At 43.8% G+C, this 72,089-nt stretch overlaps 1 protein-coding gene across 1 annotated transcript; it reads right to left on the reverse strand.

Moving 5' to 3' along the window:
• Positions 1-9,409: 9,409 nt before the first annotated feature.
• pnp4b (purine nucleoside phosphorylase 4b) lies at positions 9,410-28,331 on the reverse strand. The gene is made up of 7 exons (XM_021558337.2): positions 28,186-28,331; positions 24,603-24,775; positions 17,961-18,064; positions 13,386-13,561; positions 12,047-12,237; positions 10,691-10,770; positions 9,410-10,537 (listed from the first exon to the last, which is right to left on the reverse strand). Exons 1-7 carry the CDS (start codon positions 28,209-28,211, stop codon positions 10,391-10,393), a joined length of 897 nt encoding a protein of 298 aa, XP_021414012.1. The 5' UTR covers positions 28,212-28,331; the 3' UTR covers positions 9,410-10,390.
• Positions 28,332-72,089: the final 43,758 nt, after the last annotated feature.

Here is a 72,089-nt window from a genome sequence, read left to right on the forward strand (position 1 = left end):
ATAAAAGGTGTTACGATGATGATGATGATGATGATGATGATGATGCTTATCTTCATTGACATGATTCAGCTTGTTCCTGTTCCCGGGGCCTCCTCTCATCCACTCTAATCACACTGTCTCTTCCCTTTCCCATCAGTCACTGTGACAGGATATGACATTGCCATTCATCATTATAAACTGGGTGGTTCTAGCCCTGAATGCTGATTGGCTGAAAGCCGTGGTATATCAGACCGTATATCATGGATATGACAAAACATTTATTTTACTGCTCTAATTACATTGGTAAGCAGTTTATAATAGCGATATGGCACCTCAGGGGTTTGTGATATATGGCCGCGATGCGTTGTGCCTAAGAACAGCCCTTAGCCGTGGTGTATTGGCCATATACCACACCTCCTCGGGCCTTATCGCTTAATTATAACTCCTCTTGACCATGTGCCTTAACACAGCCTTATGATAGGGCCACACTTTTGGGTATAAAGATCGTAGATACTGTATGTAGTTAGTTCGAACATACAGGCATGCGCATACACACACACAAAATGTGCTTCTTCGTTCCCTTGAAAAATTAATGCTTAGCTCTGGCTGCGGTCAGCCTCCAGAGATATGGTCCAGTCTAATCACCCTGTGCTGCGGGTTCCCAGTGTGGGGTCGAGAATCCGCAGGCAGCCAAGGTCGGCGTGTAATAGCACTGCATGGGAACTAGCATAGCTTTTTAAGGAGCGCTTTTACAACAACCCCACCACCACCTATCATAAATTAACCTTATAATGGCAACATGCAGAGTTCCCATTCTGAGGCATCATGGGGGGAGTAATGGGAAACAGCTCTCCCCTTGGTTTATGGAATAGACAGCACAGACATGAAGGATGATGTATCATTTAGGTTTTGTCCCCTCCCATACCCCCACCATGGCACTGAAAGTAAATGTATTTCTAACATTTAAGCAGGAGAAGGAAGTTTTATGAATATGAACATTTCAGCCGATTTCATATTGTTTTTAAATGATAAGAAAGGATTACATTTTCTTGTAATCTAAATTCCTTTACTCATCAAGAGTGTGGAAATGTTCATATCAGCATGTCATTTTGCTGTGAAGTTCAGAGCTTGCCTAGGACAACCCATATTTTCTTCGAGCTGTAGTGTACAATCATTTAGAAATATTATACATTGCTTATAATATATGTCAATTGTATTGCTTTGATTTGTTGGCATTTTCCCCACATTTACTAATTTGTAGAAACAAAGCAATAACAACATTTCCTTTCTCCTTACTGGTTCAGGGCCAGAGCTTCCATCTGGTCTGCTCATGGTTCTCTCACTGTATTTGTTTTGTGTTGATTTTCACTCCTAGCTCCTATCTTGTTATTACAACACATCCCAGCTATTTACTGCCATTTAGTGTAGCCACATGCACTCTGTCACCCGAGGGTGTAATTGTGTTCCATCTGTTTCTGATGACACCTTGTCCCAGACAAACAGGGGACCTGGCTTCAGCCCCACCGCGACCTCTCACCCCTACTGCTCTTCCTCGGATGGTCAACCAGTGGGTGACTAACTATTCTGCCTGACAGCCATGATGTCATAAGTGTCACCTGTCTGGGCTTTGATGTGATTGGAGGGTTTGGATTCGCTTTCCATTTGTAATGAAAGTTACTATCTCTCTCTCCTCTAATATTCTTAAACTGTTACCTTCAATATATTACAACATGGAACTGTTGTTTATGAGACATGGCTCTAATGGGACATCTACTGTTTTTTACACTATGAATTTTAAGAGGAATGATGTGTTCATTCTGCCTAAGATTCTAATTGAACACATGCAATAAAGTATAGCCTTTCTCAGAGAAGGGAGTGAATAGACTTCATGGTGTAGGAATTTGAATTAATGATCAAACTGATATTCATGGTAGATTTTCAATTCCCAATCATACCACAATGAAAAAACTCTTTAACCTAGGCCTACAAGAGCTACCAGTTACTGGTGTTGACCTCATACATTTTCAATGGTCCTACACACTACGTAAAACCTACCATCCATTTTCAAAACATTTCACAGTTCAGAGCAGTTTGTCACGGGAAATTATTACAAGTATGACTCATTTGTCAAAAAATAATGCTATAAAAATATATCTGCATTGTAACGTAGTTGACGTTTAAAGGTAATTCCAGTTTCAGCCGACATATGCTGCGTTTACAATGAATGCTGTCTCCGCGAGAAGGGTGTTGTTGCATCCCAACATGACGACCGGAGTATGGGCGTGTGAAAAAGAGTGGGTGTGTCGAAAGGGTGGTGATTTGTGTGTTTTGAAAGTCCAAAAATAAATAATACAATTGTATATTGAAAAAAATGTGAGTGTTAACAAATTGTTAATAACAGGAAAATGTTATAACAGGATGTGGGGGGTTACTGTTGGTGCGCTGGCAGTATGTGTGTGTTGTTGGTGTATATGTGTGTGACTGCAGCACATTGGCAATATGGAACACACCCGTGGCAGTCTGTCTCGAGCGTCGCCACATTTCACACAGGGTCATCTGTGAGACGACATGTAGCTAGGGTTAATTATGAAGAATGAATAGCCAGTGAAATGTCACATGTAAACAAATGATCTACATTAAAGAAGCCCCATGTAGCAAGAACATTAGCCTAGGGATTTATCATTATAAAATGGGGATTTAATGCAAGAATACCAAGAATCCTAGCATGATATCCAATGTTTAAATGTTACCCATTACACTCAAATAATATAGTGAAATTACTTTGTATGTCTGAGTGGCGATGACGAGTCAATGCTTTCATAAGGTTGTCGCACACTATGCTGCATGGATTTACATGGATAATAAATGGAAATCGGTCAAATGGTCTGATTTACCTCAAGTGTGTACTCTACATAAGCTTGTAAATTGACAGAGACCTCATAGATTCTGTGGAGAGTGTCATCTGATGTTCTGTGTTGTTTGTGCTGATGGGATGCTGTATTCTACAGACCCGCAGTGACACGCCATTACCTCCACACCCTCACCACAACGTGTTCTGCATTCTAAACAAGCATTTTGCTACACCCGCAATAACATCTGCTAAACACGTGTTCGAGACCAGTACAGTTGGATTTGATTTGAAAACATTCCTCTGTATAAGAACAAATACATAATTCTGTATCAATGTACGCGTTTGTGGTGGAAAGCTTTACTTGTAATTACTCTGAATAAGTTACCTCACTTGAAATATGCGCTTGTTAACCAATACTTCCTTGACTTGATTGGGATGTGAAGTAGGGCTGTTTTACAAAAACTATAACTGTCTTTTTTTGCTGAGCTCAGAGAAATTTACACAATCTTGAGGCTCATTCATAGACAGCTTCTTTACATCCCAGTACATATCCCAGTCTGCAGTTTATGCAGACAATAAAACACCTGTACTTGTGCCTGCCAACACATTTTGCAGCAGCTGGGGAGTTTGCCAGACTAATCTGTAATTCAACAGTTTTCTAGTTATTATTCCACTCAGAGTGAGACCTAATCTAATGTCTGGATGGAGTGGAGTGCACTGGCTGTCCAGAAATCCTGACTAACTGCCCACGTTGAGAATGTTATTTTCTTTTACACACGGTATAAATCCTCAAGATGCAAAACGGCGAGACTGCGCCGTAAAGTTGGGGCCACTGAATGGCAGTCAGGGCTGCCTGTGACATTTAGTTCTTGTTGGCTCCTCCAGACAATTTGGCACAGACTCCAACCAGAGTAACCAATCCTTCTATGGGTTTTAATGAAGAAGTGTTGGCAACAGCACATTAGAGTCTTAGGGTTAGATTTAATCTGTATCACGGAATATCTGCATTGTAATGTGGTTGACATCTAAAGGTAATTTCCGTTTCAGCCGACATATGCTGCATTTACCATAAATGTGGTTTCCGCAAAAACTCAATAACGTTCACGGGGGGGGCGGGGGTGTGCTAATGATATTTTGTTTGGGAGTACTGTGCTCCACTCAGCTGAGGAGTTATTTTCTCTCCGCTCATACAAGAGTAATAAAGTCCTAGTTCACAAATTTTGTTAAAAAATAAATATAAACTTGAAATTAAAATTGAGATTTTCCAGCACTCCTCGTTCCCACGGCTATGGTGAACCTTGCCTTTAAATGTCAATCGAGTTACAAGGCAGATCTTCCACGCTACGGATTGAACCAAGCCCTTATTCATCCCTCCATGCACCATCCAGGGTTTTTCTTTCTCAGAGTAAGAGAGGCTTTTTGCTTGACTAAGATTGACTAGCGTCAGGATGCCCTTGGCCTTGGGGGTTAAAGGTAATTCAATGGAGGGTTTAACCTCGGTCCTTAGATTGGGTCATCTGACAGCTCAGAGGAGGTACGAGAGCCCCAGGGAGCTTTGACAAAGTGACAGTATTTTCCTGCGGAGTCGCACTGGTGAGATGCATTTTCTCTTTTTGCATAAATCTGTTTGACCCATGCTGTGACTTCACTTGCAGTATGACACTCAGGGGAAAACTGTGGAGGTTACAGCATCTGACACACATATGGTAGACTTGTTAAGATGGCATCCTCATGTAGGTGTTACTTAAGGGAGGGCGCAAATATCTATTGACAAGATAGGTGACTGGCCATACTTGCAATGGAAATCATTGTCAGCCCTATTGCTTTCCATTTAATGAATCATGACTTTTTGCATAATCTTTATAGACCATTATAATATATACAGTATATATTTGCAATTTAGCAGATGCTTTCACCCAAAGCAACTTAGTCATGCATGCATACATTTCACATGTGGGTGATCCTGGGAATCGAACCCACTACCCTGGTGTTCCAAGAGCCCTGCTCTACTAACTGAGCTCCAAAGGACCATTGAAAGTAATGCAGGGATTCAATCTGATCATGGGTTATAGGCATTGTGGCTTTTAAAGGCAATTTCCCCGCGTTCACAGGGAACCCATTCACGGTAACACTGCATATGTCGGCTCAATCGGAAATTGCCTTCTATAACCCCCAATTGGATAGAATCCCTGCCTAAATGGGATGGGTATGGCCACCTAACTAACAGACAGACTTTTTGTTTAATTCGGCTTTTTAGGCTCTGCCTTCCCTGGAACAAATTAGGAAGAGCCTATTTGATTACTTTTATTGATCCGAATGTATTTTGTTGATGTCTGTAAACAGAAAGTCTCCATTGTGTATTTTATTATTTAACTAGGCAAGTCAGTTAAGAACACATTCTTATTTACAATGACGGCCTACCCCGGCCAAACCCTAACGACGCTGGGCCAATTGTGTGGCGCCCTATGGGACTCCCAATCACAGATGTTTGTGATACAGCCTGGAACAGAACCAGGGTCCGTAGTGACGCCTCTAGCACTAAGATGCCATGCCTTAGACCGCTGCGCCACTCAGGAGCCCCTGTATGATGATGTCTCCTTGTGGAGTCTCCTTTTAACGTTGTACCGGACAATTTCACAACCAATTTGAAATGAGGTTGAACCGAGTGCATAACAAAATAATGACAAGCTTTTGAATAGTAAATTGCTCATCAGACAAATGTGAATTTAATTGGAACATAAACATTCTATGGGTTCCTGATAAGTCAATATTATTATGACAGTCATTAACTGGTTTTGCCCCTGGCTGTCAAACATTTACTTGTATATTATTAACCTATATAATTAAGAGGAAAAATAAATGTTTAAATAGGTCACATGTACGGTTTGAGAAATGTAAAGATTTGTCGATGTAAGATGCTATAATTTGGAGCATCAGACAGAGGTTACAGTATCTTTGTTTAGTGTCGTGCCATGACATTTCAACAAGCCATGACACCCACTATCTCAGATAGTTCTGAAATCATTTCTGTAATTAGAAACAGATCAGATTAGCGTTTCTGCAATTATCTTGTTGAAATATAATTTGATCTCTGAGAAATTAGGTTAATTGATTGCACCCAAATTGGCCATTTTAATTAATAGGATTCATAATATTCAAAGATATTGGAACTAACGGTACCTAACTTTTTTTAAACAATAAGTTCTACATGAGGAATCCAAATAAATGGTCAAAAGCCATCCACGGACCCCCCCACAAACTACGGACCCCCCACAAACCACGGACCCCCACAAACCATGGACCCCCCACAAACCACGGACCCCCACAAACCACGGACTCCCCCACAAACCACGGACCCCCCACAAACCACGGACCCCCCACAAACCACGCCAGTCCCACCTCAACAACGACTGTATAGTGTCAGTTCTCTATGTTTGACAAGTAGTATTGTTTCTTCATCCTATGTAATGTATTCTCAGTGAATTTTGTGATGTTTTTTCCCCCTGTTCAGAGAAATTAGTCAATGAAGTTGTTAGGTTATGTCCCATTCTACATACTGATATGACCAGGTTTTAACCACTAGATAGTACTGTTTCTGCTGTTAGGAACAGCACCATCTACTCTTAGGAACAGCACCCCCCTAAATAACAAAACATTTTTAACAGTTATTTGGATTCCACGTCAAGCTCATTGTTAGAAAAAGTTAGGTCAAAATTGGATGAATGGATGAATATAATATTCAATAGAGGAGGGTTGTCCTTGTCCCATTGCGCTTTAGCGACTCCTGTGGCGGGCCGGGCACAATGCACTCTGACACGGTCGCCAGGTGTAAGGTGTTTCCTCCGACACATTGGTGCGGTTGGCTTCTGAATTAAGCTAGCGTTGTGTCAAGTGTGGGGTGGTGTTTCGGAGGATGCACAGCTCTCTACCGTCGCCTCTCCCGAGTCCGTACGGGAGTTGCAGTGATGGGACAAGACTGTAACTACCAATTGGGAAGAAAAGGGCTAAATAAAATGTACATTGATGGCACAAGCATAACTGGGACATTATCCTCCAAATTGAAGTTTGAGCAGATATCAAAATATGTACTAACTGACTTGGCTAATGAGCTAATTGATAAGAAAACAAACAAATGTCCCATTAACCAAAGTCTGAGAATAATGTATAAGATTTGACTGTAATTAGTGTTAACGGTAATTACTCTGTTTTTGATGTAACTGTAGAACAAACATTGCCTGTCGGCCTAGAAAGGATTATGATTAATTGTGAACAATGTACATTTCATTACAATATTACTCCTGATAAAAGGTAATTGGCTTCCATAATGATTCTGAATATGATCTGAATACCAATGTTAATAGTAGACATTTATTTATTTATCAAGAGCAAAGTGTTCTGCTCATTTGTGGCATTACCTTATCATAATAAAACAAAACATTCCGTTCAGCCAGAAGAGGATGGGCCTTCCCTCTGAGCCTGGTTCATATCTAGGTTCCTTCATTCTATTGACCTTTTTTTTTAAACAATGTGCTACTGCTTTTCTAGGCCATTAATGATTTACAAAATACATTTGATCGATTGACATTCTAAAGAACAGCATGCGGTAGCATGTCCTGCTGAATATTTTGAGGAAATACTGCTTACGTTTTTGTACATTACCAAACTCATTAAGCATCAATACAAGTCATCAAGGCAGTGCAATCAACACAGAGAAAGGAGAAAAACAGCCAAACATCGTCTCTCTCTCTCTGATAAACTGCCACATTAGCCTGTTAATAAATTCACTTCCCCTTGGATTTTAAGGTAATAGTTCTGGTGTAATTACAATAATTTGCTAATTATTAATGTTGGTGATTTTAATAATACTAGAGAACAGTATTCCTTGGTAATGACTAGAAGGCTAAGAGGAACCTGACACTATTTATTCTCATGAGAGGATGAAAATCGAAAGGGAAGATTTAGATTGAAAGCGTTCTACCCCCAGCCTTGTTTCGGCCTGCCAGGTTAGCATGAATGATTTCTGTCTAAATGAACAGGGAGTGAAAAGCCACTGATCTATGTTAATGATGTCTTAAGGGTGACAGGAGATTCATATTATCATTAGTTTACTAATAGTGTATTAGCTACTTTTTACACTCAGCTAAACAGGTCCCAGGACTAAACAAAGATAGTCAACCATACTGTTCCAATATTGTACAGTATTGCTTTGCATACAACTTTAAATACTCAGAAATAAGGTGGCAATATGTATTTTAGTTTCCTCTCACGACAATGATTAGATCAATCAGATGTGTTAGTTCAGCCGTATTGTTCAGGCTCCGTATACACAAGGCCACCTGGCCATGTAATCTTATTTATTGTGATCAAAAAGGCTAAACTGATCCTAGATCACAATCCTACTCTGGCACTTTGTGGATACGGGCCCTGGACTGACTGTAACAACAGAGGCCCTGCACGACCAGAATCAGCCACCCTGGTCTTGTCTATTGTATACAATGAGAGAGGATTGTCTCTTCAAGCTGAACACTGTCTCAGGGGAGGGCAACTTTTCTTCTACTGTCTCCTTTACCACTAACCAATGTACAGAATTCCTGAATATCCAATGTGATTATATTCACGTTTACTTTGAGTCTGACCCTGAGTAGATTGGTTTAACCTTGGTTTACCCCATTTTTACACACACATGCACTACCTTTTAGTTATTTAGCAGACGCTCTTATTCAGAACAATTTATAGGAGCAATTAGGATTAATTGTCTTGCTCAAGGGCACGACGACAGATTTTCACCTATTCGAACCAGCGACCTTTCAGTTACTGGCCCAACGCTCTTAACCCCTAGTCTACCTGCCGCCCCAACATTCACACACACGCATGCACTGACGAACACACACAGACACAAATAAACACACTTAAAGTCTGTTTATTATCTATATCTACTGTATGTTTATTTATATATGTATCTATATATTTACAATGGGAAAACCTTGTTATGAACACATCAGTGTTCTCCAAGCTTATCGCTACAGTGCAGAAGTTACCACTGCGCCATATTGGCTGAGGAGCCCTGTGAAAGATGGCAGTGTTTTCTTTATAGATGAATGCACTTCGATTTACTGTAAGGCAAGGCAGTGAACAGAGTATTTGCTTTGGCAAGATCCAAAGTTTTTCTGTACATTTTTTCTGTTGCTGTGTAAATTCTTACAAGAAACATTATTTCTACATGAGCTCTCACTGTTATTGCAGTCAAACTAACTCGTAACACTGTAATTGTTCTGCATGAAAATAGTTTTTTAATCAACTCTATGAAACAGACTTGTGTTGTCTGGTAAACACAGTGAAGCACATAAATAATAGTTTGATTCTCGTTCTAAACAGTGAGAGGATAACAAAGAAGAAAGCACTGTATAATTATATTAATACAGGACATGTTTTTTCTGTCACTAGCTCTGAATAGCAGGAGGAATTTGAAGAGAAAAGCACCATCATCTGTACATTAGTTCAGTTGCATATTTTTTTTCACACTATTTGTCATTAAATGCTATTTTCTGGTTGGAGGCTTTTCACATTTTTTTTTGGGGGGGGAGAGAAACATTTGGTGGAATTAATGTATAATCTCTGTCACGCCCTGACCTTAGAGAGCCTTTTTATTTCTCTTTTTGGTTAGGTCGGGGTGTGATTTGGGTGGGCATTCTAGTTTTTCTATTTCTTTGTTGGCCGGGTATGGTTCCCAATCAGAGGCAGCTGTCTATTGTTGTCTCTGATTGGGGATCATACTTAGGCAGCCTTGTTTCCCACCTCGTTTATCTTTAGTTTTTTTGGTGTTCATCTAAATAAAGATGTACGCTTACCATGCTGCGCCTTGGTCCGATCCTTCAAACAACGATCTTCTGTTATGTCCGTTGTTTGAAGGATCGGACCAAGGCGCAGCATGGTAAGCGTACATCTTTCTTTATTTAGATAAAAACAACAAAAGATAAACGAACGTAACGTTCTGCAGGCTACACAGTAACTGCACAAAAACAAGATCCCACAACTGAAGGTGGGAAAAAGGGCTGCCTAAGTATGATCCCCAATCAGAGACAACAAACCATACTAGGCCAACAAAGAAAGTCACAGGGCGTGACAATCTCTCTCTCTCTCTCTCTGAATTTCCTCACGTAAGGAAAGGGGGATACCTAGGTTGGGTTAAAGGCAGAAGACACATTTCAGTTGAAGGTGTTCAGTTGTTCAACTGGTAGTGGCACCCCTTCAGCTGATGTTAAATAGGAGCATTACGTATTCTCATGTCAGTGCCCTATCATCAAATAAGCATTTAATGTTTTAACAGACTGGTTCTTGTGTAAAAAAAAAAACAACTTTAGAACATTTTATTAAACTGGAAAATGGACTAAATTCTTTCATCATGGGTGGTTGATTATTGTAAAGATTCACAGGGAATGATATGTACATGTTTGCACATGTCTGTGTACATTTCTGCGTGTTTGTGAGTGTCTGTGTGTGAGAGAGTGTGCTTCAACATTAGAGTATGTCTCTGTCTCTTTCTCCATCCCCCTTCCTCCTTCAGTTGACATTGATGCCCTCGTCCAGCTGGTCTGAGCGGGCAATAAGTGTGTTGAGCATCATCTGCACATGCTCCGCCCTCATCTTGCTGATCTCCAGGACCTCCTCATGGTTCACCTTCTCCTCACGGCTGTAGTCCAGGGAGACCTTCACAATGATAATAAGAATACATTAAGATGCTCCGGTACCATACTCAATAACTAGTCAACAGATGACAGAATAGATACGCTGAGCTGTTCAGAGTGTGTGCAGATAAGGTACATCAAATGATATACAGCAATAAGAGAAGTCAATCAATACCTTGTTGGTGATGAGTGAGAGACCAAAGACCCTCAGGCCACAGTGCTTGGCCACTGTTACCTCTGGGACCGTACTCATGCCTATCGAGAAGAGGATAGGGGTTGGGGAGTGCAGACGAGGACAGGAGCGGAGGTTGGCAGGTTCATGGGGATGGAAAGCGAGAGGGGTGGGGGGGGCAGAGAAAAAATGGCAAAATATCCAACAGGGTTTGTGGGTGGCACCAGGTCATGGTTGTGTGTTTGTGTGTGTGTAGAGAGGTGGTTATACTATTCAGCATTATTAATAACCCCCTCCGTGCACTTCCCCCTGAACTTTGGTCCCGTTCCCTGAGATTAGGTCCCATTCCCTGAGATTAGGTCCCATTCCCTGAGATTAGGTCCCATTCCCTGAGATTAGGTCCCATTCCCTGAGATTAGGTCCCATTCCATGAGATTAGGTCCCATTCCATGAGATTAGGTCCCATTCCCATGTTAGTATTTAATGGGAGCCCAGCCAGATCTCACATATCATTAAAACCATGCTAAAAACATGGATACAATTTACACAGGCACATACTGTACGAATGCAACGACAAAACAATGTTTACAGGCATAACCAAAAAGCATATGAATTAAAAATACTTATTAAGCCAAAGGTCTCACTCACTCAAACACAGCCTCCACTAAGCTGAAACTCTAGCATGGTAAAGAAAAAACACCACATAAAAAAATATGGATTGGCAGACGTGAATTGGACTCATTAAATAATACACCCACAGGAGTAATAACTCAAAACGTCATCAAAACAAGGAACCAAAGCGGGTTTTCTTTGTCATTGCTTGGCTACAACAACAAGCTCTTAAGGTAACAAGTCGGTAAAATACATGTTCTTAGGGGGAGTGGATCATGAAAGATGTCATTCGTTAGTTCTGCCCACTGTACATTGTAACAGATATTTGTGTTGCATTTTGATCCTGGATCAAATCATCAGACCAATTAGCGTCACAGCATGTTGGTCTATCTGTTGACCTAATCGCTAGGCTAATTAGCATGAGTCGGCTCTGTTAGCAGAGCTAGCACCATCATTTATTAACGAGCCCAGCATGGGTGTTTTTACGAGGGAGGTCCAATTAGAGCAGTGTTAATGAACTAAAAAGGGGAAAAGGAGAGTGAGCAAGCCTCGTCTGTGTTTGTATCGTTGTTAAACCATGTTGTGGCTGGTGGTCACTTGGCTCTCTGACAAAACATCCCCTTCCTGAGTAGATGCTTGATCTTGATACAGCATTTTGAAACACAAGTTGTATTAAATATCTAGCTATTGTTCCTTTAAACTTAAATTGAACCATTTCCTAACATTAACTGTGTTGTCTCCACTCACCCACAGAGTCGCACCCCAAGACCTGCAACATGCGTGCCTCAGCGATGGTCTCGAAGTTGGGCCCGCTCACCATGCAGTACACCCCTTCCCGCACAAAGTTGGTATAGTCCAGCTCATGACTGATATCTAGAGCTAGCTTCCTCAGGTCCTTACTGTAGGCATCTGACATGCAGGGGAACCGGATCCCAAACCTGGAGCAGAGCACAGACAATCACTACTGGCTTATCGATGGGACATATGGAGCAAATACTATTGCAATGTATCTCTCCTAATCTACCAATAATCTGCTACTATTAATAATATGAATAATACTGTAATATAATACAGTATTATGATAGTTTACAGGCAACTGCCAACATAAAGGCAACACCAACATAAAGTGTCTTAATAGGGTTTTGGGCCACCACGAGCCAGAACAGCTTCAATGCACCTTGGCATAGATTCTAAGTGTATGGAACTCTATTGGAGGGACGCGACACCATTCTTCCACGAGAAATGTCATAATTTGGTGTTTTGTTGATTGTGGTGGAAACGCTGTCTCAGGCACCGCTCCAGAATCTCCCATAAGTTTTCAATTGGGTTGAGATCTGGTGACTGAGACCGCCATTATATCGTTTTCATGCTCATCAAGCCATTTTGGGGTCTTTGTCATCCTATTGGAGTAGAGCCAAGCTAGCCAAAATAATAGCCTGCCCAGCATTTTTATACATGACCCTAAGCATGATGGGATGTTAATTGCCTAATTAACTCAGGAACCACACCTGGGTGGAAGCACCTGCTTTCAATATATTTTGTATTTCTCATTTGCTCAAGTGTTTCCATTATTTTGGCAGTTACCTGTAGCTCTCTGAGCATTTACACTAAATATACAGTTTATTTGTCATTAATCTACAACCTCCTAGCTGTAAAGGGAAAATATGAATTACAGGTTCCATGTAACCTAGTGAGCTAGATAGATTACTTGAAGAGTATGTATTTCTTCCCCTCTCTCTCCCCGTGCTTCCTCTCTCCGGGATCATTTCAGTTCTCTCACTGACTGCAACTCTCTCTCTTTCCATCTCTCCTCCCACCGTTGTGCTTCAGACTATACTACATTTTCACTCTCTCTCCTTGACTCTCCCTCCATCACTTCCACTCTCCCCTACCCATTCCCCCCACCCCTCTCTCCGTCCCTCTTCCCTGCCTCTCTCCATCTCTCTGCCTGTATCGTTCATCATTGTAGCTGCACAGTGAGTGATGTGCCCTCCCACACCCCTCTCCCTCTCTCCTTATCCCCCCTCTCTACCACTGTCTCCCCTTTCTTCCCTCAATCTTTCTGTCTCCCTGTCTCTGGTTGTACCGTTCGTCATTGGGGCCGCACAGAGGGTGCTGGCCGGCGAAGCCTGGCAGGTTAATGTGGTCCTTAATGAGCATGATGTCGCCCACTTTGAAGTCCGGACACAGGCCCCCTGAGGCGTTAGTCACAATGAGGGTCTCCACGCCCAAAAGCTTGAAGATCCGCACCGGGAATGTGACCTGGGGGAGAAGAAGAGGGGGATGGAGAGGAGAGAAATGTAGGTGGGGAGAGAGTCAGAGAGAGGAAACAAGAGAATTATATGAGTATAGAGGAGGAGAGGAGAAAGGAGTGGACGAGTGAAGAGGAAAAGGGAGTTGGAGAGAAAGGGAGGGAGAGATAAATATAGAAGAGAGGAAATGACGAGAGAGGTGAAGAGAATGCTACCAACACTTTATTGTACCGTTAAGGGGAAGAGGAGAAATGAGACATAAAATGTTTGTATTATTCTCTCTCTTGGACCATTCTTGGTTATCTCCAGCACCAGTAATACACAAGATGTGCATACAATCTGCTAGAAGCATGCAGCCACGACTTGTAACTGTCACACACACACACTTCTCTTGATATAGAAATACCCAATAGGGTACAGATGTAGGATCTTCATTTGATCACCCTGTTGCAGGAGAACTTTCCTGAAATGTAAAACTTGTAGTGTATTTGAGTGCAGCAATAAACATATGTTCATTTAAGTTTATTCACCAGAGCGCTGTCCAATTTTTGCTCTTTGCATTAATTATAATCCGCATAAGAATTCACATTTCCTGTTGCTGCAGCATTATTTTCTTGCTGTAGAAAACTGACTCAAATTAAGATCCTACACTTGTAAGTCCGACCACTGACAGACACATACACACGGCACCACTAGTGCAACATCCATAAACATGGTTTGCGTGTGTGGGCGCGTGTGTGGGGTGTACAGTGACTCATGAAAATGCACATTTCTGTCAGTTTGCAAGCTAGGATTGGCAATTAGTGAATATATTTCAATGCCAGATCACCTTTCTAGCCTCCCTCCCTCCTTTCCTCCATGTCTTTCCTTGCCTCACCTGCATGTATATTTGTGTGTGGCATAGGAGAAGTGATTTTTTTGATGTGTATACCTGTTTATGCATGCTTATCTTAATTAAACATGCATGCCAATAAGGCTCATCATGCTCCAATAACAGCCACTATACAATACAGAACTAGCACCAAGGCTAACTCCAGCTGCATGCTAGCAGTTTGTATGAAAGGCACCACTCACAGAGGGAGAGGAGATCAGGGAGGGCTAACGAAGCAAGCCAGCTAATTAACCTTGCCATGCATCTCCTACCGACACACTGAGATGAGAGAGATAACAGCTCACACCCTGATTGCATATCAGGGGGAGGGAGGGAGAGAGAGAGCGCTTGTGTGAGTGCGATTCAACAAAGCAAAACCATATTGCTTTTCTGCTATGTACCAGGCACTTGATGTCAAAACCCATGGAACAAAGTGTATCATAAAATAAAGTGTATGAAAAGGGAGATATAAAATTGGTAACAAACTACGCCTTCCAGATATTTACTGAGTTCTCACTGCAACACCTCTGTATTTGTTTTGTCTTTACGTAAACTCTTGTGAGAGGGGTGCGATGTTGGTGTCGGAGGTGTCAGATACAATGACTCATGGATGTGTCCCTGGGCTGATGGAGTGTATGGACACCCTGGTGTCCCTGTCACACATACTGGACTGCTGTCCGATAATGTTGGGAAAGAAAGTGAGCAGAACAGGGAAGACATGGAGAGGGTGTGTGGAGATGAGAGTAGAGAGTGTGAGATTGTGTGGTGGTGGTGGTGGGGGAAAGAGAAATTAAGAAAGAGAGAGAGAAAAGAAGGGAGAGAATAAGAGAAAGAGACAGGGAGAAAGACAAAGAGAGTGGGCAGATGGCAGGCTGAAACCACAGCTGTATTGGTTGCATGTGCTGGGGTAAATTTAGCAGAAATCGCTTTGTCGCCTTGTCTGGTGTGCTGAGCCATAGGAAAGAGGTCCAACATCCACTGTAATCACACCTGTTCTTCTGTAACACCTTACACGTTTTGCTGCATGTTCAGTCAGCCCTCAAGATAGGAAACCTCATATAAATGATTCATTTATTATATCTGTGTCGATATTGTACATGAGTTTCTAGTAGATAGACCATATGGTTCAAGAGAAAATAGCTGATTGAGTGAAAAAAGCATCTAATCAACTATGGTATTATTTTCTAGTTAACTCTGCAACTATATACTTTTTTTCACAACTGCAACCAGCTTGACAACAAATACATATCGACATAATAAAATAAATAAACGTTTGTAAAAACATTTTAAAAATATATTTCATGCTAGAACCCTCTTATAGCAACTTACAGTAATACATTTTCATACTGGTCCCCCATGGGAATCGAACCCACAACCCATGCTTTAACAACTGAGCCACACACATAATGTTTTACAGATTTGTCCTTCAATTGTTTTTAAATTGTAAAATCATATTATGTGACAAGGCCAGACCAGAGATTGTTAGACACCTGTGATAATCTGAAGTACCCAAACGTGCCACTAGATGTCATGTGACAGATTACATAAAATCCTTAAAAGAGACCAAATTCTGGTCGTTTAATGGTAAACTTCTAAAGTTTCCAGTAATATACCGTCCCTTTGCAACCCTAACCGTGACAGTGCTCACATATGGGCTGCATCTCAGCAGTGTAAAGTTACTTCCTCTCCTTTGGGTCCTATCCAACATCTACTCTGATCTGAAGAGAATTGACAGGTGAAAACAATATTGTGGAGGTCAGAATTGAGAAACAGCCCATAGGAGATAAGACATTGATCTAGAGGGCAGCATTTGGTCTGTTGTTCTCTATGTCTCCCTATAAACTGTCACCAAAGCCTCTTGCGGTGTAAGATACTTCTGTATGTCCAATGGCGAGGCTGCAACCTAAGCCCTCCACTGTGGTCACAGTCAATGAGAACATGATGACGTGTTTACTGCCTAGCACCTGGGAGGTAGAAATGCTACTTTGATATCTCATCATAATTACACATCTTTAGACTGTCTCCTGCTGTTCTCATAGACTGTTATACAATATGTCTATACTTTCGCCGTCCAATGCAATCTAGGTCAATAGGAACCCATTATTGTCTGGACTGGTCAGAATCAAAGGATGAGAATGAGCAATGTGGTATTTACTAGTGCTATTGATTGACATGTACAATGTGGTGACCCTAAGTGAAAGCCCAAAAAGCCTGTACTTCACTTATGTGCCGGTGTCCGGCAGCCATGATGGTTGACTCTAATACATGATGTCATGTTGTCAATGTCGTAATTTCTCTGAGAATTTCCTTCGCCACTCCAGACAACAGAAGATTCTTTAGCCATTTACCAAGGGCCTAGAGGGTCTAGAGAGGGTTGCATTTATGCTGCCTTAACCAAAACAGTGGAAGGAAAGGACTCATTTAACTCTGGAGTGACATCATAAATATGCAGTGCTACAGCTGATTGACTGGTTGATTCAGGCTGTAAGTCTCGACCAAGCAAAAACCTACATACAGAAAGTTGCTGCTTTGAAATACTTTTATATACAAATAAGACAAGCGTCGCAACACAGGTGAACGGCTGCTGGTACATACCTCTCATCCACTCAACATTTGGCCCAATATCCTTACAAGCTGTTTGAGAAAATGGCTTCATTTCATTGACATTTTGTTCAAATTCACACCAAATGACCCAACAATGACCTCATTGCTGCCAGGGACATTTTTAAGAAACAGGGCCCAGATCAGTGGTGACCCTGTCCTAAACTTTGTTTGTTAAAATATACAGCCTTGTGCAGAGTCAGCAGTTCCCAGGCTGGTTTCAGCAATCGTCTTCCTGCCTCCCATTTTCCTGATTGTGACAGATAAAGTTAATGGGCCAAGGCCGGAGATGCCAGCCCCTCTCTGTTATACAAATAGGAGGAGTTCTCCTTCAGTTAACATGACCTTGTTGAGCCACAATGGAGAGTTTTTCGCATAGCGTTCCAAAGGAAAGGACCCATTTCGTTTCACTCTTTTCCTTCTTTATGATGGCTAATATAAGCACACACTGGTGATGAATATTTCAAAACATCTGGTATCGCCGTAGTGGGAATGTGTAAGGGTTATAGATGAGCAGGGACTGGGTTGAATCCATGGAGGCTAGGAATATTGATGGTTAAAATAATCTGATGTGATGTTTCCCTGATCTCAAAGGAAAGGGCAGAGCAGCAAGGTGAAAGAGTAGAAAGACTAGTAGTGTAAAGCAAATGTCTTAATGTTGGATGTTTAAAATAGGGCCTATACCTTATTAATATAGATATAGTCTTCGTCATGGTACTGGGAGTCTCTAAATGTATGGAGTCCTTCGTATCTCAGTTTGTAGCTCAGTTGATAAAGCATGAATGTTGTAATGTCAAGGTAGTGGGTTTGATTCCTGGGACCACCCATATATGTAAAATGTACCCCCACATGACTGTAAGTCATTTTGAATCGAAGCATCTACTAAATGGCATATATTATTACCTGTTCATCGGTCAGATACTGTATTTGGACTTACCTTACAGAGTGAATAGCCCTCGTAGAGATGGAATCTGCCTTGCATGAAGACGCAGGATTTGCCTTTCAGAATACCGAACACCAGACACCCCTCATGACCCGGGACTGTGAAGGACACAAGCATATTCTGTCATGGACGGTTAGTGACACAGCATGTCTCATGTAGGGTTAGAAAATAAAAACTGTGAATTGATGTTTTATTCATGTTTAACTTCACAGAAGTTGTCCGATTTGTGTTGTTCATACTCCAAGCATGAGAGAATCCTATAGAAATAAAATACTACTGCTGTAATGAAAAACTCTCTGCATGTACATACAGTTAAAGTCGAAAGTTTACATACACATTAGCCACATACATTTAAACTCAGTTTTTCACAATTCCTGACATTTAATCCTAGTAAAAATTCCCTGTTTTATGTCCGTTAGGATCACCACTTTATTTTAAGAATGTGACATGTTAAAATAATAGTAAATAGAATTATTTATTTCAGCTTTTATTCTTTCATTGCATTCCCAGTGGGTCAGAAGTTAACATACACTCAATTCGTATTTGGTAGCATTGCCTTTAAATTGGGTCAAACGTTTCGGGTAGCCTTCCACAAGCTTCCCACAATAAGTAGGGTGAATTTTGGCCCATTTCTCCTGACAGACCTGGTGTAACTGAGTCAGGTTTGTAGGCCTCCTTGCTCGCACACACTTTTTCAGTTCTGCCCACAAATTTTCTATAGGATTGAGATCAGGGCTTTGTGATGGCCACTCCAATACCTTGACTTTGTTGTCCTTAAGCGATTTTGCCACAACTTTGGAAGTATGCTTGGGGTCATTGTCTATTTGGAAGACCCATTTGCGACCAAGCTTTAACTTCCTGACTGATGTCTTGAGATCTTGCTTCAATATATCCACATAATTTTCCTACCTCATGATGGCATCTATTTTGTGAAGTGCACCAGTCCCTCCTACAGCAAAGCACCCCCACAACATGATGCTGCCACCCCCGTGCTTCATGGTTGGGATGGGGTTGTTCAGCTTGCAAGACTCCCCCTATTTCCTCCAAAAATAACGATGTTCATTATGGCCAAACAGTTCTATTTTTGTTTCATCAGACCAGAGGACATTTCTCCAAAAAGTACGATCTTTGTCCCCATGTGCAGTTGCAAACCGTAGTCTGGCTTTTTTATGGTGGTTTTGGAGCAGCGGCTTCTTCCTTGCTGAGCGGCCTTTCAGGTTATGTCGATATAGGACTCATTTTACTGTGTATATAGATACAAGGTCCTTTGCTGTTGTCTGGGATTGATTTGCACTTTTCGCACCAAGGTACGTTCATCTCTAGGAGACAGAACGCGTCTCCTTCCTGAGCGGTATGACGGTTGTGTGGTCCCATGGTGTTTATGCTTGCGTACTATTGTTTCTACAGATGAACGTGGTACCTTCAGGCATTTGGAAATTGCTCCCAAGGATGAACCAGACTTGTGGAGGTCTACAATTTTTGTTCTGAGGTCTTGGCTGATTTCTTTTGATTTTCCAATGATGTCAAGCAAAGAGGCACTGCGTTTGAAGGTAGGCCTTGAAATACATCCACAGGTACACCTCCAATTGACTGAAATTATGTCAATTAGCCTATCAGAAGCTTCTAAAGCCATGACATAATTTTCTGGAATTGTCCAAGCTATTTAAAGGAACAGTCAACATAGTGTTCTGACCCACTGGAATTGTGATACAGTGAATTATAAGTGAAATAACCTGTCTGTAAACAAATGTTGGACAAATGACTTGTGTCATGCACAAAGTAGATGTCCTAACCGACTTGCCAAAGCTATAATTTGTTAACAAGAAATGTATGGAGTGGTTGAAAAATGAGTTTTAATGACTCCAACCTAAGTGTATGTAAACTTCCGACTTCAACTGTACATACAATGGGACCACATAATTCACCCAATTTATTGTGGGAAGCTTGTTGAAGGCTACCCAAAACGTTTGACCCAAGTTAAACAATGTAAAGGCAATGCTACCAAATACTAATGTAGTGTATGTAAACTTCTGCTCTAATTATGTTGGTAATAAGTTTAAAAAAGAAATATGGCACCCCGGGTTTTGTGATATATGGCCATTATACCACGGCTAAGGGCTGTCTCCAGGCACTCAGCAATGTGTCGTGCCTAAGAACAGCCCTTACCCGGGGTATATTGGCCATATACCACACCCCCCCATGCCTTATTGCTTAAAAATACCACGGCTTTCAGACAATCAGCATCCATGGCTCAAACCACCCGGTTTATAATCTGACATAGACTATAGAAAGTGCATTCGGAAAGAATTCAGAACCCTTGACTTTTTCAAGATTTCGTTACGTTACAGCCTTATTCTAAAATTTATTCAATTGTTTTTTTCCCCCTCATCACTCAACACACAATACCCCATAATAACAAATCAAAAACAGATTTATACATTTTTGCAAATGTATTACAAATAAAACTTAAATATCACATTTACATAAGTAGTACGACCCTTCACTCAGTACTTTGTTGAAGCACCTTTGGCAGTAATTACAGCCTCAAGTCTTCTTGGGTATGACGCTACAAGCTTGACACATCTATATTTGGGGAGGTTCTCCCATTCTTCTCTGCAGAGCCTGTCAAGCTTGGATGGGGAGCGTCGCTGCACAGCTATTTTCAGGTCTCTCCAGAGATGTTCTATCGGGTTCAAGTCCGGGTTCTGGCTGGGCCACTCAAGGACATTCAGAGACTTGTCCTGAAGCCACTACTGCATTGCATTGTCTTGGCTGTGTTCTTAGGGTCATTGTCCTGTTGGAAGGTGAACTTTCACCCCCAGTTTAAGGTCCTGAGCTCTCTGGTGCAGGATCTCTCTGTACTTTGCTCCATTCATCTTTCCATCGATCCTGACTAGTCTCCCAGTCCCGCCTCTGAAAAACATCCCTGCAGCATGATGCTGCCACCACGGTGCTTCACCGTAGGGATGGTGCCAGGTTTCCTCCAGACATGACGCTTGGCATTCAGTCCAAAGAGTTCAATCTTGGTTTCATCAGACTAGAGAATCTTGTTTCTCATGGTCTGAGAGTCCTTTAGGTGCCTTTTGGCAAACTCCAAGCGGGCTGTCATGTGCCTTTTAGTGAGGAGTGGCTTCCGTCTGGCCACTCTACCATAAAGGCCTGATTGGTGGAGTGCTGCAGAGACGGTTGTCCTTCTGGAAGGTTGTCCCATCTCCACAGAGGAACTCTGGAGCTCTGTCAGCGTGACCATCGGGTTCTTGGTCACCTCCCTAATCAAGGCCCTTCTCCCCCGATTGCTCAGTTTGGCCAGGCAGCCAGCTCTAGGAAGAGTCTTGATGAAGGCCACTGTGTTCTTGGGGACCTTCAATGCTGCAAACATTTTTTGGTGCCCTTCCCCAGATCTGTGCCTCGACACAGTCCTGCCTCTGAGCTCTACGGGCAATTCCTTCAACCTCATGGCTTGGTTTTTGCTCTGACATGCACTGTCAACTGTGGGACCTTATATAGACAGGTGTGTGCCTTTCCAAATCATGTCCAATCAATTGAATTTACCACAGGTCGACTCCAATCAAGTTGTAGAAACATCTCAAGGATGATCAATGGAATCTCATAGCAAAACATCTGAGTACTTATGTAAATAAGGTATCTGTTTTTTATTTTGAATACATTTGCAAAAATGTCTAAAAAACAGTTTTTGCTTTGTCATTATGGGGAATTGTGTGTAGATTGATGAGGAAAACATTTTATTTAATAAAATTTAGATTAAGGCCTTAATGTCACAAAATGTGGAAAAAGTCAAGGGTTCTGAATACTTTCCGAATGCACTGTAGTACTCAGGACAGCATGCAGTGTAGGAACAGGATCTGTGCTATTGAAATAAAAGTGTTAGTCATCCGCTGTCAAATGTCAACTGTAATTGTCTGTTTAGTACCCTTCTTTATAGTGGGGATGATGGCTGAGACGGCAGCAGAGTTGTGTTCGGTGGTGTGGAGATTATGTTAATTTGACCCTGAGTTTTGTCAGAGGCGATTTGTTGAAAAGTGCTGCGTAATGAGATAGGACCTGAATGATTACAACACTGTTTAGAGAAGTGACTTTCTTCTCCTCCGTCAGAGGTTGACGGTTGGCAGAGGGAAGTTTAGGGGGGAGGATGGTGTCAGTTATTACTCTGTCCATTGAAGTTACTTCAGAATCCATTCCATTGCTGCATTAACTTGTTTTATGTCACTTTATAAAGACTTGGTGTGAGTGACCAAGCAAATAATGTATTTCTAAGGATGCACTATCGTATTGGTTATCTAAGGATGCACTATCGTATTGGTTATCTAAGGATGCACTATCGTATTGGTTATCTAAGGATGCATTATCGTATTGGTTATCTAAGGATGCACTATCGTATTTGTTATCTAAGGATGCATTATCGTATTGGTTATCTAAGGATGCACTATCGTATTGGTTATCTAAGGATGCATTGTCGTATTGGTTATCTAAGGATGCATTGTCGTATTGGTTATCTAAGGATGCACTATCGTATTGGTTATCTAAGGATGCACTATCGTATTGGTTATCTAAGGATGCACTATCGTATCGGTTATCAAAGGATGCACTATCGTATTGGTTATCTAAGGATGCACTATCGTATTGGTTATCTAAGGATGCATTATCGTATTGGTTATCTAAGGATGCACTATCGTATTGGTTATCTAAGGATGCATTGTCGTATTGGTTATCTAAGGATGCATTATCGTATTGGTTATCTAAGGATGCATTATCGTATTGGTTATCTAAGGATGCACTATCGTATTGGTTATCAAAGGATGCATTGTCGTATTGGTTATCTAAGGATGCACTATCGTATTGGTTATCTAAGGATGCATTGTCGTATTGGTTATCTAAGGATGCACTATCGTATTGGTTATCTAAGGATGCATTGTCGTATTGGTTATCTAAGGATGCATTATCGTATTGGTTATCAAAGGATGCATTATCGTATTGGTTATCTAAGGATGCACTATCGTATTGGTTATCAAAGGATGCATTGTCGTATTGGTTATCTAAGGATGCATTATCGTATTGGTTATCTAAGGATGCATTATCGTATTGGTTATCTAAGGATGCATTATCGTATTGGTTATCTAAGGATGCACTATCGTATTGGTTATCTAAGGATGCATTGTCGTATTGGTTATCTAAGGATGCATTATCGTATTGGTTATCTAAGGATGCACTATCGTATTGGTTATCTAAGGATGCACTATCGTATTGGTTATCTAAGGATGCACTATCGTATTGGTTATCTAAGGATGCACTATCGTATTGGTTATCTAAGGATGCACTATCGTATTGGTTATCTAAGCCTTTGTTAGATACTGCTATGTTGTGTGGATTTGATTCAATCTGGCCCTTTGGTTTTACAGGTTATTGGATAGGCAATTTGTTTAGTTTTTGTTTGCTGTTACAGGTTCACACAGCATAGCACCTGTTCACAGGCAAACACCAATATCTGTCTGAACTCACACTCATTTAGAATGTCTGCCAATCATTTTGCTCTCCATTTAATTTACCTAAAAATGAGAAGTCTAGTGCTGCACTGAACATCGATTAGTGTTTTCAATGGGCTTCTTCTCTCTGACAAGCTTAAATGAACTAGAATATAATTGGGAAGACTGCAACACAAACCAAACCAGAATTGAAGATAATAAAAAAAAAAAAATGTCAGCTCTGTCTAATGAAGGCAACATTGTCAAATAATGTCATTTCTAGGCTTCTCATTTGTTTATTTATGATGCTATTGTTGTCCAAAAACACAACAAAAGCTGGTTACTAGACAGGAGGCTATGGCTTTTCTGCAAAGACCCACCTTACTCTAATAATAATAGGAAAGTGAACATTTGAGCGCTTATGCAGACATTTTATATTCACCTCCACATGATGAATGTTTAAATATGTTCATGAGATCCTAATAAGAATTCCATGTGGAAGATATTAGGGCCTATTTTTACTCCAGTTATAATATTTTATTCATGGGGCGTAGTTATTCATTCTTGGTTCATTTTCCCGCCAACTGGTTATGATTTGTTTTTCCATGCGACATTTTGACAAAGACACACAGAAATCCCAAATGCATTTCAGCAAGTAAATAATGAACTACTTAGCTGCAATGGTGTGTCAATGGAATCATTGAGGGAAAATGTAAATTCCTCTGCTGTGCAGGCATAATTAAGAGCACTACACAGGTTCACCTGATGTTTGGGAGAATCAGTGAACAAGCTAATTGGGGTGAGGTGATGTTTACAGAGAGGCGTTGCCTATTATATTTGTCAAAGTGTGTGTGTGTTTATGTGTGTGTTGGGGGGTGGGTAGTATAGATTGACAGTTTATACGTAGCAAACCATTTCTGGTTTCTTCTGAATTCCCAGAATGTTAGTAGGTTTTGCTGGGACATTTTAACAACAGTCATAAGAAGTTTTCATGCTAACATTGGATGTAAACCAAATTAAGACTCCATAGGAACTTGATCTTAACATTGTAGGAACATTCACTGTTTGCTGGGTAGAGACCACAATATACTATCATTAGTCTCATATCAATATTATCATGACACATTATACGTTCGTGACAGCGACGTCATCTCACCTGTGCTGACGGGGAAGTTGGGGATATCTGCGTAAGGGAAGATCTCTTTGTTGGTAACACCATCGGCGAGCAGGCCCAGGCCTGAGCCACACACCACTGCGATCTTAGGCCTGTGTCTCGTCCGGCTCAGAAGCCATTCTGTCGTCTGATTGTAGTCTTCAAAAGAGCAACAGCTAGGAGAGATGACACTCAGGTAATTATTTTTAAATAGACTGCCTGACTACACACCATGTAGAGCAGGGATCGGCAACAGGTGGCCCACGGGCCAAAACCGTCCTGCAAATGTGATTTTGGGGGGATTTAACTTTTTGGTCAAAAAATACTGTAAAATCACCAGGAATTTAGCTAAAAAAAAGTGTTTAATTTTGGAAATCTGTTCCCAACCATTCCCACAAATAAAAAAAGAGACGTGATCGTGTCTCCATGGTTGCCTACCCCCATGGTTGCCTACCCCCATGGTTGCCTACCCCCATGGTTGCCTACCCCCATGGCTGCCTACCCCCATGGTTGCCTACCCCCATGGTTGCCTACCCCCATGGTTGCCTACCCCCATGGTTGCCTACCCCTGATGTAGAGACACATGCTTAATTCCAAATTAACTCCTTGTCCCTACCACTCAACATGTAATATGGATATGAAAGGATTTGGTATGAACAATATGGTAATAGTTCCACCATACCTTCTGATAGGCTATGTTTTTTTCCCACCATATTGTCTACACCTTCTTAAACAAGTCCATAGGTGGTAGTGACAAGCTGTCAATTTTGAATTGGGCAGTTAACTGAATTAGTCAATGTTAGGTTAGGTATAGCTCGACTTCTATAATTGGTTAGATAGAAATAAAACACACTTGCAATAGATAAAGGATATACTGACTGTATCCTTCTAGGAACAATATTGTTTATCATCAAAAATGATGCAAGGAAGACGAGATAACATATCTACTTAGATCTTTGTTTACAGTGCCTTCAGAAAGTATTCATAACCCTTGACTTAGTCCACATTTTGTTGTGTTACAGCCTGAATTCAAAATGTGTTCAATATATTTCTCACCCATCTGGAATAACACAATACCCCATAATGTTACGTTGGTATAAAGGGATTGGGAGACAGGCGCAGGAATGCGTAATAGGGGTATTTATTTCCCAAATTACAGCGTGCCGTGTAAAGGCACGGGGACGAAGACCAAACAAACACGTCTACAATCACAGGGTAGAAACCCAAACAAAAGAGCGAGGAGTACCTCGAATAAATACACAATCGCACAATGATTATCACACGGGACGAGACCCGTAATCATCTGCACAATATACGTGGGGCAAAAGCCAAAACAACACAGCACAGGTACTCACACGAACCAACGGACATTGGAACAATAATCAACAGGACAATGGTGAACAAAGGACACACTTATGCAGTTACTAATCAAATGGGAATAGGGACCAGGTGTGCGTAATGACAGTTCCGGGGGGATCCATGACACATAACGACATAGTGAAAACATGTTTTAAGAAATGTTTGCACATTTATTGAAAATTACAAACAGAAATATCTCATTTATAGAAGTATTCATACCCCTGAGTAAATACTTTATAGAAGCACATTTAGCAGCAATTACAGCTGTGAGTCTTTCTGGGTAAGTCTCTAAGAGCTTTGAACACCTGGATTGTGCAACATTATTCTTTTCAAAATTAAAATTGGCAGTTGATCATCGCTAGACAACCATTTTCAGGTCTTGCCATAGATTTTTAAGTAGATTTAAGTCAAATCTGTAACTCAGCCACTCAGGAACATTGACTGTCTTCTTCATAAGCAACTCCAGTGTAGATTTGGCCTAGTTACAGATACAACTCCAGTGTAGATTAGGTTATTGTCCTGGTGACGGGTGAATTCATCTCCCAGTGTCTGGTGGAAAGCAAACTGAACCAGGTTTCCCCTCTAGAATTTTGCCTGTGCTTAGCTCCATTCCGTTTCTTTTTTTATCCTGAAAAACTCCCAGTCGTTAACGATTAAAAGCATACCCACAACATGATGCAGCCACCACTATGCTTGAAAATATGGAGAATGATACTCAGTAATGTGTTGTATTGGATTTGCCTCAAACATAACACTTTGTATTCAAGACAAAAAGTGAATTGCTTTGATTTTTTTTTTTAAGTATTACTTTAGTGCCTTGTTGCAGACAGGATGCATGTTTTGGAATATTCTTATTGTCTACAGGCATCCTTCTTTTCCCTCTGTCAGTTAGGTTAGTATTGTGGAGTAACTACAATGTTGTTGATCCATCCTCAGTTTTCTCCTATCACAGGCATTAAACTCTGTAACTGTTTTAAAGTCACCATTGGCCTCATGGGGAAATCCCTGAGCGGTTTCCTTCCTCTACGGAAGTATGCTTGTATCTGTGTATTGACTGGGTGTATTGATACACCATCCAAAGTGTAATTAATAACTTCACCATGCTCAAAGGGATTTTCAATGTCTGCTTTTTTTATACAAATCTACCAATAGGTGACCTTCTTTGTGAGATATTGGAAAACTTTCCTGGTCTTTGTGGTTGAATCTGTGTTTGAAATTCACTGCTTGACTGAGGGACCTTACAGATACATAATTGTATGTGTGGGGTACAGAGATGAGGTAGTCATTCAAAAATCTTAAACACTATTATTGCACACACAGAACGAGTCCATGCAAATTATTATGTGACTTGTTAAGCAAATGTTTACTCCTGAACTTATTTAGTCTCGCCATAACAAAAGGGTTGAATACTTATTGGCTCAAGACATTTCAGCTTTTCATTTTTAATGAATTTGTAAAACTGTCTAAAAACACTATTCCACTTTGACATGATGGGGTTTTGTGTGTAGACCAGTGACACAAACTCTCAATATATAAATATAAAATTAGAAGTGCACACCTCATTACAACGCAACACATCCGTATAGAGAACAGTTCCATTTTCCTTCATTGTGATCAAACAGGAATAACTCCAACTAATAAATCCGCCGAGGCACAGGAGGAATAACTGAAATAAGTGAGGAGATCTCGCTGCTCTTTTGAAATGGGTTGCCTGACCTGAGGAAACATATTCAAAGCAATTGTTCCACAGATTGTCAACCCCTGAGTGGTATTTTACATTACAATTACAATTCAAATCCAATTTAGCCCCTTGTATTCACTGAGTGCACAGTATGTGACCTGACTTGTAAGTTGTTCTGATATAGGCCCCCTCTGAATGTATTAACAAATCAGTGTATTTATTGAAAAGCAAGAATGAATACTATAATACCCTGCTAACCTGCAGTCTATGACTGTCTGTGCCTGTTTATTCCTCTCAGATTCACATTTTTAAATGCTCCTTGGTAAGTCCCTCTAAAAGTCTGTATGACTGCTAGTATGTTTGTTTTAAACAAACACATTAAATGTATGTAACAATTCCATTTTTGTTTCATAATTTATGGGAAACAAATTGAAATGTGTGTATTCACTGTCATCCCTGGATCAAAGTTGTGCTTATGCTAAACCAATCCACTTAACTGGAAATATTGTCTGATGTGTGAAATATGATGAAGAAAATAACATTTACCATTCTGTACTTCCTTTGGTATGCATGATCCACAAACAGGTCTGTCAGGTGCAGTCTGGTGGAGAGTTTAGAGTTAATCAAAGCTGGCGACGATAGATAGAGTTAAGAGAGATCATGAGGGAGTGAGATAGTGCCACGCAACCTAGTGTGTGGAACCTTTTCATTGGTTGATTTTGAGGTGGGAGATAGCGTGGGGTATATTCTTTGGGATTCCTGGAGAGAAAAAAAACGTGCCGAGTCACATGGAGATGTCTCCCACATCCTCGTGGGATGCAAAGGTCCGATGTGACAAGGGTACATGCAAATAATTACAGGGTTTCCCAATGTTCTTTTACCTAGTTGAAGTCACGTTCGTAGTGAAAGTCAATTTGTTTAACAAATCGGAAATGACCTTACTACAATATTCACTAACAAATATGAAGTAAATATGTCTAACGTGTTTTATATCAGTTTAAGCAATATGACTAATGGGTTGTTTATTACAGCATAGGATTATTAATTGTTGTTATTTGTGAAATGGGGCAAAACCATATTCATTCAGGTGGCCAAAGGTGGGTTGGTGGGGGCATCTCTGGTTAAATGTCTAGTGTCCGTCAGCATATGCCACTATCATCTTAGTCAGCTGTTGTCTGTGACCCTTGACCTTTCATTCTGCTACACCTCCACGTCTTCAGACACTTTTGGCTGCCATCCACACATAGCATGGACTTTGAGTGGAGAGAGAGAGGTGTGCATTTAGCACACAACCATTTTTTTGACTAGATAGTGTTGATGCCCTGAGTTCAAGGTAAAAACCAGTCAATGAGTAACATTGGCTTACATAACACTCTTACATGAGGGATACTAAGGAAGTGTACAAATCTACAGCATTCCAAGGTACAGACATTTTCAAAACGTTAAGACGTTTGATTATTGAGTAGAAGGGTATGGGTTCAGCAAAAACTTGTGTATAGTATTTAGTAAATCATTAGTTATAAAGAATGCTAAACAGCTAGTGGCAGGAGTAGGTATTGCAGGGGATTTATATCGATCAGGACGTATCATCTAGAGACATAGAATTAGACAGTTTGCCTTGCTGGGGTATGAAAGGAGTACACTGACATGGTTATTACTGTCATTAACATACCTTTAATATTGCTCCCTGTAAGTTGAGGTCGACTTTAGTACTGTGCCAGATGTGGTCTACGGAGGGGAATTCAGACAGCTGATTATCCTGATGAAAACCCAACAGATGCTGTGTGTGTGTGTGTGTGTGTGTGTGTGTGTGTGTGTGTGTGTGTGTGTGTGTGTGTGTGTGTGTGTGGGGGGGGGGGGGGTGTACGTGTGTGTGTGTGTACGTGTGTGTGTGTGTGCGTATTTGCGTATGTGTGTGTGTGTGTGTGCATGCCATGTTCGTTGTGCGTTGTGTATGATTTTGGATGAGCCGTGGGATAACCTAACTACTCTCAAGGATGATTGCGTTGTCACAATGTGTTCTCTACCCAGCTCACTCTCTCTAAGCTTCTCTCTAAGCTCTCTCAAAAAGTTTTTGGGGGAGGACATTTGTTTCATCTTCACGGAATTTCATACTATGTTTTATTTGAACTAATGTTAGATGTGAAGAAATCTGACAAAATAATTTTTCTTCATCCCTGATCTCAGAAACGCAGAACAAAATCTTGTGTAATTGTGTCAGGTGCCGCTTTCCTTTCTTGAAATACCCACCCGCAAATTAAGCACTACCCAAACCTAATACGTCCCAATAACTTGTGACGCAAAACCAAAGCACCGGAACTACTGTTGCTTATCCCATCCTTCCGACAAATGTTAAGATATTTTATTTGTATTTGACCTTTTTTTTAACTAGTCAAATCAGTTAAGAACATATTCTTATTTTCAATGACGGCCTAGGAATAGTGGCAGGTTAACTGCCTTGTTCAGGGGCAGAACAACAGATTTTTACCTTGTCAGTTCAGGGATTCGATCTTGCAACCTTTCGGTTACTAGTCCAACACTCTAACCACTAGGCTTCCTGCCACCCCATATCATTTATGTCATGTAGTCTGTCCACGAGAGATTGCTTCTTCCCTAATTTGTTGAACTATGGAAAATTCTAGGTAAAAACCCTGGCATCTCGCCCAGTAAAATATTTTGTGCTCCTAATGATGATCAACCCAAGTTCTCAATTGAAGACTGTTAGGCTGCATTTACACATGCAGACCAATTCTGATCTTTTGCCCAACTATGGGCAAAATATCTGCTCTAATTGGTCAAAATGCCAATTTGTGCAAAAATATAAATTAGTCTGCCTGAGTAAGGCTGTATTTACACAGGCAGCTCAATTCTGATCTTTTTATCACCAATTGATATTTTGACCTATCAGATCAGCTCTGAAAAATATCTGATGTGAAAAGATCTAATGTGACTGGTCAAAAGACCAAATAGTGGAAAAAATATCAGAATTGGGTTGCCTGTGTAAACACAGCCTATACACAGCTCTAGATGAAAGAGTATATCATGACAAGCAAAAACAAGAGGATTACATAATGGACGACCACAGATTCACGTCTTAGGCCATTGTGGACCGATAGGCTACGTTTCTCATTCAGTTTGTATTATAACTTATTTACCACTACTGGTCAACTCAATTGTGATGATTACAGATTCATTGATTAGATAAGAGTAGTATCGTCTTAATGGGCTATGAGTTGGTACAAGTTGGTACTGGTTACTGTGGTGGTATTACAGGGACATAATGTGTCATAAGCTCAGTCAGACTGGCAACAGGCTTAAACTAAAGCCTATGAAACATCACATTGCACTTGGCAGGACAATGTCCAATCCTGGAGTCACCTTGACCATAATGAATCTCTTTGTCTAGACAGGGTCATTCAACGGTATGTATATGTGCACACAAACACACATACACACATAATCAAGCACGCATACACACACAGATACACGCACACACATGCGCCCTAAGCAAATAGTTCTGCAGACTGATTCACTGAACCTGTCGGAGTTCAGAAAACATACTGTTATGTAAGAGTATTTTTCCTAAACACAAATAAATATCAAATGCTTATGTACTGCTTATAAATGCTGTATGTATGGGTTATGAATGTGTTATGAAGTTGCTGACCCCTGCTCGGAAGGATAACTGTATCATATCCATTTGTTTTCGGGCATGGTTGTGTGCAGACAATGGGACCAGAGAGAATATATTTTTCTGTCTCCAGGCCTTGGCAGCTCATTTGCATCTGCATGTATTTGTCCTCTCCTGTGGGGAGAATCAGTGTGAGACAGGAGACCTTACGTAAGCAGCAAACAGACAAAGAATAGCTGTCCTGATCCTAGAGACACCTCCAAGGCTGGGTGGTTGGGGAGAGGTAGGGGGTCTCAGGGATCCCCCCCTTAATGGGCGTAATTTTACCAAAACACACGTGGCATGCTTGGGGTCGACGAGATGGTGTCATGAATTTAAATTGTTCCACCACACCTCTTTGGGTGACTGTCTTTCGGTTAGAGCCAGAGGTCCCACTCCCGCTACCCACCGAGGAAGGATGCAGAGGGAAATAGCTGTATTTTATACGTCAATGATGTCGCTCTTGCTGCTGGTGATTCTCTGATCCACCTCTACGCAGATGACACCCTTCTGTATACTTCTGGCCCTTCTTTGGACACTGTGTTAACTAACCTCCAGACGAGCTTCAATGCCATAGAACTCTCCTTCCATTGTCATGTATTGTCATGTTGTGTCTTTCTGTCCTTTCCTTTCACCCTGTCTCCCTCTGCTGGTCGTATTAGGTTACCTTTTCTCCCCCGCTTTCCCCCAGCTGTTCCTTGTCTCCTCTGACTACCTCATCCACCCCTTTTCCCACCTGTTCCCTTTTTCCCTCTGATTAGGTCCCTATATCTCTCTCTGTTTCTGCTCCTGTCTTTGTCGGATTCTTGTTTGTTGTGTTTCATGCCTGAACCAGACTGTCGTCATGTTTGTGTTTGCTGTAACCTTGTCTTGTCCTGTCGGAATCTGCCGGTCCGTCTGAGCCTACCTATGTTTGGTAATTAAAGAAGCTCTGTTTAAGTTAATTCGCTTTTGGGTCCTCATTCACGCACCGTAACAGAAGAATCCGACCAAGAATGGACCCAGCGACTTCGGATCCTCTCCACTCAGCCGTCGGGATCCAGGGAGCGATGCTAGGCAGACACGAGCAGGAAGTGTCTGCTGCTCGACATGCCGTTGAGACCCTGGCCACCCAAGTCTCCAACCTCACAGAACAGGTTCACCATCTCCGCCTCGATCCACCGGCCACTTCCAGGGCTTTCGAATCTCCGGAGCCCAGAATCAATAACCCGCCGTGTTACTCTGGGGAGCCCACTGAATGCCGCTCGTTCCTCACCCAGTGTGATATTGTGTTTTCTCTCCAGCCCAACACTTACTCCAGGAGCACTGCTCGTGTCGCCTACGTCATATCTCTCCTTATTGGACGGGCTCGTGAGTGGGGCACGGCAATCTGGGAGGCAAGGGCTGAGTGTACTAACCAGTATCAGGACTTTAAGGAGGAGATGATACGGGTTTTTGATCGATCTGTTTTTGGGGAGGAGGCTTCCAGGGCCCTGTCTTCCCTATGTCAAGGCAATCGATCCATAACAGACTACTCTATTGAGTTTCGCACTCTTGCTGTCTCCAGTGGCTGGAACGAGCCGGCCTTGCTCGCTCGTCTTCTGGAGGGTCTCCGCGCAGAGGTAAAGGATGAGATTCTCTCCCGGGAGGTTCCTTCCAGCGTGGATTCCTTGATTGAACTCGCTATTCGCATTGAGCGACGGGTTGATCTTCGTCACCGAGCTCGTGGAAAGGAGCTCGCGCTCTCCGTCGCCCCCCTCTCTGCATCACTACCATCTTCCTCTGCCGGCTCGGGTGCTGAGCCCATGCAGCTGGGAGGTATCCGCATCTCGACTAAGGAGAGGGAACGGAGAATCACCAACCGCCTCTGTCTCTATTGCGGTTCCGCTGGTCATTTTGTCACTTCATGTCCAGTAAAAGGCCAGAGCTCGTCAGTAAGCGGAGGGCTACTGGTGAGCGCTACTACTCCTGTCTCTCCTTCAAGATCCTGCACTACCTTGTCGGTCCATCTACGCTGGACCGGTTCGTCAGCTTCCTGCAGTGCCTTAATAGACTCTGGGGCGGAGGGCTGTTTTATGGACGAGACCTGGGCTCGGGAACATGACATTCCTCTCAGACAGTTAAAGGAGCCCACGGCCTTGTTCGCCCTGGATGGTAGTCCTCTCCCCAGGATTCAGCGTGAGACGCTACCTTTAACCCTCACTGTTTCTGGTAATCATAGTGAAACCATTTCTTTTTTAATTTTTCGTTCACCTTTTACACCTGTTGTTTTGGGCCATCCCTGGCTAGTTTGTCATAATCCTTCCATTAATTGGTCTAGTAATTCTATCCTCTCCTGGAACGTCTCTTGTCATGTGAAATGTTTAATGTCTGCTATCCCTCCTGTTTCCTCTGTCTCTTCTTCACAGGAGGAGCCTGGTGATTTGACAGGGGTGCCGGAGGAATATCACGATCTGCGCACGGTGTTCAGTCGGTCCAGGGCCACCTCTCTTCCTCCACACCGGTCGTATGATTGTAGTATTGATCTCCTTCCGGGAACCACCCCCCCCCCGGGGTAGACTATACTCTCTGTCGGCTCCCGAACGTAAGGCTCTCGAAGATTATTTGTCTGTAGCTCTTGACGCCGGTACCATAGTCCCCTCCTCCTCTCCCGCCGGAGCGGGGTTTTTTTTTTGTCAAGAAGAAGGACGGGTCTCTGCGCCCCTGCATAGATTATCGAGGGCTGAATGACATAACAGTGAAGAATCGTTATCCGCTTCCTCTTATGTCTTCAGCCTTCGAGATCCTGCAGGGAGCCAGGTTTTTCACTAAGTTGGACCTTCGTAACGCTTACCATCTCGTGCGCATCAGGGAGGGGGACGAGTGGAAGACGGCGTTTAACACTCCGTTAGGGCACTTTGAATACCGGGTTCTTCCTTTCGGCCTCGCTAACGCTCCAGCTGTCTTTCAGGCATTAGTCAATGATGTCCTGAGAGACATGCTGAACATCTTTGTTTTCGTTTACCTTGACGATATCCTGATTTTTTCACCGTCACTCCAGATTCATGTTCAGCACGTTCGACGTGTCCTCCAGCGCCTTTTAGAGAATTGTCTTTTTGTGAAGGCTGAGAAGTGCACTTTTCATGCCTCCTCCGTCACATTTCTCGGTTCTGTTATTTCCGCTGAAGGCATTAAGATGGATCCCGCTAAGGTCCAAGCTGTCATTGATTGGCCCGTCCCTAAGTCACGCGTCGAGCTGCAGCGCTTTCTCGGCTTCGCGAACTTCTATCGTCGTTTCATCCGTAATTTCGGTCAGGTGGCAGCTCCTCTCACAGCCCTTACTTCTGTCAAGACGTGCTTTAAGTGGTCCGTTTCCGCCCAGGGAGCTTTTGATCTCCTCAAGAATCGTTTTACATCCGCTCCTATCCTTGTTACACCTGACGTCTCTAGACAGTTCGTTGTCGAGGTTGACGCGTCAGAGGTGGGCGTGGGAGCCATTCTTTCTCAGCGCTCCCTCTCTGACGACAAGGTCCACCCATGCGCGTATTTTTCTCATCGCCTGTCGCCGTCGGAACGTAACTATGATGTGGGTAACCGCGAACTGCTCGCCATCCGGTTAGCCCTAGGCGAATGGCGACAGTGGTTGGAGGGGGCGACCGTTCCTTTTGTCGTTTGGACTGACCATAGGAACCTTGAGTACATCCGTTCTGCCAAACGACTTAATGCGCGTCAGGCGCGTTGGGCGCTGTTTTTCGCTCGTTTCGAGTTCGTGATTTCTTATCGTCCGGGCTCTAAGAACACCAAGCCTGATGCTTTGTCTCGTCTCTTCAGTTCTTCAGTAGCCTCCACTGACCCCGAGGGGATTCTCCCTGAGGGGCGTGTTGTCGGGTTGACTGTCTGGGGAATTGAGAGGCAGGTAAAACAAGCGCTCACTCACACTCCGTCGCCGCGCGCTTGTCCTAGGAACCTTCTTTTCGTTCCCGTTCCTACTCGTCTGGCCGTTCTTCAGTGGGCTCACTCTGCCAAGTTAGCCGGCCACCCTGGCGTTCGGGGTACGCTTGCTTCCATTCGCCAGCGTTTTTGGTGGCCCACCCGGGAGCATGACACGCGTCGTTTCGTGGCTGCTTGTTCGGTCTGCGCGCAGACTAAGTCCGGTAACTCTCCTCCTGCCGGCCGTCTCAGGCCGCTTCCTATTCCCTCTCGACCGTGGTCTCACATCGCCTTAGATTTTGTCACCGGACTGCCTTCGTCAGCGGGGAAGACTGTTATTCTTACGGTTGTCGATAGGTTCTCTAAGGCGGCTCATTTCATTCCCCTTGCTAAGCTTCCTTCTGCTAAAGAGACGGCACAAATCATCATCGAGAATGTTTTCAGAATTCATGGCCTTCCGTCAGACGTCGTTTCGGACAGAGGTCCGCAATTCACGTCTCAATTTTGGAGGGAGTTTTGCCGTTTGATTGGGGCTTCCGTCAGTCTCTCTTCCGGCTTTCACCCCCAGTCTAACGGTCAAGCAGAACGGGCCAATCAGACTATTGGTCGCATCTTACGCAGTCTTTCTTTTCGCAACCCTGCGTCTTGGTCAGAACAGCTCCCCTGGGCAGAATACGCCCACAACTCGCTTCCTTCGTCTGCGACCGGGCTATCTCCTTTTCAGAGTAGCCTCGGGTACCAGCCTCCGCTGTTCTCATCTCAGTTCGCCGAGTCCAGCGTCCCCTCCGCTCAGGCTTTTGTCCAACGTTGCGAGCGCACCTGGAAGAGGGTCAGGTCTGCACTTTGCCGTTATAGGACGCAGACTGTGAGGGCTGCTAATAAGCGTAGAACTAAGAGTCCTAGATATTGTCGCGGTCAGAGAGTTTGGCTCTCCACTCAGAACCTTCCCCTTAAGACGGCTTCTCGCAAGTTGACCCCGCGGTTCATTGGTCCGTTCCGTATTTCTCGGGTCATTAATCCTGTCGCAGTTCGACTTCTTCTTCCGCGATACCTTCGTCGCGTCCACCCGGTCTTCCATGTCTCCTGCATCAAGCCCGTCCTTCGCGCCCCCGCTCGTCTTCCCCCCCCCCCCCCATCCTTGTCGAGGGCGCACCCATCTACAGGGTCCGTAGAATTTTGGACATGCGTCCTCGGGGCCGTGGTCACCAGTACCTCGTAGATTGGGAGGGGTACGGTCCTGAGGAGAGGAGTTGGGTTCCCTCTCGGGACGTGCTGGACCGTGCGCTGATCGAGGATTTCCTCCGTTGCCGCCAGGTTTCCTCCTCGAGTGCGCCAGGAGGCGCTCGGTGAGTGGGGGGGTACTGTCATGTATTGTCATGTTGTGTCTTTCTGTCCTTTCCTTTCACCCTGTCTCCCTCTGCTGGTCGTATTAGGTTACCTTTTCTCCCCCGCTTTCCCCCAGCTGTTCCTTGTCTCCTCTGACTACCTCATCCACCCCTTTTCCCACCTGTTCCCTTTTTCCCTCTGATTAGGTCCCTATATCTCTCTCTGTTTCTGCTCCTGTCTTTGTCGGATTCTTGTTTGTTGTGTTTCATGCCTGAACCAGACTGTCGTCATGTTTGTGTTTGCTGTAACCTTGTCTTGTCCTGTCGGAATCTGCCGGTCCGTCTGAGCCTACCTATGTTTGGTAATTAAAGAAGCTCTGTTTAAGTTAATTCGCTTTTGGGTCCTCATTCACGCACCGTAACATCCATGGCCTCCAACTGCTCTTAAATGCAAGTAAAACTAAAGGCATGCTCTTCAACCGACCACTGCCCGCACCTGCCCGCCCGTTCAGCATCACTAATCTGGACTGTTCTGACTTAGAATATGTGGACAACTACAAATACCTAGGTGTCTGGCTAGACTGTAAACTCTCCTTCCAGACTCACATTAAGCATCTCCAATCCAAAATTAAATCTAGAATCGGCTTCCTATGTCGCAACAAAGCATCCTTCACTCATGCTGCTAAACATACCCTCGTAAAACTGACCATCCTACCGATCCTCAACTTCGGCGATGTCATTTACAAAATAGCCTCCAACACTCTACTCAACAAATTGGATGCAGTCTATCACAGTGCCATCCGTTTTGTCACCAAAGCCCCATATACTACCCACCACTGCGACCTGTATGCTCTCGTTGGCTGGCCCTCACTTCACACTTGTCGGCAAACCCACTGGCTCCAGGTCATCTACAAGTCTCTGCTAGGTAAAGCCCCGCCTTATCTCAGCTCACTGGTCACCATAGCAGCACCCACCCGTAGCACGCGCTCCAGCAGGTACAGTGCCTTGCGAAAGTATTCGGCCCCCTTGAACTTTGCGACCTTCTGCCACATTTCAGGCTTCAAACATAAAGATATAAAACTGTATTTTTTTGTGAAGAATCAACAACAAGTGGGACACAATCATGAAGTGGAACGACATTTATTGGATATTTCAAACTTTTTTAACAAATCAAAAACTGAAAAATTGGGCATGCAAAATTATTCAGCCCCCTTAAGTTAATACTTTGTAGCGCCACCTTTTGCTGCGATTACAGCTGTAAGTCGCTTGGGGTATGTCTCTATCAGTTTTGCACATCGAGAGACTGACATTTTTTCCCATTCCTCCTTGCAAAACAGCTCGAGCTCAGTGAGGTTGGATGGAGAGCATTTGTGAACAGCAGTTTTCAGTTCTTTCCACAGATTCTCGATTGGATTCAGGTCTGGACTTTGACTTGGCCATTCTAACACCTGGATATGTTTATTTTTGAACCATTCCATTGTAGATTTTGCTTTATGTTTTGGATCATTGTCTTGTTGGAAGACAAATCTCCGTCCCAGTCTCAGGTCTTTTGCAGACTCCATCAGGTTTTCTTCCAGAATGGTCCTGTATTTGGCTCCATCCATCTTCCCATCAATTTTAACCATCTTCCCTGTCCCTGCTGAAGAAAAGCAGGCCCAAACCATGATGCTGCCACCACCATGTTTGACAGTGGGGATGGTGTGTTCAGCTGTGTTGCTTTTACGCCAAACATAACGTTTTGCATTGTTGCCAAAAAGTTCAATTTTGGTTTCATCTGACCAGAGCACCTTCTTCCACATGTTTGGTGTGTCTCCCAGGTGGCTTGTGGCAAACTTTAAACGACACTTTTTATGGATATCTTTAAGAAATGGCTTTCTTCTTGCCACTCTTCCATAAAGGCCAGATTTGTGCAATATACAACTGATTGTTGTCCTATGGACAGAGTCTCCCACCTCAGCTGTAGATCTCTGCAGTTCATCCAGAGTGATCATGGGCCTCTTTGTTACGGTGCGTGAATGAGGACCCAAAAGCGAATTAACTTAAACAGAGCTTCTTTAATTACCAAACATAGGTAGGCTCAGACGGACCGGCAGATTCCGACAGGACAAGACAAGGTTACAGCAAACATGACGACAGTCTGGTTCAGGCATGAAACACAACAAACAAGAATCCGACAAGGACAGGAACAAAAACAGAGAGAGATATAGGGGACTAATCAGAGGGAAAAAGGGAACAGGTGGGAAAAGGGGTGACGAGGTGGTTAGGAGGAGACAAGGCACAGCTGGGGGAAAGAGGGGGTGGAAAGGGAACCTAACAACGACCAGCAGAGGGAGACAGGGTGAAGGGAAAGGACAGAGACAAGACACAACATGACAGTACATGACAGTACCCCCCCACTCACCGAGCGCCTCCTGGCGCACTCGAGGAGGAAACCTGGCGGCAACGGAGGAAATCCTCGATCAGCGCACGGTCCAGCACGTCCCGAGAGGGAACCCAACTCCTCTCCTCAGGACCGTACCCCTCCCAATCCACGAGGTACTGGTGACCACGGCCCCGAGGACGCATGTCCAAAATTCTACGGACCCTGTAGATGGGTGCGCCCTCGACAAGGATGGGGGGGGGGGGGGGGAAGACGAGCGGGGGCGCGAAGGACGGGCTTGATGCAGGAGACATGGAAGACCGGGTGGACGCGACGAAGGTATCGCGGAAGAAGAAGTCGAACTGCGACAGGATTAATGACCCGAGAAATACGGAACGGACCAATGAACCGCGGGGTCAACTTGCGAGAAGCCGTCTTAAGGGGAAGGTTCTGAGTGGAGAGCCAAACTCTCTGACCGCGACAATATCTAGGACTCTTAGTTCTACGCTTATTAGCAGCCCTCACAGTCTGCGTCCTATAACGGCAAAGTGCAGACCTGACCCTCTTCCAGGTGCGCTCGCAACGTTGGACAAAAGCCTGAGCGGAGGGGACGCTGGACTCGGCGAACTGAGATGAGAACAGCGGAGGCTGGTACCCGAGGCTACTCTGAAAAGGAGATAGCCCGGTCGCAGACGAAGGAAGCGAGTTGTGGGCGTATTCTGCCCAGGGGAGCTGTTCTGACCAAGACGCAGGGTTACGAAAAGAGAGACTGCGTAAGATGCGACCAATAGTCTGATTGGCCCGTTCTGCTTGACCGTTAGACTGGGGGTGAAAGCCGGAAGAGAGACTGACGGAAGCCCCAATCAAACGGCAAAACTCCCTCCAAAATTGAGACGTGAATTGCGGACCTCTGTCCGAAACGACGTCTGACGGAAGGCCATGAATTCTGAAAACATTCTCGATGATGATTTGTGCCGTCTCTTTAGCAGAAGGAAGCTTAGCAAGGGGAATGAAATGAGCCGCCTTAGAGAACCTATCGACAACCGTAAGAATAACAGTCTTCCCCGCTGACGAAGGCAGTCCGGTGACAAAATCTAAGGCGATGTGAGACCACGGTCGAGAAGGAATAGGAAGTGGCCTGAGACGGCCGGCAGGAGGAGAGTTACCGGACTTAGTCTGCGCGCAGACCGAACAAGCAGCCACGAAACGACGCGTGTCATGCTCCCGGGTGGGCCACCAAAAACGCTGGCGAATGGAAGCAAGCGTACCCCGAACGCCAGGGTGGCCGGCTAACTTGGCAGAGTGAGCCCACTGAAGAACGGCCAGACGAGTAGGAACGGGAACGAAAAGAAGGTTCCTAGGACAAGCGCGCGGCGACGGAGTGTGAGTGAGCGCTTGTTTTACCTGCCTCTCAATTCCCCAGACAGTCAACCCGACAACACGCCCCTCAGGGAGAATCCCCTCGGGGTCAGTGGAGGCTACTGAAGAACTGAAGAGACGAGACAAAGCATCAGGCTTGGTGTTCTTAGAGCCCGGACGATAAGAAATCACGAACTCGAAACGAGCGAAAAACAGCGCCCAACGCGCCTGACGCGCATTAAGTCGTTTGGCAGAACGGATGTACTCAAGGTTCCTATGGTCAGTCCAAACGACAAAAGGAACGGTCGCCCCCTCCAACCACTGTCGCCATTCGCCTAGGGCTAACCGGATGGCGAGCAGTTCGCGGTTACCCACATCATAGTTACGTTCCGACGGCGACAGGCGATGAGAAAAATAGGCACATGGGTGGACCTTGTCGTCAGAGAGGGAGCGCTGAGAAAGAATGGCTCCCACGCCCACCTCTGACGCGTCAACCTCGACAACGAACTGTCTAGAGACGTCAGGTGTAACAAGGATAGGAGCGGATGTAAAACGATTCTTGAGGAGATCAAAAGCTCCCTGGGCGGAAACGGACCACTTAAAGCACGTCTTGACAGAAGTAAGGGCTGTGAGAGGAGCTGCCACCTGACCGAAATTACGGATGAAACGACGATAGAAGTTTGCGAAGCCGAGAAAGCGCTGCAGCTCGACGCGTGACTTAGGGACGGGCCAATCAATGACAGCTTGGACCTTAGCGGGATCCATCTTAATGCCTTCAGCGGAAATAACAGAACCGAGAAATGTGACGGAGGAGGCATGAAAAGTGCACTTCTCAGCCTTCACAAAAAGACAATTCTCTAAAAGGCGCTGGAGGACACGTCGAACGTGCTGAACATGAATCTGGAGTGACGGTGAAAAAATCAGGATATCGTCAAGGTAAACGAAAATAAAGATGTTCAGCATGTCTCTCAGGACATCATTGACTAATGCCTGAAAGACAGCTGGAGCGTTAGCGAGGCCGAAAGGAAGAACCCGGTATTCAAAGTGCCCTAACGGAGTGTTAAACGCCGTCTTCCACTCGTCCCCCTCCCTGATGCGCACGAGATGGTAAGCGTTACGAAGGTCCAACTTAGTGAAAAACCTGGCTCCCTGCAGGATCTCGAAGGCTGAAGACATAAGAGGAAGCGGATAACGATTCTTCACTGTTATGTCATTCAGCCCTCGATAATCTATGCAGGGGCGCAGAGACCCGTCCTTCTTCTTGACAAAAAAAAAACCCCGCTCCGGCGGGAGAGGAGGAGGGGACTATGGTACCGGCGTCAAGAGCTACAGACAAATAATCTTCGAGAGCCTTACGTTCGGGAGCCGACAGAGAGTATAGTCTACCCCGGGGGGGGTGGTTCCCGGAAGGAGATCAATACTACAATCATACGACCGGTGTGGAGGAAGAGAGGTGGCCCTGGACCGACTGAACACCATGCGCAGATCGTGATATTCCTCCGGCACCCCTGTCAAATCACCAGGCTCCTCCTGTGAAGAAGAGACAGAGGAAACAGGAGGGATAGCAGACATTAAACATTTCACATGACAAGAGACGTTCCAGGAGAGGATAGAATTACTAGACCAATTAATGGAAGGATTATGACAAACTAGCCAGGGATGGCCCAAAACAACAGGTGTAAAAGGTGAACGAAAAATTAAAAAAGAAATGGTTTCACTATGATTACCAGAAACAGTGAGGGTTAAAGGTAGCGTCTCACGCTGAATCCTGGGGAGAGGACTACCATCCAGGGCGAACAAGGCCGTGGGCTCCTTTAACTGTCTGAGAGGAATGTCATGTTCCCGAGCCCAGGTCTCGTCCATAAAACAGCCCTCCGCCCCAGAGTCTATTAAGGCACTGCAGGAAGCTGACGAACCGGTCCAGCGTAGATGGACCGACAAGGTAGTGCAGGATCTTGAAGGAGAGACAGGAGTAGTAGCGCTCACCAGTAGCCCTCCGCTTACTGACGAGCTCTGGCCTTTTACTGGACATGAAGTGACAAAATGACCAGCGGAACCGCAATAGAGACAGAGGCGGTTGGTGATTCTCCGTTCCCTCTCCTTAGTCGAGATGCGGATACCTCCCAGCTGCATGGGCTCAGCACCCGAGCCGGCAGAGGAAGATGGTAGTGATGCGGAGAGGGGGGCGACGGAGAGCGCGAGCTCCTTTCCACGAGCTCGGTGACGAAGATCAACCCGTCGCTCGATGCGAATAGCGAGTTCAATCAAGGAATCCACGCTGGAAGGAACCTCCCGGGAGAGAATCTCATCCTTTACCTCTGCGCGGAGACCCTCCAGAAGACGAGCGAGCAAGGCCGGCTCGTTCCAGCCACTGGAGACAGCAAGAGTGCGAAACTCAATAGAGTAGTCTGTTATGGATCGATTGCCTTGACATAGGGAAGACAGGGCCCTGGAAGCCTCCTCCCCAAAAACAGATCGATCAAAAACCCGTATCATCTCCTCCTTAAAGTCCTGATACTGGTTAGTACACTCAGCCCTTGCCTCCCAGATTGCCGTGCCCCACTCACGAGCCCGTCCAATAAGGAGAGATATGACGTAGGCGACACGAGCAGTGCTCCTGGAGTAAGTGTTGGGCTGGAGAGAAAACACAATATCACACTGGGTGAGGAACGAGCGGCATTCAGTGGGCTCCCCAGAGTAACACGGCGGGTTATTGATTCTGGGCTCCGGAGATTCGAAAGCCCTGGAAGTGGCCGGTGGATCGAGGCGGAGATGGTGAACCTGTTCTGTGAGGTTGGAGACTTGGGTGGCCAGGGTCTCAACGGCATGTCGAGCAGCAGACACTTCCTGCTCGTGTCTGCCTAGCATCGCTCCCTGGATCCCGACGGCTGAGTGGAGAGGATCCGAAGTCGCTGGGTCCATTCTTGGTCGGATTCTTCTGTTACGGTGCGTGAATGAGGACCCAAAAGCGAATTAACTTAAACAGAGCTTCTTTAATTACCAAACATAGGTAGGCTCAGACGGACCGGCAGATTCCGACAGGACAAGACAAGGTTACAGCAAACATGACGACAGTCTGGTTCAGGCATGAAACACAACAAACAAGAATCCGACAAGGACAGGAACAAAAACAGAGAGAGATATAGGGGACTAATCAGAGGGAAAAAGGGAACAGGTGGGAAAAGGGGTGACGAGGTGGTTAGGAGGAGACAAGGCACAGCTGGGGGAAAGAGGGGGGTGGAAAGGTAACCTAACAACGACCAGCAGAGGGAGACAGGGTGAAGGGAAAGGACAGAGACAAGACACAACATGACAGTACATGACACTCTTGGCTGCATCTCTGATCAGTCTTCTCCTTGTATGAGCTGAAAGTTTAGAGGGACGGCCAGGTCTTGGTAGATTTGCAGTGGTCTGATACTCCTTCCATTTCAATATTATCGTTTGCACAGTGCTCCTTGGGATGTTTAAAGCTTGGGAAATCTTTTTGTATCCAAATCCGGCTTTAAACTTCTTCACAACAGTATCTCGGACCTGCCTGGTGTGTTCCTTGTTCTTCATGATGTTCTCTGCGCTTTTAACGGACCTCTGAGACTATCACAGTGCAGGTGCATTTATACAGAGACTTGATTACACACAGGTGGATTGTATTTATCATCATTAGTCATTTAGGTCAACATTGGATCATTCAGAGATCCTCACTGAACTTCTGGAGAGAGTTTGCTGCACTGAGTAAAGGGGGTGAATAATTTTGCACGCCCAATTTTTCAGTTTTTATTTGTTAAAAAAGTTTGAAATATCCAATAAATGTCGTTCCACTTCATGATTATGTCCCACTTGTTGTTGATTCTTCACAAAAAATACAGTTTTATATCTTTATGTTTGAAGCCTGAAATGTGGCAAAAGGTCGCAAAGTTCAAGGGGGGCGAATACTTTCGCAAGGCACTGTATATCTCACTGGTCACCCCCAAAGCCAATTCCTCCTTTGGCCGCCTTTCCTTCCAGTTCTCTGCTGCCAATGACTGGAATGAACTGCAAAAATCACTGAAGCTGGAGACTCATATCTCCCTCACTAGCTTTAAGCACCAGCTGTCAGAGCATCTCACAGATCACTTCACCGGTACGTAGCCCATCTGTAAACAGCCCATCCAACTACCTCATCCCCATACTGTATTTATTTATTTATCTTACTCCTTTGCACCCCAGTATCTCTACTTGCACATTCATCTTCTACACATCTACCATTCCAATGTTTAATTGCTATATTGTAATTACTTCGCCACCATGGCCTATTTATTGCCTTACCTCCCTTATCTTACCTTATTTTCACTCACTGTATATTCTTTTTTCTACTATATTATTGACTGTATGTTTGTTTATTCCATGTGTAACTCTGTTTTTGTATGGGTCGAACTGCTATGCTTTATCTTGGCCAGGTCGCAGTTGTCAATGAGAACTGTTCTCAACTAGCCTACCTGGTTAAATAAAGAAGAAATAAAAAAAGAAATAAAAAAAGGTCAACTCAACACCTTTCTCTGATAGAAAGCCTCCATTCCTGACCCTTCCTGCCCTCATTGAAAAGGGCCTCTTCAGTCGAACCTTGCCTGACGACTCAAACTGAATTCTTCCACTGCTCTACGTTGGTTACATACTTTAAGTCGTTTGTGGTGATGGCAAAATGAGGGGTGTTGTACAAAACAAAGTCATCAGCGATGGGATCATAACCAATCAGAGCATCAAACCGAATCACACATTTTTGAAATGCTGCTTTAGCCACATGGGTTCTGGCTCTGGCCCACCCCATCGGTTTCTGGAACCAATCGGAACGGTTCGAATGTACTTGCCTTCTAGAAATCATCTGGGAGGTACTCAGATCTGGCGTCATTGTGGAGGGCTTGGCGTAGCATTTAGCCGGTGCAAGGAGTCTAGGTAGCCAGGCAAAGTCCAACCTGAATCTTCAATCAGACAGTATTCTTGGCAAAGCCAATGGTGTTATGTAATACCACCAATGTTCGTAACGCTATACAAACCATAGCTACATAGCAATAATTATTATTGCAAAATAACTTTGGAAAAACGTCCAAATATTGTCAGTGCTATGCTTTAAGCAGGGTAGATGGAATTCCTTGGTTATTGTGGTTTTAGTAGGGCAGGTAGCTTAGCGGTTAGAGTGTTAGGCCAGTAATCGAAAGGTCACTAGTTTGCATCCCCGGGCCGACAAGGTGAAAAATCTGTCGATGTGCCCTTGAGTAAGGCACTTAACCCTAATTGCTTCAGGGTTACTGTTGATAATGGCCGACCCTGGCCTTGACCCTACTCTCAGGGGGAGTTGGGATACGCAAAAAGCTCATTTCCAATACACTTTGTACATCTGTGAAATAGGACAACTAGAAGCACCCACCAAATTATTATTCTAGTTAGTCTTTCCCATTCCCACCATCACACAGATCAAATCTAACCTTGCTACTGCCAACAACCCCTCAGTCTTGGACCTTATCTTATCTATGTATCAGCTTTACTGCCCCCCAGAAGGACATGGACATCCTTACGTCTACAGTACAAAATTAACTCCTGCCAACTTTTATATTGCCACCATTTACAATAGGACTGAAAGTAATTGTCCAGTGAAAATCTCACTTTTAAAAGCTCATAATCTGTTAACTCATACCCAAATAGTGTTATTGACTTGTCAACAACTGGCCAAAAGCATAAATCAGAGAGAAAACACTTTAAAAACCCTTTCTCAAACTTGTATCTCAAACTGACCGTTTAAAAAATGCTTGCCATTTCCTCATAGAGGATGATATCATGTTTTTGGCCAAGCCACTCATTGGCTCATTAGCTGAGCTGGCCAATCATCTGTTCACTTGTCATGAATATTTTTATTGACTGGTATATGGTCACACAATTCTGTTGTTGGGGTATGCCCACACCACACACTGAAAAGCTGCTTTTTAACATACTTAATTAGATATTTTTGAAGGAATACTATTTCACAAATATTGTAATTAAGTAAAGATAATATTTCATAGAGATCTGGAAACACTGGACAGCTACTTGATGAGGCAGTTTTATGGCACCAATATCTCTTCTATTTGTTTCTTTAGCCCTCTCCACTCTACAGTAACACCAGACAGTAGTGACTGAGTGCCCAGTTAAAGATAATTAGACAAGGCAGATGGATCCTCGCCAGCATGGTGAACTCCTCTCAAACCATAATTAGTGACTTGACCTATGCCATTACGCAGAGGGCAAAGGTTAATGATGCGTTCAAAAGTGGGCGACTCGATGAGGAATCCATACTCTAAGTAAAAGGCCATACCTGTCGCCACGAGGGTGGCTCGATAGAGATGCAGGCGTGCAAAATGCCACTGACGGAGTACTTTTCTGCACTAATGACGAAAGTAAACATTGCCAATTTGGTCACAGGTAATGAAATCAATATGTAATCATGGTTGTGAGGTAGGGGGTTTCACAGAAATACATACAGTAAACTGGTGAGGCAACTGCCTTATGATTTAGACAAAAGCTGCTACAGAAAGAAGCAGAACACCTGAAATGAAGAGAGTTAGCCGCTTTCTTCAGTTGCTTGTTCTCAATGTCTATGCATTATATAATGAACAATTTAAACGATTTTACTGAGTTCATATAAGGAAATCAGCCAATTGAAAAAAAATTATTAGGGGCAGAGCCATGGGTAGGCCTGTGAGGGCATAGGCCCACCCACTTTGGAGCCAGGACCAGCCAATCAGAATGAGTTTTTCCCCACAAAAGGGCTTTATTGGAAGTAAATTCTCTTAAACGACGTTGGAGGCGGCTTAAGCTAGAGATATGTTTTGAGGGAGCGAGCAATTGGCATTGCTGACTGCAGGAATGACCCCCAGAGCTGTAGCCAGATAATTTAATGTTAATTTCTCTACCATAAGCCGCCTTCAACGTCTTTTTACAGAATTTGGCAGTACGTCCAACCGGCCTCACAACCGCAGACCACATGTAACCATGCCAGCTCAGGCCATTTACATCTGGCTTTTTCACCTGCGGGAATGTCTGAGACTAGCCACACATCTGATCTGATTTCTCCATTTTGTGTAGAAAAACTCATTTTGATTGGCTGGTCCTCCCTCCCCAGTGGGTGGGCCTATGCCTCCCCAGGCCCACCCATACCTGCACCCCTGCCCAGTTATGTGAAATTCATAGATTAGGGCCTAATTAATTTATTTCAATTGACTGAACTGTAACTCAGTAAAATCAATGAAATTATTGCATACACTTTCACGCTCTTCACATACGCTGCTGCTACTCTGTTTGTTATCTATCTTGATTGCCTAGTCACTTTTATCACTAACTACATTTACATATTACCTCAACTACCTTGTATTGACTAGGTACAGGTACTCTTTGTATATAGCATCGCTGTTGTTATTTATTGTGTTACTATTTAGTATATATATTTTTTGTTGTTGTAATTTTCTTACATTTGAACTCTGAATTGTTAACAACGTACCTGTTGACTTACCTGCACAGTCTGCTCTGTCGCAGTCAACAAAGACACCACCCAGAGAGAAATGGACGGGAAACAGAAACATGAGAATCGGAAGGGAAAGGGCGACAACACAGAACATTGATACAGCAGATTGAAAACTGTCTGAGGATACCTGTAAGAAGAGGAGAGAACAGAACACTCACAACCTACCTGTAGATTGCAGGTGAATCCAATCCATAGAAAAACATCCAGAGAAATCTTACCCACCCAAAGCAACTCACCTGTAAAATAAATAAGTCGAGGAACCAAATCAAATCTAATGTTTATTTGTCACAGGTGTAGACTTTCCCGCAAAATGCTTACTTACGAGCACTTTCTTAACCAAGTGGAGCTGGTTTCGATGGAAGGTGCGGATCTTCATGGCACCAGACTCTGGACATACTTTATACACAGGTTGTCACTCAATTGCTCTTTGACAACGTAGATTGTTTTCTCCCAGTAGTCGGTCGTAGTACTTTTACCGGCTTGCTGTTCTCGGATGCTATTCTGCATGCTTCAGTCATTCCCTCAGCCCACTTCTCAGCATAGCCTGTGGGCGAGTTTGTCTCCTCTTCAACTGTCAGGCCAAACAGCAGGTCTACTGGCAGCCGCCGATGGCGACCGTAGGGCAGATAGGGGGGTGAGAATCCTGTGGACTCGTACAGCTGTATGCATGCACCACTTGTGAAAGGTGTTCTTTCCATCTCTCTTTCTCCTTCTCCAGATTTGTTCTCAATTTCTGTTGAATCTCTAGGCTGGGTTGCCCTGAAGGTGGTATGGTGATGTTCTTGAGTAACCCACTGCTGTCAGTAGCTGCATGGTTTTGAAGAGCCCGTTCTCAGTTTCTCTATCCTGGTCATGGCGCAGCTTCGAGGGGTATCCAAACCTCAGTAGGAAGCTGTTGAAGATTATTTCACCCCACTCATGCATCAGTTTCCTGGTATGGCCATTCACTCATCATCTTTCATCACTGGTTAGCGTTCTGTTAGTCTCTTTCAGCCTCATGAGCGCTCAGATGACTGGATCCTCTCATAATAACACAAAAATGTACCACATACTGTACATAGGTTATACCATATTTACGCATGATGCATTACAATGTCCTCTAATGTATAAAAAAACTATTTATCAAATGACAGAGACCTGCTAAGTCATATTGTGGAGGGTACAGTAACAAATTATCTTGTGTCCAGAAAAAGGTGACTCAGACTCATATTATGCATATCTATGGAGAAATATCTATAACCATCGATTGCCTTGCTGAGGGAGACAGATTGGAAACCCAGATACTAGACTCTGAAGCAATATCGTAATAAAAAGTTATTTACAAGAAGAGAGATTTAGTTGAATACGATGGCCGAGTTTTTCTCTCTTCAAGTTGTATGCTGTGACAAATGTGCTTGAATGTGTTTGTCACAGCGACTTCACTCTTTAATCAGTAATGTAAGAGTGAAAATAGGATTAATTTCAGACCAGTGTTCTACAGACAAAAAACAATCAGATACGGAATATCTTGTTTATTGTCATAGAACGAGAATTGTGAGCGTGTAGGTTTGTGTGTGTGTGTGTGTGTGTGTGTGTGTGTGTGTGTGTGTGTGTGTGTGTGTGTGCGTGTGCGTGCGCGTGCGTGCGTGCTCGCACAGGGAAATACATTTGTCTTGGAAGTTGTTTAATGTCATAGAATGAGAATTTCCTCCGAAACTGCTTAATGATCCTTGAATGGAATTTTCTGCTGGTATGTCCTTTCACTTTTTGTCTCAACAAAATGTCTATGTCTCAGGGGAAATTGCCTCCTTATATCAGAAATAAAAGGGATGCTTGAAATGAGAGACTCTCTAACTCAAGATGGGATTATATCATACTCCAGGTGGAATCACTGGGAATCACTTTGGACTGCTTGAGTTCATACTTCTTCACAGGTGTTATAAATGTATTTGTTTTGAACAAGTAATAAATCATTTTTGCAGCTTCACCAACAAATAGTTCTAATGAATGCAACAATACATAACATGCCAAGTTAGACTATACAAGGAAAGCTGAACCTCAAGGAAGTGTGTTGATTTAGCTGATCATGACATTGTGACGGTCTGTATTATTCAAGTCTACAATGTCCCTTCAAACATGACACCATCCAATCAACAAGAGCTGATTGGGCAGCAGAAGGCAATTCATCTGGACCTCATTCTCACGTGAGAGACATGTTCTGATGTCACTGATGAGGGTGGTGACACACTGACAAGGGCTCCAAGGACTCCACTTGAAGAGCCACATACACAACGAGGGAGCTTGAAAGAGCCTTAAAAGAGACAACAATGTGTGGAATTGAAATGGTTAAATAATGGATTACACACGTCTGCAATTGTATCCATAAAGCAAGGGCGCTTTTTGTTATCAATCACTTTTTTCACAACTTTGGTAACCACGTGTCCATTTTGGTCATTTATCCATCTTGTGAACAGAAGACAAGACAGTATACGAGGTACAGTATGATTTTCTCTCAACACAAGGTATACAGTGGGGAGAACAAGTATTTGATACACTGACATTTTTGCAGCGCAACGCATGTAGAGGTTTGTAATTTGTATTATAGGTACACTTCAACTGTGAGAGACGGAATCTAAAACAAAAATCCAGAAAATCACATTGTATGATTTTTAAGTAATTAATTAGCATTTTATTGCATGACATAAGTATTTGATACATCAGAAAAGCATATTTGGTACAGAAACCTTTGTTTGCAATTACAGAGATCATACGTTTCCTGTAGTTCTTGACCAGGTTTGCACACACTGCAGCAGGGATTTTGGCCCACTCCTCCATACAGACCTTCTCCAGATCCTTCAGGTTTCGGGGCTGTCGCTGGGCAATACAGACTTTCAGCTCCCTCCAATGATTTTCTATTGGGTTCAGGTCTGGAGACTGACTAGGCCACTCCAGGACCTTGAGATGCTTCTTACGGAGCCACTCCTTAGTTGCCCTGGCTGTGTGTTTCGGGTCGTTGTCATGCTGGAAGACCAGCATGACAGCTTATGTCATGCAATAAAATGCAAATTAATTACTTAAAAATCATACAATGTGATAACAACTTTAAGGTTTTTACTTTTTAATTACAGTTTATATTTTTTGTTTTTTTCCCTCGCTCAACTTTTTTCATTCAACTTTTTCACTCCGGACGCATTATCTGAAAGTGGTTCATCAGGACCTCCACCAGCCGAAGCTAAGTGGTAACATTAACACGATGCCTTCTAATTGCAGTCGCTGTACTCATAATATACAGGAGAACGATCACCTTATGGCGAGGATAGCTGTGCTGCAAGCCCAGCTTCAGACGCAATCGCTAGGCAAGGGTAATTTCAGTGTAGGAAAGGATGAAACAGCGTCTGTGCCACCAGTAAGTACAGATAGTAACGGTAGTATAAATCCCCTCGCACGGTCCCCGCAGCCGGACAACTTTCTCACGGTTTCTGGAGGGAAATGCTGTAGGAATGCTCAACCGGTGTCGCTCATTCAGCCGACAGAAACTTTCAACCGGTTCTCCCCATTAAGCAGCGAGTCAGAGTCAGAGGCCGAGCCTTCTCTGGTCTCTACTCCTCCCGTCATGGGGTCTGAGACACCGAAGGCTCCCACCATTAGCTCTGACAAATTGAAAACTCTAGTCATTGGTGACTCCATTAACCGCAGTATTAGACTTAAAACTAATCATCCAGCGATCATACACTGTTTACCAGGGGGCAGGGCTACCGACGTTAAGGCTAATCTGAAGATGGTGCTGGCTAAAGCTAAAACTGGAGAGTAGAGAGTGTATAGGGAGGGATATTATTATCCACGTCGGCACCAACAATGTTAGGATGAAACAGTCAGAGGTCACCAAGGGCAACATAGCTTCAGCGTGTAAATCAGCAAGAAAGATGTGTCAGCATCGAGTAGTTGTCTCTGGCCCCCTCCCAGTTAGGGGGAGTGATGAGCTCTACAGCAGAGTCTCACAACTCATTCGCTGGTTGAAAACTGTATTCTGCCCCTCCCAAAATATAGAATTTGTAGATAATTGGCCCTCTTTCTGTGACTCACCAACAAATAGGACCAAGCCTGGCCTGTTGAGGAGTGACGGACTCCATCCTAGCTGGAGGGGTGGTCTCATCTTATCTACAAACAAAGACAGGGCTCTAACTCCCCTAGCTCCACAATGAGATCGGGTGCAGGCCAGGCAGCAGGTTGTTAGCCAGCCTGCCAGCTTTGTGGAGTCTACCACTAGCACAGTCAGTGTAGTCAGCTCAGCTATCCCCATTGAGAGCATGTCTGTGCCTTGACCTAGGTTGGGCAAAACTAAACACGGTGGTGTTCGCCTTAGCAATCTCACTGGAATAAAGACCTCCTACATTCCTGGCATTATTGAAAGAGATCGCGATACCTCACATCTCAAAATAGGGCTACTTAATGTTAGATCCCTCACTTCCAGAGCAGTTATAGTCAATAAACTAATCACTGATCATAATGTTGATGTGATTGGCCTGACTGAAACATGGCTTAAGCCAGATGAATTTACCGTGTTAAATGAGGCCTCACCTCCTGGTTACACTAGTGACCATATCCCCCGCGCATCACGAAAAAGGTGGAGGTGTTGCTAACATTTATGATAGCAAATTTCAATTTACAAAACCCCCCAACGTTTTTGTCTTTTGAGCTTCATGTCATAAAATCTATGCAGCCTACCCAATCACTTTTTATAGCTACTGTTTACAGGCCTCCTGGGACATATACAGCGTTCCTCACTGAGTTCCCTGAATTCCTATCGGAACCTTTAGTCATGGCAGATAATATTCTCATTTTTGGTGACTTTAATATTCACATGGAAGAGTCCACAGACCCACTCCAAAAGGATTTCGGAGCCATCATCGACTCAGTGGGTTTTGTCCAACATGTCTCCGGACCTACTCACTGCCACAGTCATACTCTGGACCTAGTTTTGTCCCGTGGAATAAATGTTGTGGATCTTAATGTTTTTCCTCATAATCCTGGACTATCTGACCAGCATTTTATTATGTTTGCAATCGCAACAAATAATCTGCTAAGACCCCAACCAAGGATCATCAAAAGTCGTGCTATAAATTCTCAGACAACCGATATCTTTTGACACCTTGATGAAAATAATCATGGCCTCTAAGCCTTCAAGCTGCATACTGGACCCTATTCCAACTAACCTACTGAAAGAGCTGCTTCCTGTGCTTGGCCCTCCTATGTTGAACATATTAAACGGCTCTCTATCCACATGATGTGTACCACACTCACTAAAAGTGGCAGTAATAAAGCCTCTCTTGAAAAAGCCAAACCTTGACCCAGAAAATATAAAAAACTATCGGCCTATATTGAATCTCCCATTCCTCTCAAAGAAATTTGCCAAAGCTGTTGCGCAGCAACTCACTGCCTTCCTGATGACAAACAATTTATACAAAACGCTTCAGTCTGGTTTTAAGTCCCATCATTGCACTGAGACGGCACTTGTGAAGGTGGTAAATGACATTTTAATGGCATCAGACCGAGGCTCTGCATCTGTCCTCGTGCTCCTAGACCTTTGTGCTGCTTTTGATACCATCGATCACCACATTATTTTGGAGAGATTGGAGACCCAAATTGGTCTACACGGACAAGTTCTGGCCTGGTTTAGATCTTACCTGTCGGAAAGATATCAGTTTGTCTCTGTGGATGGTTTGTCCTCTGACAAATCAACTGTAAATTTCGGTGTTACTCAAGGTTCCGTTTTAGGACCACTATTGTTTTCACTATATATTTTACCTCTTAGGGATGTTGTTCAGAGACATAATGTTAGCTTACACTGCTATGCGGATGACACACAGCTGTACATTTCGATGAAACATGGTGAAGCCCCAAAATTGCCCTCCCTGGAAGCCTGTGTTTCAGACATAAGGAAGTGGGTGGCTGCAATTATTCTACTTTTAAACTCGGACAAAACAGAGATGCTTGTTCTAGGTCCGAAGAAACAAATGATCTTTGTACAGTCATCTCAAATAAAACTGTGAAGGATGTCGGAGTTACTCTGGACCCTGATCTCTCTTTTGACGAACATATCAAGACTGTTTCAAGGACAGCTTTTTTCCATCTACGTAACATTGCAAAAATCATTGACTTTCTGTCCAAAAATGATGCAGAAAAATTATTCCATGCTTTTGTCACTTCTAGGTTAGACTACTGTAATGCTCTACTTTCCGACTACCCGGATAAAGCACTAAATAAACTTCAGTTGGTGCTAAACACGGCTGCTAGAATCTTGACTAGAACCAAAACATTTGATCAAATTACTCCAGTGCTAGCGTCTTGTGACCATAGCATACGTATGTATGGCAGGACCAAATCGGAAAGTTGGTAGGAGCAAGCCCACTACACTGGCTTCCTGTTAAGGCAAGGGCTGATTTCAAGGTTTTACTGTTACGGTGCGTGAATGAGGACCCAAAAGCGAATTAACTTAAACAGAGCTTCTTTAATTACCAAACATAGGTAGGCTCAGACGGACCGGCAGATTCCGACAGGACAAGACAAGGTTACAGCAAACATGACGACAGTCTGGTTCAGGCATGAAACACAACAAACAAGAATCCGACAAGGACAGGAACAAAAACAGAGAGAGATATAGGGGACTAATCAGAGGGAAAAAGGGAACAGGTGGGAAAAGGGGTGACGAGGTGGTTAGGAGGAGACAAGGCACAGCTGGGGAAAAGAGGGGGTGGAAAGGTAACCTAACAACGACCAGCAGAGGGAGACAGGGTGAAGGGAAAGGACAGAGACAAGACACAACATGACAGTACATGACAGTACCCCCCCACTCACCGAGCGCCTCCTGGCGCACTCGAGGAGGAAACCTGGCGGCAACGGAGGAAATCCTCGATCAGCGCACGGTCCAGCACGTCCCGAGAGGGAACCCAACTCCTCTCCTCAGGACCGTACCCCTCCCAATCCACGAGGTACTGGTGACCACGGCCCCGAGGACGCATGTCCAAAATTCTACGGACCCTGTAGATGGGTGCGCCCTCGACAAGGATGGGGGGGGGGGGGGGGGGAAGACGAGCGGGGGCGCGAAGGACGGGCTTGATGCAGGAGACATGGAAGACCGGGTGGACGTGACGAAGGTTCTGAGTGGAGAGCCAAACTCTCTGACCGCGACAATATCTAGGACTCTTAGTTCTACGCTTATTAGCAGCCCTCATAGTCTGCGTCCTATAACGGCAAAGTGCAGACCTGACCCTCTTCCAGGTGCGCTCGCAACGTTGGACAAAAGCCTGAGCGGAGGGGACGCTGGACTCGGCGAACTGAGATGAGAACAGCGGAGGCTGGTACCCGAGGCTACTCTGAAAAGGAGATAGCCCGGTCGCAGACGAAGGAAGCGAGTTGTGGGCGTATTCTGCCCAGGGGAGCTGTTCTGACCAAGACGCAGGGTTACGAAAAGAAAGACTGCGTAAGATGCGACCAATAGTCTGATTGGCCCGTTCTGCTTGACCGTTAGACTGGGGGTGAAAGCCGGAAGAGAGACTGACGGAAGCCCCAATCAAACGGCAAAACTCCCTCCAAAATTGAGACGTGAATTGCGGACCTCTGTCCGAAACGACGTCTGACGGAAGGCCATGAATTCTGAAAACATTCTCGATGATGATTTGTGCCGTCTCTTTAGCAGAAGGAAGCTTAGCAAGGGGAATGAAATGAGCCGCCTTAGAGAACCTATCGACAACCGTAAGAATAACAGTCTTCCCCGCTGACGAAGGCAGTCCGGTGACAAAATCTAAGGCGATGTGAGACCACGGTCGAGAAGGAATAGGAAGCGGCCTGAGACGGCCGGCAGGTGGAGAGTTACCGGACTTAGTCTGCGTGCAGACCGAACAAGCAGCCACGAAACGACGCGTGTCATGCTCCCGGGTGGGCCACCAAAAACGCTGGCGAATGGAAGCAAGCGTACCCCGAACGCCAGGGTGGCCGGCTAACTTGGCAGAGTGAGCCCACTGAAGAACGGCCAGACGAGTAGGAACGGGAACGAAAAGAAGGTTCCTAGGACAAGCGCGCGGCGACGGAGTGTGAGTGAGCGCTTGTTTTACCTGCCTCTCAATTCCCCAGACAGTCAACCCGACAACACGCCCCTCAGGGAGAATCCCCTCGGGGTCAGTGGAGGCTACTGAAGAACTGAAGAGACGAGACAAAGCATCAGGCTTGGTGTTCTTAGAGCCCGGACGATAAGAAATCACGAACTCGAAACGAGCGAAAAACAGCGCCCAACGCGCCTGACGCGCATTAAGTCGTTTGGCAGAACGGATGTACTCAAGGTTCCTATGGTCAGTCCAAACGACAAAAGGAACGGTCGCCCCCTCCAACCACTGTCGCCATTCGCCTAGGGCTAACCGGATGGCGAGCAGTTCGCGGTTACCCACATCATAGTTACGTTCCGATGGCGACAGGCGATGAGAAAAATACGCGCATGGGTGGACCTTGTCGTCAGAGAGGGAGCGCTGAGAAAGAATGGCTCCCACGCCCACCTCTGACGCGTCAACCTCGACAACGAACTGTCTAGAGACGTCAGGTGTAACAAGGATAGGAGCGGATGTAAAACGATTCTTGAGGAGATCAAAAGCTCCCTGGGCGGAAACGGACCACTTAAAGCACGTCTTGACAGAAGTAAGGGCTGTGAGAGGAGCTGCCACCTGACCGAAATTACGGATGAAACGACGATAGAAGTTCGCGAAGCCGAGAAAGCGCTGCAGCTCGACGCGTGACTTAGGGACGGGCCAATCAATGACAGCTTGGACCTTAGCGGGATCCATCTTAATGCCTTCAGCGGAAATAACAGAACCGAGAAATGTGACGGAGGAGGCATGAAAAGTGCACTTCTCAGCCTTCACAAAAAGACAATTCTCTAAAAGGCGCTGGAGGACACGTCGAACGTGCTGAACATGAATCTGGAGTGACGGTGAAAAAATCAGGATATCGTCAAGGTAAACGAAAACAAAGATGTTCAGCATGTCTCTCAGGACATCATTGACTAATGCCTGAAAGACAGCTGGAGCGTTAGCGAGGCCGAAAGGAAGAACCCGGTATTCAAAGTGCCCTAACGGAGTGTTAAACGCTGTCTTCCACTCGTCCCCCTCCCTGATGCGCACGAGATGGTAAGCGTTACGAAGGTCCAACTTAGTGAAAAACCTGGCTCCCTGCAGGATCTCAAAGGCTGAAGACATAAGAGGAAGCGGATAACGATTCTTCACTGTTATGTCATTCAGCCCTCGATAATCTATGCAGGGGCGCAGAGACCCGTCCTTCTTCTTGACAAAAAAAAACCCCGCTCCGGCGGGAGAGGAGGAGGGGACTATGGTACCGGCGTCAAGAGCTACAGACAAATAATCTTCGAGAGCCTTACGTTCGGGAGCCGACAGAGAGTATAGTCTACCCCGGGGGGGGGGTGGTTCCCGGAAGGAGATCAATACTACAATCATACGACCGGTGTGGAGGAAGAGAGGTGGCCCTGGACCGACTGAACACCGTGCGCAGATCGTGATATTCCTCCGGCACCCCTGTCAAATCACCAGGCTCCTCCTGTGAAGAAGAGACAGAGGAAACAGGAGGGATAGCAGACATTAAACATTTCACATGACAAGAGACGTTCCAGGAGAGGATAGAATTACTAGACCAATTAATGGAAGGATTATGACAAACTAGCCAGGGATGGCCCAAAACAACAGGTGTAAAAGGTGAACGAAAAATTAAAAAAGAAATGGTTTCACTATGATTACCAGAAACAGTGAGGGTTAAAGGTAGCGTCTCACGCTGAATCCTGGGGAGAGGACTACCATCCAGGGCGAACAAGGCCGTGGGCTCCTTTAACTGTCTGAGAGGAATGTCATGTTCCCGAGCCCAGGTCTCGTCCATAAAACAGCCCTCCGCCCCAGAGTCTATTAAGGCACTGCAGGAAGCTGACGAACCGGTCCAGCGTAGATGGACCGACAAGGTAGTGCAGGATCTTGAAGGAGAGACAGGAGTAGTAGCGCTCACCAGTAGCCCTCCGCTTACTGACGAGCTCTGGCCTTTTACTGGACATGAAGTGACAAAATGACCAGCGGAACCGCAATAGAGACAGAGGCGGTTGGTGATTCTCCGTTCCCTCTCCTTAGTCGAGATGCGGATACCTCCCAGCTGCATGGGCTCAGCACCCGAGCCGGCAGAGGAAGATGGTAGTGATGCGGAGAGGGGGGCGACGGAGAGCGCGAGCTCCTCTCCACGAGCTCGGTGACGAAGATCAACCCGTCGCTCGATGCGAATAGCGAGTTCAATCAAGGAATCCACGCTGGAAGGAACCTCCCGGGAGAGAATCTCATCCTTTACCTCTGCGCGGAGACCCTCCAGAAGACGAGCGAGCAAGGCCGGCTCGTTCCAGCCACTGGAGACAGCAAGAGTGCGAAACTCAATAGAGTAGTCTGTTATGGATCGATTGCCTTGACATAGGGAAGACAGGGCCCTGGAAGCCTCCTCCCCAAAAACAGATCGATCAAAAACCCGTATCATCTCCTCCTTAAAGTCCTGATACTGGTTAGTACACTCAGCCCTTGCCTCCCAGATTGCCGTGCCCCACTCACGAGCCCGTCCAATAAGGAGAGATATGACGTAGGCGACACGAGCAGTGCTCCTGGAGTAAGTGTTGGGCTGGAGAGAAAACACAATATCACACTGGGTGAGGAACGAGCGGCATTCAGTGGGCTCCCCAGAGTAACACGGCGGGTTATTGATTCTGGGCTCCGGAGATTCGAAAGCCCTGGAAGTGGCCGGTGGATCGAGGCGGAGATGGTGAACCTGTTCTGTGAGGTTGGAGACTTGGGTGGCCAGGGTCTCAACGGCATGTCGAGCAGCAGACACTTCCTGCTCGTGTCTGCCTAGCATCGCTCCCTGGATCCCGACGGCTGAGTGGAGAGGATCCGAAGTCGCTGGGTCCATTCTTGGTCGGATTCTTCTGTTACGGTGCGTGAATGAGGACCCAAAAGCGAATTAACTTAAACAGAGCTTCTTTAATTACCAAACATAGGTAGGCTCAGACGGACCGGCAGATTCCGACAGGACAAGACAAGGTTACAGCAAACATGACGACAGTCTGGTTCAGGCATGAAACACAACAAACAAGAATCCGACAAGGACAGGAACAAAAACAGAGAGAGATATAGGGGACTAATCAGAGGGAAAAAGGGAACAGGTGGGAAAAGGGGTGACGAGGTGGTTAGGAGGAGACAAGGCACAGCTGGGGGAAAGAGGGGGGTGGAAAGGTAACCTAACAACGACCAGCAGAGGGAGACAGGGTGAAGGGAAAGGACAGAGACAAGACACAACATGACAGTACATGACATTTACTGCTAACCTACAAAGCATTACATGGGCTTGCTCCTACCAACTTTCCGATTTGGTCCTGCCATACATACGTACGCTATGGTCACAAGACGCAGGCCTCCTCACTGTCCCTAGAATTTCTAAACAAACAGCTGGAAGCAGGACTTTCTCCTATAGAGCTCCATTTTTATGGAATGGTCTGCCTACCCATGTGAGAGACGCAGACTCTGTCTCAACCTTTAAGTCTTTATTGAAGACTCATCTCTTCAGTAGGCCCTATGATTGAGTGTAGTCTGGCCCAGGAGTGTGAAGGTGAACGTAAAGGCACTGGAGCAATGAACTGCCCTTGCTGTCTCTGCCTGGCCGGTTCCCCTCTTTCCACTGGGATTTTCTGCCTCTAACCCTATTACAGAGGCTGAGTCACTGGCTTACTGGTGCTCTTCCATGCCGTCCCTAGGAGGGGTGCGTCACTTGAGTGGGTTGAGTCACTGACGTGATCTTCCTGTCCGGGTTGGTGCCCCCGCTTGGTTTGTTCCGTGTCGGGGGGCTAGGGTCAGTCTGTTATATTTGGAGTATTTCTCCTCTCTCTTTCTCTCTTTTTCTTTTTCTTTCTCTCTTTCTCTCTTACTTTCTTTCTTTCTTTCTCTCTCTCTCTCTCTCTCAGAGGACCTAAGCCCTAGGACCGTGCCTCAGGACTACCTGGCCTGATGACTACTTGCTTTCCCCAGTCCACCTGGCCATGCTGCTGCTCCAGTTTCAACTGTTCTGCCTGCGGCTATGGAACAATGACCTGTTCACCGGAAGTGCTACCTGTCCCAGCCCTGCTGTTTTCAACTCTCTAGAGACAGCAGAAGCGGTAGAGATACTCTGAATGATTGTCTATGAAAAGCTAAATTACATTTACTCCTGAGGTGTTGACCTGCTGTTGCAGCCTCGACAACCACTGTGATTATTTTTATTTGACCCTGCTAGTCATCTATGAACATTTGAATATCTTGGCCATGTTCTGTTATAATCTCCACCCGGCACAGCCAGAAGAGGACTGGCCACCCCTCATAGCCTGGTTCCTCTCTAGGTTTCTTCCTAGGTTCTGGCCTTTCTAGGGAGTTTTTCCTAGCCACCGTGCTTCTACACCTGCATTGCTTGCTGTTTGGGGTTTTAGGCTGGGTTTCTGTACAGCACTTTGTGACATCAGCTGATGTAACAAGGGCTTTATAAATACATTTGATAGCCCAAGCTATATTTCTTTCCTGTAATTTCTCAGACAATTAATTTGTGAACCCAAAATTATATCTGTTTTTTACCCTTACCCTTTTGTACGGTGCACGTTTATCTGAGTTAAACAGAAAAATAAAACAATGAAGGGCCTAATCCGAGTCAGTGATAGTTGACACAACCCACCAGTCACTCATCTCCAGCTCAGACCAAAAACTTTTGGGAGATTAAATTTTTCTTTAATTATCTTTGTAATAGCAAGCGATATTTAGGTAGCTTAACGTCTCTTATGCAGGCAACGGGACAATGGTCACTGAACTCATGAGCAAATGTCCTATTATTTTTTCACATTAAAAGAAGAGCTTATTAATTGATGTCCTCTGTAGTGGACATCAGGATGAGCTAACTATGTTTTTTTACTGTAACGTTAAATTTAGCATATTTACTATCAACCGAGTCCTAAATACCACAGGTGTACAGATTTTTTGTTTAAAAAAACATCGCCCATACACATATTTCAATAGATTTTTCATTATTTGTATTATTTTTAAATGTTTTAAATTGAACTTTTATTTCATTTTTAATATAATATATATAAAAATATATAAAAATTGTTGGGTCTCAGAAGGATATTTCACCATTTCTGTGAGCAGTTATCTCGGTAGCTTGCTTACACTGGGATGAGTATTTGGGATGAGTAAAAAAATTAAAGCAATTCTGACTTAATGGACGACTAAATTGTAAGACACAAACATCAACTGTGAGTTGATAAATGCTTTGGTAGCTTGCTTACAGTAGGATGAGTTATTTTTTCAGAAAAGGTCTATGCTAAAATAATATAATGTTAAATATAGAATGTGGACAAAGGTCTGTGCAGGGACATAGTTCAAACAAATTACATGGTTCAATCAAACTGTTCTCAAGAAAATATTATTTATAATTTCTGCACTTTCATAGAATTGTTTCATCGTCTCAATAATCATATTCATTGTCCCTACAGATGTCTGTCTCTGCCTACAACATGAATGTTGTTCAAATGGCCTACTTCAGTCAGTTGATTCTAGCCATCCTTTATGGTTAGTCCTAGTCGGACAGCTTAGTCTCCTATTCAGAGGCCCCCCACTTTTGTTAGTGTCTTATTGTTCAAGGACACGCCAAATACTTATCACCACATCTCGTTCAGCCTATCAGCAGGATTCCCAGGACTTCAGTTTCAGTTGGTCTATACCCCAAGCTCGATGTGTGGTCAGAAACGTGCTTTCTCCAGCCTGATGAGCACTTCCACAGTTTTCCCTCCTGCTGAACTTTTATGTACAGTATGTCTGATGTTTAATTGTGCATCCATCTAAACGAACACATAGTCAATGTCAGTTCTCACTGGACATGATTCTCAGTTATCTGAAACATGAGTGGTCAGATGTGTGTGTGATGTGTGTGTAAATGTGGACATCTTCTTCCGTTAAACTCCCCTTAACCTGGACATCCACCTTGTCCTTGTTCTGACCGGACATTCTGTAGTGGTTGCTACCAGCCTTAAGCCAGCACCTAAGATTTCCTATTACATTCATGGTCCGTCAATTCTCTACAACCCTACCCCTAATTTTCAAATACATTGTAGCTGGCAGGATGTGCTAGAAATTTAAATGAATTTGAATGTGTGCAATAACAATGAATATGAACTTCACTTGAGCAAACTTAAAGTGCAAATTTACATCATATACTGTAAATGACATCCTATATAGACAAACAAAATACTACACTACAGTGCCTTGCGAAAGTATTCGGCCCCCTTGAACTTTCGACCTTTTGCCACATTTCAGGCTTCAAACATAAAGATATAAAACTGTATTTTTTTGTGAAGAATCAACAACAAGTGGGACACAATCATGAAGTGGAACGACATTTATTGGATATTTCAAACTTTTCAACAAATCAAAAACTGAAAAATTAGGCGTGCAAAATTATTCAGCCCCTTTACTTTCAGTGCAGCAAACTCTCTCCAGAAGTTCAGTGAGGATCTCTGAATGATCCAATGTTGACCTAAATGACTAATGATGATAAATACAATCCACCTGTGTGTAATCAAGTCTCCGTATAAATGCACCTGCACTGTGATAGTCTCAGAGGTCCGTTAAAAGCGCAGAGAGCATCATGAAGAACAAGGAACACACCAGGCAGGTCCGAGATACTGTTGTGAAGAAGTTTAAAGGCGGATTTGGATACAAAAAGATTTCCCAAGCTTTAAACATCCAAAGGAGCACTGTGCAAGCGATAATATTGAAATGGAAGGAGTATCAGACCACTGCAAATCTACCAAGACCTGGCCGTCCCTCTAAACTTTCAGCTCATACAAGGAGAAGACTGATCAGAGATGCAGCCAAGAGGCCCATGATCACTCTGGATGAACTGCAGAGATCTACAGCTGAGGTGGGAGACTCTGTCCATAGGACAACAATCAGTCGTATATTGCACAAATCTGGCCTTTATGGAAGAGTGGCAAGAAGAAAGCCATTTCTTAAAGATATCCATAAAAAGTGTCGTTTAAAGTTTGCCACAAGCCACCTGGGAGACACACCAAACATGTGGAAGAAGGTGCTCTGGTCAGATGAAACCAAAATTGAACTTTTTGGCAACAATGCAAAACGTTATGTTTGGCGTAAAAGCAACACAGCTGAACACACCATCCCCATTGTCAAACATGGTGGTGGCAGCATCATGGTTTGGGCCTGCTTTTCTTCAGCAGGGACAGGGAAGATGGTTAAAATTGATGGGAAGATGGATGGAGCCAAATACAGGACCATTCTGGATGAAAACCTGATGGAGTCTGCAAAAGACCTGAGACTGGGACGGAGATTTGTCTTCCAACAAGACAATGATCCAAAACATAAAGCAAAATCTACAATGGAATGGTTAAAAAATAAACATATCCAGGTGTTAGAATGGCCAAGTCAAAGTCCAGACCTGAATCCAATTGAGAATCTGTGGAAAGAACTGAAAACTGCTGTTCACAAATGTTCTCCATCCAACCTCACTGAGCTCGAGCTGTTTTGCAAGGAGGAATGGGAAAAAATGTCAGTCTCTCGATGTGCAAAACTGATAGAGACATACCCCAAGCGACTTACAGCTGTAATCGCAGCAAAAGGTGGCGCTACAAAGTATTAACTTAAGGGGGCTGAATAATTTTGCACGCCCAATTTTTCCGTTTTTGATTTGTTAAAAAAGTTTGAAATATCCAATAAATGTCGTTCCACTTCATGATTGTGTCCCACTTGTTGCTGATTCTTCACAAAAAAATACAGTTTTATATCTTTATGTTTGAAGCCTGAAATGTGGCAAAAGGTCGCAAAGTTCAAGGGGGCCGAATACTTTCGCAAGGCACTGTATTTGCATATTGCATTTTAAGCTGTAGTAGGCTACTAAATGTGAGTGAATCTTTTATTTATTTATTTATATTTTTTCCCCTTTTTCGTGGTTTCCAATTGTTAGTAGCTACTATCTTGTCTCATCGCTACAACTCCCGTACGGGCTCGGGAGAGACGAAGGTTGAAAGTCATGTGTCCTCCGATACACAACCCAACCAAGCCACACTGCTTCTTAACACAGCGCGCATCCAACCCGGAAGCCAGCCGCACCAATGTGTCGGAGGATACACCGTGCACCGGGCAACCTGGTTAGCGTGCACTGTCCCCGGCCCGCCACAGGAGGTGCTGGTGCGCGATGAGACAAGGACATCCCTACCGACCAAACCCTCCCTAACCCGGACGACGCTAGGCCAATTGTGCGCACTTCCGGTCGCGGCCGGTTACGACAGAGCCTGGGGGCAAACCCAGAGTCTCTGGTGGCACAGCTGGCTCTGCAGCATAGCACCCTTAAATACTGCGCCACCCGGGAGGCCCTTATGAGTGAATCTTGAGTGATCTGGCTGAAAAAAAAAATATACAACAATGTTGGGCGCAACAGGTGACAAACTGATTGACAAGTGTGCAACAGACTGAACACTGTAAATCATGAATGAATTAGAATGAAGAATCTATTTCATATGAGTTACACTGTAGTTACTGTGTAGAAAGGCCTACACACATGGTATCTGTGCAACTTAATTTAAAATGTCATTAAATGCCCTCTGGCTTGAATATCTTTTAGTTTTGCTGGGCACTATTTCTCAAGCATATCTTGCCATCACTGTCACATTAAAAGGGAGGATTATTGTTCTAGGTGAGTGTGGCACATGAGAGATCTCCAGCTCAAGGATAAAAACACATCTTGATACTGTTGAGATCAAATGAGCCAGATTACCTGTGACAGCCCCATTGTTGGCCTCTATCTGGGAGACAGCTCGGGATGTCTATGGGGTGACTGACTGCTTAATGATGGGACCAGTAGATTAAGCTCTGTCACCCACGCTATCAGGGCCTACACCCTGCTAATACGATGGATCAGACAGGACTGGGGTGCAGGGGGAAGGGGTGAGGGCGAGGTGACAGAGGACCCTCGGGGTGTGCTCTGTAGTCGCCCATCAGAGATTTCAACAAATCCTCCATCCTCTGACACAAATTACAGCCTTAATATTTACATTTCTTCTCACTTCGGACTCAAAGGATAAGGTCCCCCTACAGTCAGATATGGAGGGGAACCGAGAGATTGATTGAGCTTAATATGACATATATGTATTTGTAATAGCAGCAATCATCCTTAAGAGTCTATTGATGCACCCGTGTGTCAATCTAAGTAACATAATAAAAAAGACTTAAAAATCCATCAGTTTAAGCTAGATATATCAGATAGCATTGTCTGCATCTCATTCCATCGCATCGGCCTATGTCGGCCTTCCCAATCTGCGGTGGAAGGTGACCGAGCTACAGCGATGTTTGTCAGACCATAAGACATCCCGAAAATTGGTCTTCTCACAGAAATGTCTGTAGCGTCCGTTTTGCTCTACGACCCCCGCAAGTGTCACGGGACTTGTCTGAAAGTAATCCATACAAGCGAATGGAAGTATGGAGGTAGTTGTGTGCAAACAATAATAAGGTGTTAAATGTGTCCCCCCCCAAAAAAAATCCCCTGAGCTTTCTTATATCTCCTAGATATAGGACAGACACTTCAAAACCTCATTCCTTACTATACATTTTTTGCCTGCCTTTTTTTGCCATTTATGAATGTGTTATTCAATGCGTTTCTATAGTTTATAGTAGTAAAGGCCAAATTGTATATATTTTTTTATACCTAAAGGGGTCCTAAAATTCTAAATCCAATAGCTAAATGATCCATGGTATCACTATCTTAAAGCAATTCTATAATATGAATTGTTTTAAGATGGTCATAAATAACACTTTCCCGTTGTTCCTCAACTACTTTTATCCAATGTAAAATAAAAAGACAGCTACTCTTCCTGGGTTCCACACAAAACATGAAACAACATAATACAGAACATTAATAGACAAGAACAGCTCAAGGACAGAACTACATTCAAAAAATGAAAGGCACACGTAGCCTACATATCAATGCATACACACAAACTATCTAGGTCAGGGGTTCTTAAACTTTTTCAGCATGGGACCCAAATGAGAAATTCTGTGTTTTCCTGGGACCCAAGCTTAGGAAAATATGCAACTATTCGTACGTAAATATTGGTACATTTCATTGCCCTTATGCCTAAAAAAATGCAATATAGACAAAAACATATAACAACGAAATACCCATAAATATATTTTCATGTTTATTTTCCCCCATTAAAAACACTCTTACATACCTGTTTAGGTTGGAACTGTTGCTGTTAAAATACAATAAATAATTTCAATCTGAACTGGAATAAACAGATTGATCACATCACACAGATGTATAACAGAACACACACACACACAGGCTTTTTGATTGTGCAACCCTAAGTAACAGTACAGATGAAAAATAATCTGACCTACTGTACATCTTACTGTTTAAATTATTGTTGATAGAAAGTCTACATTGGAACCGTTGCTGTTAAAATATATTTAAAAAAAAATCTGAACAGGAATAAACTGATAAGCTGATTGATCACATCACACAGATGTAGACCAGAAAACACACATGAGAGGTGGGCGGCTGGTTGAAGTTTTCAACAAGAATGTCTATTCTGGGCTCAGTTTTAGACAGTGCGACACTGAGGTCCAGCTCAGCATTGACACTGTTTCTGTACTCGAGAACCCTGACTTGCATTGGTATGTGGTGCCAAACTGGATCAGAACATCTACTGCCTTCTCAGTCAGGCAGGAGACCGCTTCCTGCTGCAGATGAGTAACCCAGAACTGTGTGAGTGTTTGCATCAAAAAGCATCTTGCTTCAATCAGTTTATTCCAGTTCAGAATAAAAAGTATTACTTGTAACAGCAACAGTTCCAACCTAGATCATTTCTACAGTAAAATGTACAGTAGGCCTGATCATTTTTCATCTTCATCTGCACTGTTTCTTAGGGTTGCAGTATCAGTAGCTAGTTATCTTGCTTTGGCTAACGTTAGCTATTAGCTGTGTTACTTTACAAGGCTAGGGGATTGTTTGAAAGGAAAACTCACATCTACTACTATGAGAGATAGTACTCCCTTATTCTGTTTATGATCACCTGTTATAAATTGACAACAATGCCTTCCTAGTTGACTTACATTTCCACTTTCGAAGCACTGTTTCCTGAAGCATTCTGCCCTGTTCTGAAATAACTCCCTTGGTTTACCGTAAAGTTGTGCCTGGATGTTTGGTCAGGATGTGTCGTTTTATTAATTTGTTCGTTTTGAGAAACTCATTACTAAGCACCCACACAAAACATTGTGGGAGCTCCTCGTTATTTCTCAAAGTTTGTATGAAAGAGACAAAAAGTCATCACTGTATTTGTGTTTCATGACGACTGAGCTCAGTCAGAACTTGTGGCTATTATGAGTCCATTTCATGACAGCGGTGAGTGATGGCGAGTGGGAATAACAAGTCAGTGGCTTGAACGACAGCAATGCAGCGTGTGGGCCATGGATCGATCTTCAAGAAAACTGCACAAAAAAAGATCTGGTAAACCGCGAAGCACACGGGCATCTCCCTCTACCTCACCCACTTGCGTAGCTGCCAAACTGAGCAGAGACCGCAGATTAACAGAGATCGCACTGAACCGAGAGCGCAGCTGCACTTGGACAAATCAATTCCAGTAATGAATGAAATAATTATACATTTACGTTGCGCCACACCATTAACAGGTCCGCGACCCACTTTGGGTCACAACCCATACTTTAAGAAACGCTGATCTAGGTCAAGTAGGGGAGAGGCATTGTGCCGTGAGGTGTTGCTTTATCTGTTTTTTTTAACCAGGTTTGCTGGTAATTTGAGCAATATGAGATGGAACGGAGTTCCATAATACTGTATGCTTTCTTGAATTTGTTCTGGATTTGGGGACTGTGAAAAGGCCCCTGGTGGCATGTCTGGTGGGGTAAGTGTGTGTGTCAGAGCTGTGTGTATGTTGACTATGCAAACAATTTGGGATTTTCAACACATTAATGTTCCTTATAAAAAGAAGAAGTCTTAGCCAAGAGATCCTGGCATGCATAGTATTTATATCAGCCCTCTGATTACAATGAAAAGCAAGACGTGCTGCTCTGTTCTGGGCCAGCTGCAGCTTAACTAGGTCTTTCCTTGCACCACTGGACCACACGACTGAATATCAATCAAGATTAGACTAAACTAGAGCCTGCAGAACTTGCTTTTTGGAGTTTGGTGCATCTCTTTATTACCGACAGACTTCTCCCCGTCTTTACAACCACTGAATCTATATATTTTGACCATGACAGTTTACAATCTAAGGTAATGCCAAGTAAATTAATCGCTTCAACTTGTTCAACAGCCACACCATTCATTACCAGATTCAGCTGAGGTCTAGAATTTAAGGAATGATTTGTACGAATTACAATGCTCTTAGTTTTAGAGATGTTCAGGACCAGTTTATTACTGGCCACCCATTCCAAAACAGATTGTGACTCTTTGTTAAGGGTTTCAGTGACTTTCTTAGCTGTGGTTGCTGATGTGTATATGGTTTAATCATCAACATACATGGACACACAAGCTTTGTTTAATGCCAGTGGCAGGTCATTGGTAAAAATAGAAAAGAGTAGAGGGCCTAGAGAACTGCCCTGCAGTACACCACACTTTACATGTTTGACATTAAAGAAGCATCCATTAAAGAAAACCCTTTGAGTTCTATTAGATAGATTACCATATCGTAGATTAAGAGCTGAGGTTGAAAAGCCATAACATATGTTCTCAACAACAGGTTATGGTCAATAATATCAAAGGCTGCACTGAAATCTACCAGTACAGCTCCCACAATCTTATTATCAATTTCTTTCAACCAATCATCAGTCATTTGTGTCTGTGCAGTACATGTTGAGTACCCTTCTCTATAAGCATGCTAATTTATTTACAGACAAATAGCATTGTATTTGGTCAAACACCATTTTTTCCAACAGTTTGCTAAGAGCTGGCAGCAAACTTATAGGTATGATGTTAGAACCAGTAAAGGCCGCTTTACCACTCTTGAGTAGCAGAATTACTTGGGCTTCCCTCCAGGCCTGAGGACAAAGACTTTCCTCTAGGCTCAGATTAACGATTTGACAGGTAGGAGTGGCTATAGAGTCAGCTACCATCCTCAGTAGCTTTCCATCTAAATTGTCAATGCAGGAGGTTTGTCATTATTGATCGATAACCATTTTTCCACCTCTCCCACACTAACTTTACACAATTCCAACTTGCAATGCTTTTCTTTCATTATTTTTTTAATACATGAATATGATGGCTCACTGTTCGTTGTTGGCATTTTCTGCCTAAATCTGCCCACTTTGGCAATGGTTTTGTGATGAATAAGCCATCTGATTTGATGAAAGGTGGAGTTGAATTTGTCTTTCTGCCCATAATTTCATTTAAAGTACATTTAAAGTAGTTTTTTTCCATCATTCTAGCCATATCATTGATATTGGCGTCACAATACAGTTTCTTCTTCTATTTGTTGAGTTCAGTCACATCATTTCTCAATTCGCAGTAAGACAGCCAGTCAGATGTGCAGCCAGACTTATTAGCCTCTCCTTTTTCCCCATCTCTTTCAACCATATAATTTTTCAATTCCTCATCAATCCATGGAGCCTTAACAGTTCTAACAGTCAGTTTCTTAACAGGTGCATGTTTATCAATAATTGGAAGAAGCCATTTCCTAAATTCATCAAGTGTCTGGATGCTCCCTATTAATCACATCAGACCAGCAAACATCATCCACATAAAAGTCACAGCAAAACATTTTGTATGATCTCTTATACACTATTTTAGGCCCAGCTGTTAGAACTTTGGATTACCTGGATATAGCCTCTATATTGTGATCACTGCATCCAATGGATGTGGATACAGCTTTAGTTCTACAATATTAGTAAAAATGTGATCAATACATGTGGATGATCTTGTTCCTGTAGTGTTTGTAAACACCCTAGTAAATTGATTAATAACCTGAACCAGATTACAGGCACTGGTTACGGTAAGAATCTTCCTCTTGAGCGGACAACTTGATTAAAAGTCAATATTCAGGTCCCCAAGACAGTAGACCTCTGTGTTTACATCACATACATTATCAATCATGTCACACATTATTTAGATGCTGACTGTTCACACTTGGTGGCCTATAGCAACACCCCCCCCCCCCCCCCCCCCCCCAAAAAAAAAGAAAAGGCTTTAGATGTGCCAAGTGAACCTGCAACCACAGCACTTCAACAACACTTGACAGAAGCTCTTCTCTAAGCCTTACAGGGATATAGCTCTGAATATATACAGCAACACCTCCCCCATAAGCATTTCTGTCTCTTCTATAGATGTTCTATCCTTGCATTGCTACTGCTGTATTATCAAATAAATCATCTAAGTGAGTCTCAGAAATGGCTAACATACAGTATAAATGCTATCTGATGTTAGCAAGTTATTGATTTCATGAACCATATTTCTAAGGCTACATATATTAATATGGGCTATTTTCAGCCCTTTCCTGGGTAACTCATCAGAGATATACACAATACTGAAAGGAGCAAAGAATGCAAGATAAAAAAAATATACATTCAGCAGTTCATTAATCAATTGGCGTATGTGTGCACTGCGGGGTTGAAGCTACGAACCCATAGGCTTGGCTCTCTCATCCCTTGCAGGCTTCTAAGAGGGAGGGTGGACAATGAGTCTGTCATAGCAAATGTAAGCAATGTCCCCATGCGCTCGGGCAGCTTTCATGGCTGGGATAAGTTATTTTCTCTTCTAATACCCCCCCCACAGCTTCGATTTCTAGAGGTTTTAAACACATATGTTTCATATCCGATTGGGGTATGTCCATTTATAATTAACTGATGGGCAGGATTCATTCATTAAATTCATGAATAAAGGGTTTTGGTCAGCCTCATTAGTAATTCACATGGTTAATCAATCAGTCAAGTCTAATGAGTTTTTATATAGTATAAGGTGTCAGATTCCAGTTAATGTTTTATGTTCACACCATACTTCAGTATAATCTGATGTCACCTGCTATACACAGGTCACATAAATGGGCGTATAGCGGAACATGCATTTCAGTGTGTCATTCTCAAAACCTCCAGTACCTCTGGAAGCATGATCAATGCCTCATGTAGTAACCCATCCATTGAAGGATTACATGATACAGAATGGACCTACAGTATTCTTGAAATATTTCCCTGTCTTGTCATAAACTGCATAACTTGGTGCATGCATATACAGTACCATTGAGTCAAGGCCGGGAGTCAGGTTCCCCAAAAGCATGAACTATTTTCAAATTAAATTCCAAAGTAAAAAGTACCTTACTGTAGAAATTACATGATTTAATTTGTGCTCTTTAGAAGTCATACGATGGCACTTCCCATTCACTCTTTATATTGTTGTAAATATACCCGAGGCTCATCACTTCGGTAAATCTACCCTGGATTTAAATGAATTCTCCCACCACAGAAGCCCCTTAAGGCATTTTGTGACTACGTAGCTGTCATTGATGAACTCCCAGAGTTCCAGAGGCAGGTTTTCAGCTCAAGCACACACAATTGTGTGTGACAAACTCCTGTAAGCAACTTCTGAAAAAAATAAACCAACCAACAGATAAACAGATTAAGGGCATGTCTATGTCTGACAAGCAGTCAAAGGTTAATAATGGTGGTGTATATATGGCAACAATTGCAGCCTTGCGTAATTCATGCAGGGATTATTTTACCTTATCTGGATAGGAGCTTAGCATGCCTTTCCATATTTTTTGAATTCATTACAGGCCCATTAGTGGGCAAACCCGTCGGGAGGAGAGACATCAGGGCCCATTCAGTGTGGGTGTCTTTTGTTCCTCCAAATGCCAAGCACTTAAACCAGCACGCTGTCACCGCTGTGGACCCTTTCCATGGGGGGATAGGCGGAGGTCAGACAATGACTTAAAAGCGAGGGAGACAGGAGCCAGACAAGATCACATAGGAGGTGAAGACACTCAGGAGGTCTCGGGCAATCTTTCTTAATGTGACGAGGAAATTGGCAACGGTAAATAGATGAATGAATCTACTTCCCCTCCACCTCATACCCTCCCAAGGCATTCTCTGTCCTCAGTGCATGGAAGAGGCTGCTGGGATTTTTTCAATATTGAACAACAGGAAAGTCCAGTAGACCTACTTTGTAATACAAACTACAGTTACATTTTTTTTCGATTGCTAAACGACAGTGGGCACAACTGGAGTCACATGTGCA

Source organism: Oncorhynchus mykiss, chromosome 2 (genome assembly GCF_013265735.2).
Source record: "Oncorhynchus mykiss isolate Arlee chromosome 2, USDA_OmykA_1.1, whole genome shotgun sequence".
NCBI lineage: Eukaryota > Metazoa > Chordata > Actinopteri > Salmoniformes > Salmonidae > Oncorhynchus > Oncorhynchus mykiss.

Bases quoted from the DNA above. Each gene is read 5' to 3' on its own strand.
- pnp4b (XM_021558337.2), bottom strand. From the start codon at position 28,211: ATGCATACCAAAGGAAGTACAGAATG. The intron at 24,776-28,185 runs GTAAATGTTATT...CATCTCTCCTAG, and splicing joins ACCAAAGGAAGTACAGAATG to CTGTTGCTCTTTTGAAGACT. The intron at 10,538-10,690 runs GTATTGATTGAC...ATCATTGTGAAG, and splicing joins TCTCACTCATCACCAACAAG to GTCTCCCTGGACTACAGCCG.